Raw genomic sequence first — 72,089 nt, forward strand, 5'->3', positions numbered from 1 at the left:
TTGGCTTATGGAAGATAGGAAACACAAATAAGCCAACTGCTGCCTGGAGAGTACGCTTTTTCAATGAAATGATACTTTTCTTATTTTTGAAGGTGATACTTTTTCTCAATACATGGTATCCCATGTATTGAGAAAGGTGATAATAGTTCTTCTCTATTGGTATAAAATACTGGAGTCCAAAAATAAATCACACATTACAAATTTCATTGTTTGATGTTGGGGGATAGGGAAATTGTCTATTTTCCCTTTAGGTATATCGTCATTTTCACTAAAATTAATAAAAATAATGTTAAAACTGAATGTGTAAAGAGTTGGCGTGCTTCATAATGTAACATGATGTCCGACAGGCCACATTAGGTAATAGCAATTGTTTATGGAATTTATGATATTGTGTATATGTGTGTAAGTAGGGAATATTTTATGATAGGATTAATTCAAAAATACCCTTCATCTTTGTAAAGCTCTCTTTCCCTGATCAATTGACCTGCCTTCTGCACAGAATATTCTCAGGAGACATCCTGACAGAGGCATGAATTTTACAGGATTTTAATATTTGTTGTATCAGTGATAATAGCACACGATTTGTTTATTGAAATGCATTTATATATGTGGGAAAATATTTCAAAAGAAAGCACTTGTTATTTTACCTGTTTGGTTTCTTTTTTTTTAAATGGAGAATTTATATACACTGGCAAATCTATACAGAATGAGATATCTTTGAAATTAATTATCTAAAAAGACTGCTTGAGCTCTTAGGAAAAATACATACTTGAACAAAGAAAAGGATTTGTTGGACACTGAAAAGCTGAGCAAAAATATTCTTGCCAAAAGATATATTAAATTTTGGAAGTAATAATATTACTTAATGTAATAATATTATGCAATTTTCATCTACAGATTAGAAAAATTAATATGTGGCCTAAATTAAGGAATCACCTAAGATCACTTGCCCAGAATAAATACCAGAATCCAGACCTTAACTACCGAGAAATTTAATCTGTCAGCCTTTCTTGAATTTGATTCCTAAATCTGTCCAGTTTTCTGTGACTCCATTTCTAGGACCTAACCAAAACTGCCATTGTCTCTCTCCTAAGTCACTAAGAGAAATGATGTTAGCTGTCCCTCTACTCGAATCACTTCTCAGTACGATAATCAAAATGTTCAGTTAGAGATGTATATCCAGTCCTCAAACCCCCCTGCTCAGACTATAGTGGCTTCCCATTACTCCAAAAATTAAAACAGACCTCTTTCATTCTTCAAGTCCCTTCCTGCTATTTCCAACCACCTCATCCCTCTTCTTGCTCTCAAGCCATGCTGGCTGCCTTGTTCCTTCTTCCTGTGGTCTCCTCCTTTAGACCTTTAGAATGTCAGGCTCTCTCACTTTTTTTTTTTTATTTCCAGTCCATTATCAGTTTTCTTCACAGATCTTTTCAATGTCTGATAATTTATTTTTTGACTCATTTATTGTCACACTTTCCCTCCCATATGTGATCTCTGCCAAAAAGCAAGAATCTTACCTCTTTTATTCACTATTGTATGCTCATTTCCTAGAACAACACCTGGAACTCTTTGGTTCTCAATGTGTGTTCATTTATTGAGTGAATGAATGAATGAATGGCCTAAAGGTTCTTTTAGAAATTTTGGGATTTTTTTTTTTTTGCTACTCCAGTACTGTATAACCTATTCCTAACATACATAATTAGAATATGCTCTTTTCTTTGACATGTTGATCTGAATGCTTAATTGTGAAACATTTTTATTCAATTTAGAGTGGCTAATTACAAAATAAATGAGAATGATGTTAGAATTTCTTGTGATATATGATATTTAGGATGAATAACATTTTTATTTTTAGTGACATGATGAAAAGATTTCTTCTAAAGGCGCCCTGGCTGGCAATTACCCTATGAACAGGGTACTCCTCATATGTTTTATTTCAGAGCTTCACATTGGACTTCATGATCATTCTTGGGAGTCATGGGTTATTATCCTCATTCATTGACTGACTGATAGGCTCCTAACTGTGGTCAAGATTCAGGCCCAACACCCACCTAAGGTGTGGATTTGTTCCCTAGTTTATTATTTTTCTCTTCTCCGTATTTATAACCTAAGTATGTAGGCTCAGAGGTTTCTGTTTTCTTTTCATTTTTTTTCAAGATTCCTTCTTTTCTCCACTGACTTAACGTGGCAAATACTCAATATTCTTAGGCCATTTTCTAGAATTTGTTTTATTTCATTTACCTGTCAAGTTCTCTATTCTTCCAGTACCACATGGTTTGGTTACTAATAGTTTACTATGTTTTGTCTTTAAATTTTTTAAAATTTTTTTAGTTGCCAGTGGATTTTTTACTTTATTTCTTTATTTATATGTGGTGCTAAGGATCAAACCCAGGGCCTCACACATGCCAAGCAAGCACTCTACCACTGAGCCACAGCCCCAGTCCCAGTTTACCTCTTTTATTAATAGCAAGGTCAAGGTCAAGGAAATCTTCCTATGACTTCCTACCTACCCTTTTCTCAAGGCTTCAAAATTCTTGCTTGTTACCAGCAGTATCTCTCACATGTGTTTACAACTTGAGGCAGCAGGCAACTTTTCTAATGGTTAACGCTTCTCACGTAATACCCAGCATATGGATTGGAGAGTCCTAAAAACTAAATGTCTGTCTCTTCAGACATTCCAGGAAGTCTGTACTGTATGGCAGAAACAGACTCTGGAAAGAATGAAAGAAAAAGAGTTCTGCTGTATAAGAAGTTTTCCATAAGGTCTGTTTGGATGAAGCATTTAAAGAAAAAAAAGATGATGCACTTGAAACAAGATTGAATTATGTCTATGAAAAGTCTAAAGACAGTGTTAAAATTGTGGAAGCATTTTTTATTGAAAATTTCCTGGTGAGTCTCATTGCAACAAATGTTTTTAGTAACAGCAACTATTGACATCACAATGTCTCCTTAACATTTTCCTCCAAAGGATTTAAAATCAGCATACTACAGTGACACAATCATATCAATGTTTATAGCAGCTCAATTCACAATGGCTAAGTTATGGAACCAACTGAGGTGCCCTTCAACATGGATAAAGAAATGTGTTGTATATGCATAAGTGAGTATTACTCAACCATAAAGAAGTATGGCATGATGACATTTGCAAGTAAATGGATGGATTTGGAAACTATCATGCTAAGAGAAATAAGCCAGTCCCCCAAACTAAAGATTGAATGTTTTTGTTGATATGTGGAAGGTAACCCACAGTAGGTGGGGAAGAGGGGAAGAATAATTAGACAAGGGGGAAGAGAAGATTAGACAAAGGGGAATGAAGGGAAGGGGAGGGAGGATAGGAAAAGGAAAGAAAGTGAAATGAATCTGTAAAAATTTTCCTGTGGACTTATATGAATATACCATTGTGAATCTCACTATCATGTACATCCATAAGAATGAGGTACTAATTAGAATAAGATATATTCCAGGCTTGTATAATTACATTAAAATGAATTCTACTGTCATGTTTAACTAAAAAGAGCCAATTAAAAATTCTTTGAAATATATATATATATATAAATTCTGCCTAAATTCCCTGGGTAAGAAATGCTCTTTCTGTGCCTCACTTTGTTGGGCATGATTGGACCATGGCTTTACTTGGGTATCTTCTACATCACTGCATGTCAACTATCTTCTCCTTTCCTTAGTTTATTTCATACCTCTGAGTCTGATAGAATGTGTAAAAATTCATGGAATATTTTCAAAGGATTTGCTGCTATTAAAACATGGGAAACTATTAGTAACCAAACCATGTGGTACTAGAAGGAAGAATAGAGAATTCTAGAAAATGGCCTAAGAATATTGAGTATTTACCACTTTAAGTCAGTGGAGAAAAGAGAGAATCTTGAATAAGATTGGGGAAAGTGCTAGACATTAGAAAATATTGGAGGCCTTAAAATTATGCTTAAATGTAAAATTCGTACCATGTAAATATTACATGAAACTATGGGTTTGTAGTTATTTGTAGGGCTGAGGAAGGCCTTTTAAAGTGTAACACCCCAGGTAGAAGCCACAAAAGAAAAGATTGACAGATTTGAATATGTAACAAGATAAACTTTCACATAGAAAAAAATGTCTAAATCAAATGCATTCCTGTATATCAGCGACAAATCCTCTGAAATGGAAATGAGGACAACTACTCCATTCACAATATCCCCCCCCCCAAAATAAAATACTTGGGAATCAACCTAACAAAAGAGGTGAAAGACTTATACAATGAAAACTACAGAACCCTAAAGAGAGATATAGAAGAAGACCTTAGAAGATGGAAAAATATACCCTGTTCATGGATAGGCAGAACTAACATCATCAAAATGGCGATATTACCAAAAGTTCTCTATAAGTTCAATGCAATGCCAATCAAAATCCCAACAGCATTTCTTGTAGAAATAGATAAAACAATCATGAAATTCATATGGAATAATAAAAGACCCAGAATAGCAAAAACAATGCTAAGCAGGAAGTGTGAATCAGGCGGTATAGCAATACCAGACTTCAAACTATACTGCAGAGCAATAGTAACAAAAACAGCATGGTACTGGTACCAAAAGAGGCGAGTGGACCAATGGTACAGAATAGAGGACACAGTAACCAATCCACAAAACTACAACTATCTTATATTTGATAAAGGGGCTAAAAGCATGCAATGGAGGAAGGACAGCATCTTCAACAAATGGTGCTGGGAAAACTGGAAATCCATTTGTATCAAAATGAAACTGAATCCCTTTCTCTCGCCATGCATAAAAGTTAACTCAAAATGGATCAAGGAGCTTGATATTAAATCAGAGACACGGCGTCTGATAGAAGAAAAAGTTGGCTATGATCTACATACTGTGGGGTCGGGCTCCAAATTCCTCAATAGGACACCCATAGTGCAAGAGTTAACAACTAGAATCAACAAATGGGACTTACTCAAACTAAAAAGTTTTTTCTCGGGCTGGGGATTGGCTCAAGCGGTAGCGCGCTCGCCTGGCATGCGTGCGGCCCGGGTTCGATCCTCAGCACCACATACCAACGAAGATGTTGTGTCCGCCGAGAACTAGAAAATAAATATTAAAAATTCTCTCTCTCTCTCTCTCTCTCCCCCCCCCCCCTTTTAAAAAAAAGTTTTTTTCTCAGCAAAAGAAACAATACGAGAGGTAAACAGGGAGCTGACATCCTGGGAACAAATCTTTACTCCACACACTTCAGATAGAGCCCTAATATCCAGAGTATACAAAGAACTAAAAAAATTAGACAATAAGATAACAAATAACCCAATCAACAAATGGGCCAAGGACCTGAACAGACACTTCTCAGAAGAGGACATACAATCAATCAATAAGTACATGAAAAAATGCTCACCATCGCTAGCAGTCAGAGAAATGCAAATCAAAACCACCCTAAGATACCATCTCACTCCAGTAAGTTTGGCAGCCATTATGAAGTCCAACAACAACAAGTGCTGGAGAGGATGCGGGGAAAAGGGTACACTTGTTCATTGTTGGTGGGACTGCAAATTGGTGCAGCCAATTTGGAAAGCAGTATGGAGATTTCTTGGAAAGCTGGGAATGGAACCACCATTTGATCCAGCTATTCCCCTTCTCGGTCTATTCCCTAAAGACCTAAAAAGAGCATGCTACAGGGACACTGCTACATTGATGTTCATAGCAGCACAATTCACGATAGCAAGATTGTGGAACCAACCTAGATGCCCTTCAATAGATGAATGGATAAAAAAAATGTGGCATTTATACACAATGGAGTATTACTCTGCATTAAAAAATGACAAAATCATAGAATTTGGAGGGAAATGGATGGCATTAGAGCAGATTATGCTAAGTGAAGCTAGCCAATCCTTAAAAAACAAATGCCAAATGACTTCTTTGATATAAGGGGAGTAACCAAGGACAGGGTAGGGACGAAGAGCTTGAGAAGAAGATTAACATTAAACAGGGATGAGAGGTGGGAGGGAAAGGGAGTGAGAAGGGAAATCGCATGGAAATGGAAGGTGATCCTCAGGGTTTTACAAAATTACATATAAGAGGAAATGAGGGGTAAGAGAAGAATAATACAAGTGGAAGAAATGATTTACAGTAGAGGGGGTAGAGAGAGAAAAGGGGAGGGGAGGGGAGGGGAGGGGGGATAGTAGATAATAGGATAGACAGCAGAATACATCAGACACTAGAATGGCAATATGTAAATCAATGGAAGTGTAACTGATGTGATACAGCAATCTGTATACGGGGTAAAAATGGGAGTTCATAACCCACTTGAATCAAACTGTGAAATAGGATATATTAAGAACTATGTAATGTTTTGAATGACCAACAATAAAAAAAAGAAAAAAAAATGTCAATAAAAAAGGCTTAAGGAATGAAAAAAGTGAGGAAATATTGGTAGTGTAGTCAGGATTAATATATCTAAAATGTTTCCTAAAAATTCTTGCAAAGCATTGAGAAAAAGATGAATATCCCCATAAGGAAAATATGAAAAGAATATAAGCAGGTAATTCAAAAATAGGATAAATAAAAATGGCCAATAAACATGAAAACATATTTAACATTCTAGATATTTTACAACAAATCATTTTTTCCTCATGTGTTAGATTTGCATATAAAGGAACTATCAATACAACACATAAATAAAAGAGAAATGTACACTCTCATATCCTGATGGTAGGATACAGATTAGTAGGAGTATTTCTCAAGAGGTATTTAGTAGAAAGCACAAAAAAGAAAATTTGTATCCTTTTGACTGTAGCAATTCAACATCTAGGAAATTGTCTCAAGGAAATAATAAACCATCTGTCAAAAGATAAATGTTAAATAATGATAGTTACAGAATTGCTTCTAATATTGGAAAAGAAAATAAGGAGATTCAAGTTCAATATCCATTAATAGGGATAGACTAAAATAAAAATGACTCATATTTATTAAAAAAGTAATATACATCCATTAATAAGGATATCAATCTTCATTAATTGACACAGAAAACAACAATATATCATTGAATGAGAAAATTGACTGCCCAATGGCCTGTATAGTATGATACCAATTTTTTAAAAGTAGGTATATGTATATTTGGGTAGTTAACATAAACCATTTTATGCACTTGTTCAAAATAAGGTGTCATATCTACTTTTAGATTCTCAAACTACAAGGTCCAAATCTAGATTGCCTCTCACTTTTTCTTCTTCCTAAGGCCCCTTCTCCCATGAGGTCCATGATGGTCTCGGCAAGTTACCAAGATGCTGTTTATGTTTCTGGAGTTTGTTTAGACTATTCTAGGCTCACAGCTGGGGCCAAGTCTCAGGTGTGTTCCCTTGATGCTGGAGACTGCTACAAATACTAATTAAAGCTATTTCCTTTGAAGAAGGTCATCAGTCACCTGGCTCAAAACTTGGAAATTGCAGCTTCATTCAGTTTGATATTGCTAGATGCACAGCTGAAGCAGATCAAAAAAGTCTGAGTGGCATGACCTGGTATGAACTTCCTGTTCTGAACACTGATCCTGACCTGAGAACATATTCCCTCAACAAAGAACCAAAGATCCTCCAATGAATGAGGGAAGAATATTCCTGCTGATGCAGTTTTGCACACCTCTCATGATGGACGTGTAGTCTTGATACTTCAGCTTAGTAGGCTGTGCTGCTCCCATATCCCTGGCCCAGCCTCAGCTGTTTTCCCAAGGAGTAGTCCAGGTAGAGTGGATTCCAGTGTCCACCAATCATAGACCTTAGTGCTTGGAGATGCCCACTGGCCTTGCCTTTCTCTATCCCTATGGAGACTTTTTTTTTTTTTTTTAAATAGTAGACTTTTGAATTAAACTGGATCTACTCAGCAAGTTTCTGTATCTTCTAATATTAATGAAAAGGGTTGAGCTGTTAAAGTTCTCCTTAAGAAAGTTTCTAATACTTCATTTGCAGCATTCTTCTTTACATAGACATACGCAAACCCAGAGTACCAGTAGTATGTTTAGCAAAGAATAAATTAAAACTAATGCTTTTCTTAGCACCTACCACCTCCACTAGGGGAGAAGGGGTGTTGAGGATAGAGAGAATGGGAGTTATTCAGGGATACATTTTCACCAAAATTTCAATCATTTAATTCTAGATGATAAGATTTCGGTGATTTGTTTATAGATTTTTCTACATTTTAGCTTAAAAAGGAAGCATGGACTATTTTAAAAATAAGATAGATATTTATTTTGGGGAAAATGAGTTTCCCAAATCTCTTCATGCAAATTTTTGCTACAATAGCTGCAATCCAATGTTTTTAGGCCCTAGTTAACCCACATGTAAAAGGGAAGGGTATGATTACTTATTTTTAGATGAAAAAAAATGTTCTCTTATTTTCCTAAGAGAAATAATTCACAGTGGTATAAATATAGCAAGAAATTCAGAGATTGAATTTGGTTTATGGAGGAGGTAGCAGGGGTCTGGAGAAAGTATCAGTTAAGACCATCCCTCGTCCTCTGATCCCTGCTCCTCATTGAGTTACGCAGCATTCTACCACTTTCTGTGCCTGTGTTTTTACTTTTATTTTTCATATTAAAAACAAGAAGTTTTTAAGATTGTCTCTAAGGTCTATCTCTGCTTTAAAGTTAATGACCTTTGAAAAAATTGACTTAGAAGGCACATAAGACAACCACTTGGAATATGTTGGTAACTCTATTGACTTAAATGATCATATTCAGTCAGAGCTACTTCAGAATAAGATCTCTTATTTACCAATTGCAGAGATTTATTTCCTTTAATTGTCCAGCTCAAAGGCATTGATAAAAATGAGGTCAGTTCCTCACTCTCCAATACAGCTCTCACTTTCCTCCCACACCTATTAGACTGAGGGCAGGTGCAATTGATTTTATTGCTGTCTTGGAATTCATTTGTAAAGCAAATTTAAAACCAAAGTTTCTTAAAAAACAAAAAAAAAAAAAACAAAACTCTGGCCCTTTCAGCAATCATTAGCTGTTCTCTTTGCTTATCTTGTCCTTTGTACCCTCATGACCTGAGATCAGATTTGACTGAGATGGTTTGATATTTCTGATCCCCTCTCTCTATTTCACTCATCTTTCCATCCTGGACTTTCTTTCCATGATTATTTATTGGGGGAATGCTATGGTTTGGATTTCGGTATCCCCCAAAAGCTCACGTGTGAGACAATGCAAGAAGTTTTAAAGAGAAATGATTGGGTTATGAAAGCCTTAACCCAATCAGTGAATTAATCACCTGATGGGATTAGTTGAGTGGTAACTGAAGGCAGGTGGGGGTGCGGCTGGAGGAGGTGGGGCATTGGGGGTGTGGCTTTGGGGTATATATTTATATCTGACAAGCAGAGATCTCTCTGCTTCTGGATCATCATGGGAGCTGCTTCCCTCCCTCACACTCTTCTGCCATGATGTTCTGCCTCACCTCAAGCTCTGAGTAATGGACTGAGACCTCTGAAACTGTAAGACCTTAAATCAATTTTTCTTCCTCTACAGTTGTTCTGTGGAGGTCCTTTAGTCACAGCAGAGAAAAGGCTGACTAAAACAGGGTTCTGTACTTTTCAACAAAGTTACTTAAACCCTGTCTCGTATTATTAATAGAGTTCCCTCTAGCCTACATATCATTATATGTTAAAGCATGCCGTTTGAACTCTTACAAAGCAAGAGCTCTGAGAAATCTCCACAGGAGTGTTAGGATTGGAACTCAGAAGTCAGGCTCAAGAAGCAGCAGGAGCATTGCTTGACAGGTCGTCATCCCACCCCGATTCAGAGGCAGTTGCTGTGGTCTGATGTTTGTGTCCTTGTCTTCCCCATGTTCCTATTTTGAAATCCCCACCCCCAAGGGGGTGTTATTAAGAGGGAGGCCTTTTGGGAGACATTGAAGTCCTGAGAGTGAAGTCCTCGTGGATGGGGTTACTGCCCTCATAAAAGAAAGCTCAGAGAAATCTCTTGCTCCTTCTGCCATATGAGGACACAGCAAAGACAGTTACCTGTGAACCAGGAAGTGGTTCCTCACCAGATGTCAAACCTGATGGTGCTTTGATCTTGAACTTCTCAGTCTTCAGTACTTTGAGAAATACATTTCTGTGGTTTATAAGCCTCCCAATTGATTGTGTTATTAGAGATGCCTGATCAGACTTAGATAAATGAATAAATTTAGGGTCCATCCTGTGTTCTCTCCTCTTTCCCCTCCTTCTTTCTTCTTGTAAGTAACTCATTAGCTTAAAATTTTAAATAATTTCAGAATGACTAGAAAAAAACGTGAAGTACTCTACAGAGGATCCTCCATCATTACTTATAACAGCTAACATTTTGTTATGTCTTGCTGACCATTTTCCTCTATATGTTATAAAAACATATAAATTCATATAACACATGAATAAAATTCTATAAATTCATATAGAATTTTTCTTTTTTTGCATTAAAGTTGATTATATATAAATTAATACATATTAATTTATATATAAAATATATATACATAAATTTTACAACTTTTGAAAACTGTAATAATTCTTGAGATTTTTGACAAGTAGATATTCTTTTCAATATAACCATGAGATTATATTCAATTACTTTGCTATTAATAGCTTTTCCCCTTTTCATTTATTTATTTATTTTTTTTGATTTAAAAATAAAAATAATGCTGGAGACTGGAATTGTGGCTCAGTGGTAGAGCACTTGCCTAGCATATTTGAGGCCCTGGGTTCTAAGCACCACATATAAATAAAGGTCCATTGACTACATATACATATATATATATATATATATATATATATATATATATATATATAATGGTGTAACAAATGTTCTTTAAACCCATGTGAAAGTGGTTTGTTTTGTTTTGTTATTTGCATTCATGCTGGGTTTAATTCATGTACTATGTCAAACTTGTTTGGTTGTTTTCTTCTGCTGGGTGCAAATGGTGACCTTCCAAGAAGATAACGTGTTTCGAGCTATGTTCCTATAGGCCCCAGAGGGGAGTCTTGATCAATGCCAAACAGCAGACATAGGAAACCGGTGAATAAATTATTCTCCCTCCCCCTGACAGGCTACTGCCAGATGTAGTGCTTCCATATGCCCTCGCAGGAGATGGTCTGCATGATTGAGCAACCAGGTGTATTTTCTGGTAAGGCTACGGTCAAATTTATAACACATTACTTTGTCTTTGCTTTCCCTCCACGTCTTGTCTTCTTGTTTTCCTATAATCTGGCATCTTTGGGATCACATCGTGGAACCCCCCGTCCCTGTCAACAACTTTACATGCAAATTTTGTCTCAGATTTTGTTTTAAAAAATTTAGGCTAAGAAAAAGGTATATTTTTAAAAAGAGAATTATTAGGTAATAGTCTATAAGAGCTTGTGCTTTTAGTCAGATATATCCAGTTGCAAATATATGGGTAGTTTTGCTTTCATTTTAATAATTATTAACATTTTCATGTAAGAAGAACTGTGTTATTATGTTTATCATCTATTTTAAAATATAGGTTGAACATCCCTACTCTGAAAATCCAAAATTCAAAATGCTCCAAAATCTTTCTGAATTCTAACATGACACTACTCTGGAAAACCCCACACTATGTGTTATGATTTAGATATCAGGTGTGCCCCCAAAGCTCATGTGTGAGACAATGCAAGAAAGTTTAGAGATGAAATGATTGGGTTATAAGAGGCTTAACTTAATCAATCCATGAATCCCTTGATAGGGATAAACTTGGTGGTAACTGTAGGCATGTAGGGTGTGGTTAGAAGAGGTGAGCCACTGAGGGTGTGTCTTTGAGGTATATATTTGTCCATGGTGAGGTATATATTTGTCCATGATGTTCTCCCTTATCTTGGGCCCTAAGGAATGGAGTAGGCTATCTATGGACTGAGCCTCTGAAACTGTGAGCCCCAAAGTAAACTTTCACCCCTTCTATATTGTTCTTGTCAGATCTCTTGATCTCCCAGCCGCAAAAAAAGCTGATTGAAACACTATGAAACTTAGTTTCATGTACAAAATTATTTAAAAAAATTATATGAAATTATTTTCTAGTGTTGTATATAAGGTACATATAAAACAGGTAAATCTCATGTTTAGATTTGCATCTCATCCCTAAGATATTTCATTATGTATATACAAATATTTCAAAATCTAAAAACTGAAACCTGAAACACATTTGGTTCCAAGCGTTTGGATTTAGGGACACTCAACCTGTTATGTGTTGGTACATTATGAGCATTCAGAGGCCATAAATAACTTCTCAGTGTATGTTTCACGAAACCTGTTAAATAATGAGTTCCAGTGCTTTAATTTTGTAGCTAAATAAAACAAATCCTGAATTAGTTCTTTATTCTTCTCTCAATTACACTATAAACCAGTTACTGCTCTCCATAGAATCCATCTTTCAGAAAATATGAAGTCACTCAAAAGAGCATCATTAGGACACCGTACATTTTTGTTGTCAAAAAAATTTTATAGGGCATAAACGTTCATAACTTCATGATGGGGAGATAGCTTAATTGGCCTTTCATTCTCATATTGGCACACTGTTCAGAGGGTAGAAGAAATTAGAGAAGGTTTCTCATCTTAATGTTTCAGGATACAGAAAGTGTAGGCAAGGTCTGGAATAAACAGGATCTCTCAAAACTTAGGAAACTGAGTTTGATCTCTGCCTTGTTAACTCATCCTGATGTAGAATACCATCACCAGCAGTCCTAATTTAAACCCACATTTATAGGTACTGTTTACCTCCTGGGAACAGTGACCATTTAACTCATTCCACTGCATCTTTTAAGTGGGCTAACAGGGTCTGGGAGTCCCTTTATGAATATATTTTCAAATGGGGTTGTGTCATTCAGAATGCTCCATTTTCTGGGAGAATGTTGGGAACCTGAGATAGCCCATAGTCATGGACTAGAATCTACTCTGTGAGTGGCTGGGTCAGGCATGTGTTACATACACTCATCTTCTGCTGTGTTTGCCATTCATATGGAAATGATCCCTAAAGGAGTTTTCTGTTGAACTGTTAATGAAGGCCCATTTTATATATTCTTCTCCATTCATTGGCTGCTCTTATGAGTTGGCTGTACTCTCTGGACCCTGGCGCTTAGTTATGCAGTGAGCAGTAGGAAGAACCTGAATTTCTTTGTAGATTCTCTAAATGAGATGCTTGCATGATCATATCCCTAGTTAAATAAGGAATGCCAAGACAGTAGGTGTTAAAATAGGTGGACATATGAGAATTAATGCTGTCATTTTATTTTTTGCTTAAACTGGGAAAATTGATTATATGGTGCATTGGTTAACTCCTGAAGTCAGTGTGCTCAGCCAACCGTGAGTGTGAGGGTCTCAGCACAGATGTGAGAGGAGGGGAAATTTTTAATGAAGTGGAAATGCTTCCGCCATGCCTGTAGTTGCCAGTGAGCCAGATACACCTGTGCTGTCTTGGAATGAAGTCTGCATGGGTTTACAGAATGGAAGCTTCATTTGAATTCTAACTAGATTAAAGACACTGAGGAAGCCAGGCCAGTTTTATCCTGTAATCAGTAAAATTGGGACTCTCTTTTGCGGTCACCTACTGGTGCACAATGCTTTGTAATGCTTTATGGAAGAGGAGAAGGCAGTATTTATCTAGCTGCTAACATCCTGGAAACCAGGTTTCCAATCCAGAGCATTGCCACTTCTCAAATTGCAGCAAGCCAGGTCATATAACAAAGGAGAGAAAACTACATACAGATAGCACCCTTTCCATAATCTAGCATGTTTTATTTGACTTCTAGTTTCTGAAATAAACAGAACCATTGCAATAAAATAGTAATAACATTTTTTTAATTTTATTTTTTTTCTAAATAATTAATGCACATGGTTATGGGAAATAGAAAAGTCTGGAGGGTCTTACGATGGAAAACAACATTCTTCTTTGAGGTATCAGGACCTGTGACGTATCATAAAAAAATATATATATATATTATATAACTTGGATATATGTATTTTCAATGTTGTATTTTAGGAAATCTAATAAATTAAAGTTGGCTGCTAGTTGATGCTTAGATGTGTGGGTAAGGTCTCTGTCTATATCTCTTCAAGTCTGAGTGGGTTCTGTGACTGTTCTGAATATGGCAGAGGAGATTCTGTGCCAGTTTTAGGGTTCAAGCTTTTAGAGACTATGAGTTTCTACTTCCTGTCCCTTGTAATATTCACTGGTGGAAACCCGTTGCCATACTGTGAGGAAACCCAATTAACCCAGTGGAAAGGCTCATATAAACATCACCATCCACAAAGTTCATTGGCTGTAGCCATAGGAGTGAGCTGTCTTGCGGCACATGAACTTGCTTAGCTAAGGCCACATGGAGAGGAATACAGCTGCTTAGCCAAGCCTGTGCCAATTCCTGACCCACAAAATTGTGGGGTAATTTGGGGTGAATTTTTTATGTAGCAATGTATAGCAAAATGATATAAATACAGAGTACAGAGCTTGTAGACATACAAGTCCAACTTTCAAATTCTGGCTCCAACATTTAATAGCTATATGACGTTAAGAACTGCTATGTGCTCTTCTCAGCCTTAAGGAATAGTTTCCTAATGTATAATGACATATTCCTTAAAGACTATGGTAGGAGTTAGAAACAAAATGTGTAGTATAATTATCACATTTTATAAAATAAAATTCCTCAATACAGAAGAGTTAATTAATTAATTAATTTATTTGTATTTGTTTTAATTAGCTACACATGACAGTACAATGATCTTGACATATCATACATTTGAATCGGATGGGGTATAATTTCTCATTTTTTCTACATGTACAAGTTGCAGAATCACATTGGTCATACAGTCACGTATATAAATACAGCGATAATAATGTCTGTTTTATTCTGCTGTCCTTCTTATCCCCCCTTTCCCTCCCTCCCCTCCCATCACTTCTCTCTACCCAATCTAATGTGACACACTTTTTTTCCCCTCACATCGTCATGCATGTATTCTGTATAACGATGAGGGTCTCCTTCCATCTTCCGTGCAATTCCTCTTCTCCCTCCCTTTCCCTCCCACCTCTCTTCCGTATTCAGTGGTAATCTTCTTCTAATTTCTATTCATCAGTTAACCCACTTCTGCCTTCCTTCTTCCTATGTAGGTTTCCCAGACCAGAGTATTACTGAAGGGAATACCCTTTTTGAAAATCAATTTATCAGAGTGATTCAAAACTTTAAAATGTTTATATGTCTTTCATCAATTCATTCTATTTTATAATGCTTTTTAAAAAAATATTCCTGAATAGTGACCATAAAACATCTATCCACGCAAAAGCGTGCTTATGTAGTTTCTTGATCTCTGTGTGAAAGATCTTTCAAAGTGCATCACTATGTCTTATGGATACACAATTTAAGGTTTTGGGTGGCAATGGATGGACCTACCTCAAAGGTAACCCCAACGTAATTAGAAAAATCAACCATAATTGGGAAGATCATATACAAATGAAAGAATTCAAGGAGGAAGCATAACTTATGAGAAGTGTCTTTTCTTTTAATCAAATATTTACTGAATAACAACAAAATACTAACTCTGGGTAAGATCTGGGAGAACAGAGATGGCACCATAGCCTTAAAACTTTTCTAGAGTATCTAACAAGTGACTGCTCTGGGCAGAGTTAATCCTGCTTCTCTTTTATGTAGATGTCTTTATCATTATGCCTTCATTATTAGTCTGCCTTATGATACCTCCATTTTCCCAGTCAAGGCATTTTGTTGCTCTACGTAAGCACCACCTCCTCCAGGAAGTCTTCCTTGGATCTGTGCTACCTGATTTCTTATTTTTAGGTATTCCATAGTGTTGACTTCTTGTAGCACTTAACTGTCTTCTGTGGCTGCTCTGTGGAGCTAGTTTTCCTTTTAAGTATTTATTTACTAATTCCACAACTAGATGAAACATTTCTCAACAGTGCATAACAAACATGTTTTTTTTTTTTGATACACCTATAGAATACCTTAGAATTGTGTTCAAATGAAGATTCTGATTCAGTAGTTTTGGGAGCAAAAACAGATTTTTCAGTTAACAATCTTCCAGATGATGTCACTGCTTTTGGACTCCAAACTACTCCTTGAAAAGCAAGTAGCAAGGTTTTAGAGGCAGAAGCCATCATGCCACTTTTTCCTCTAGCATCTTGGACAGTGCCTTGAACATAGACTTTTTTTTTTTTCCAACAAATGTTCCTGTTAGTATGGTATAAGGGAAAGAGTACACGTCTTAGAATGATGCTGACCTAGGTTACAATATCAGTTTCACCACTACATGATCTGAATGATTGCTCACATTTTATTCATCCCAGGGTTTTTTTTTAAGTCAAAATTAAATTATTCCATTTAGAGCACTTGGCATAGTGGTCATATATGGCAAGCAACTGACAAATGAAAGATACTTCCTGTTAATAGCATTGGAGGAAATCTATACTTTTCCAGCCTCAAAAAGACATTCAGTGGAGCTGGTCTTGATAATGTGCAGCAAACATCCTAATGGGAAAGAAGGTACTAGCAGAAGCTTTGGCTCGACTTTTAAAGATTCTTGCATGTCTATTGAATCAAGTCTAACATACATACCGAGATAGATAGAGAAAAAAGTCATGCCACAGAAAGGTGCCAAGTGTAGCTACATGTTGCTTCTAGTCTTTGACAATATAAAGCTGCCTGAGAGGCAATTAAAGCTGATCAATAATATCAAAGGAGACAGCAATGTCACTCTTTCTGTTACAGTGGTTCCTACCCAGCCTGTTTGGCAGCGATAGGTATTCTCCAGATAAAGCACAGGCAAAGACCCTCATTAAGATGACTCAGGGGGCAAGCAAGGTGAGGGCTGCTATGAAGCATTCAGTGCTCAAGTAAATTGCACTGGAGACAGTGCTGCATATTGAATAAAGCCTCCTGTTCTTCCTGAATCAGCTCCCCTTGTCTATGGACAGAAAAGGGGTTTCAGTATCTCCCCGAGTTGAGTGGTTTGCATTTCAAATGGGAGAGATTAGTAATTTTTTCCTGGATAGATTACATTTCAGAGCAGCAAAATAATTGGTGAGGGAAAGTTATTATCTTTTTTAAAGAAGCATAGCTAATAAATGAGAAAAAAAATGATAGAAACAGAAAGCCACATTTGTAGACTTTAATGGATCTAGGTGATGGTCATCAGTAGTTGCTAAAACTATTAGATAAGTAACATTAGATGTGAAAATTTAAATAGATGGGTTAGGCTGACATGACCTGAATTCACTAATTAATCTTTTCATCTCTAAAGGAGAGACAAACAAGATTTTATTTTTCTTCTGATATAAGGCAATAGAGACATAGAGAAAAACTAAGTGTTAAAAAGAAGTATCCAGTATCTAATAAATCTTCTAATCTCACTCCCAGTTTACAGAAATAAGGGAGATGTTCAGGTTAAATGACATCACAGTGCTTTATTGATGTAAAACCAAATGTTCTACAAGGTTGTTCCATATATCCACAATACTGTTCCATACATCCACAATACTGTTAGATTTTCTTTGTCACATTGTCTTTAAAAAAACTATGTAAATAGTACAAAAATTTAGAGGCTTATTATACATATAATACAGATGCATTCTGTAGATCTTGATTGGATTCTAATTAAAACAAATTAACTTTAAAGATATTTTGAATAATAAGGGAACATTCAATTTGGACTAGGTATTAAGATGCTATAGTAGAAATATCATTAATTTCATGATATATCCATTGAAGTCACATTTTATTAAAAGTCCTTATGTGTTGAGATCTGACATGTTTATTGTTACAAAGAGTCTCCTGTACTGGGAATCAGTAACATGGAAATTCAAAGAAGTAAAATACTTTGTCTTTAACAAAAATTATCATGTTTGGAAATTAATGGAAAAACAAGAATAAATAAAAACTCATGCATTAGTGAAACCATTTGTGGGAGCAATTTAAATTATGTAACAAAATCAAGGTTGTGTCTTTTCTACCTCAAGAAATCTTTTATTTTATTTCTGTGAGAGCTGATTCAGCTTGGATAGACAACTCTGCCTTGTACTGTAAGTCTGGCTGGATTTGGTTTATCATAACTGTTTAGGTATTTCTCTCTTTTAGGTTTTTTAAAATAAACTTTATGTTTTAGAGTAGTTTTAGACTTACAGGAGCAGTACTAGGAATTCCTATGTACCCCCCCCCCCCCACCAACTCCCATTTGGTATAAATAATGAACCAGTGTTGATACATTGCTGTTAACTGATGTGCATAGTTTATCCAGACTTACTTAGGTTTTACCTCTTGTTTATTTGCTATTGCAAGATGCCATCTTACATCTGATTGTCATGTCTCATTAAGCTTTTGGCTGTGACAGTTTTTTACACTTTCTTTGTTTTTAGTGACCTTGACAGTTTTGAGGAGTATTGATTAGGTGTTTTTGAGGAAGCTCTTCTATTGAAAATTTTCTGATTTTTTTTAAAAAAAATCATGATTAGATTGAGATATATTGGGGTGCAGAAGATCACAGAAATAAGTGTGATTTTCATCAAATGATATCAAGTGTACATAACTATATCAATATGATTTATGATTGATTTTATGGTCATTTTCCCTGGTTGAAGTGTTTGTCAGTTTTCTTCATTGTAAACTCACTCTTTTCTCCTATTTTTTATACTCTAGCTTTTTCCATGTGGTACACACAGCACCCAGCTGAGTGTGGACTTAGGCTTTTCTTCCTTTAGGATAGAGCATCTCCATAATTTGAGATTCTTCTGCATGGGATATTTGTCTGTCTTCTTTCATTTATTAATCTATTCAGTCATTCATTTATATTAATATAGATTTATGGATTTGATTTATGTATCATGCTACAACTCAAAAGTACATGATTTTATTATTTATATTGATCTAATTTTGTATGTTGGAAGTTTTTTCATTTGCCTCTTGTCCCTGTGACATACCTTCATTAGTGTATGTGTGTGTGTGTGTTTTTTTTAAGTATTTCCTTGCCTCCTAGATTGCAAAATGCTATAGGCTCATCTTGTATTTTTTTTCCTGACCTAGTCCTAGAATCAACCATTTTACCAAGAATCTATTTTTATATGAAAAATAGGATTAGAAACTACGATCTGGTTGCTAAGTGTGCTCATTGCTACTGTGGTGCAATTCCTTGTAGGCTCTGTCAAATTGATAAGAAAGAAGTATGTGTGGGCTGGGGATGTGGCTCAAGCAGTAACGCGCTAGCCTAGCATGTGCCGGGCGCTGGGTTCGATCCTCAGCACCACATAAAAATAAAATAAAGATGTTGTGTCCACCGAAAACTAAAAAATAAATATTAAAAAATTCTCTTTCTCTCTTTAAAAAAAGAAGTATGTGTGTATCCTAATTCATAGTTATATATATAATTATAAATATCCTATAAATAATGAACTGCATGTATATTAAATTAAACATGGGTTCATACTAATGTCTCCAACTCCATAGCATTACCACATGGATCAAGTAAGCTAGTTCCCCTTGCTTGTCTATAACCTCTCACTTTAAAGTGACACCCACTACCCACCTCCATTTATTTACCTGTTCATTTTCAATATATATGTATACCAGTATTAAAATTATTAACCCATACCTCAGAGCAAACACTTTTATCAATCATAATGCAGAGTGTATGTTTTTCTGTGCTGTTCTTTCTGTATTTAGATTCCACTAATTTTCAAACCTACTTAGGCCAACACAGCCCCTCTAACCTGCTTCACTGAGATTGTTCCATACATCCACAATACTGTTAGATTCTCTTGTCACACTCTGCATCCTTTCTTAAGATTCCTTAATATCCTAAATGATTCTTCAAAATCTGCATATATTAAGTTTCATTTTTTGTGTTGTAGAGTTCTTTGAGTTTTGATAAATGTATAATTTACCACCACGGCAGTATCATACAAACTATTTTTATGAGAATAAAAATTCCCTGTGTTTATTTCTTTCCCTCCCTCTGCAACCACTGAATTTATACTGTCTCTGTAGTGTCACCCTTTCCAGAATATCATGTAACTAGAATCTTACAGAATGCAGTATTTTCAGTTTGCAGAATTTCTTTCACTTAACAGTATGACTTTGTTTCCTCCATATTTTTTAAATAGTTTGATGGTTTGTTTCTTTTTACCAATAAATATTAATTCTTTGTATGATGTATCATAGTCTATTCATTTACCTATTGAATGACATATTTGCTGCTTCTAGTTTGGATTGATTATGAATTAAAGTGCTATAAACCTTTGTGTGGATATTTTTTTCTGTAGACAAAAATTTTCACCTCATTTAATTTCACCTCATTTGTATGGTGGGACTATTCTGTCTATGAAAAACACTGCCCGACTGTCTTTCCAAAGTGGCTATGACACTATACATTCCCTTTAGCAAGGGAAGAGAGAAAAAGTTCTCAATTGTGGGGTCTACAGGGCAAAGTGGAGTACCTCCTAAAGTGGAAGGTTTCTCAGGTGAGCACAACACACAGGAGCTAAAAGAGAACCTGGCCCTCATTATTGAGCTTCTACAGTCACAGAAAACAGCAGGTGAGACATAAATCAGACCCAGGCAAGTATAGAGCTGATTCTGATTCTGAAGGTAAGGAAGAAGTGAGCAAACCAAAGAAGAAGAAGAAGAGGGAAAAAAAAAGAGTTAGCAAAGCCACAGAGCTTTGGGGGGTTTGGAGCCAGGTGGATTATTGGAGCTACAGATTCCAGCTGATAGCTCCAGTTCCTGATAAAATGGAAAAACTCTGATGAGGCTGAATTGATCCCTGCCAAGGAGGACAATGTCAAGTGCCCACAGGTTGTCATATCCTCCTGTGAGAAAAGGCTGACCTGGCATTCCTACCGCTCAGAGGGTAATGACAAAAACGATGACAAGAATCAACTCTCCTGAGTACCAGCCTCTGACTGTGGGTTTAGGTGGGAAGGGAAGGAATCTGACTCATCTTGACACCATAAAGGTGGTATGAGAAGACATCCTTTGAAGAGCCAGTCTGGTTTCTGTGCCTGCAGCAGCCCCAGGGCTTTAAAGCCATTCCAAGCTGTATGGTTTGCACACCTGCCCCAGCAGAGGGGAAGGGAATGTTTCAAGGCAACCCATTCTGCACTTTACTGAGGAAGGCAAAGGGCCTTCTATGAAGGACAAAATTTGAAGACTTGGGTGTGTGGGAAGGCAAAAAAGGAACTGTTGATCTTCAAAGAGTCTCCCCACAACCCATAGCCTTCCAACCCACAGTGTTAATTCTGCCTTTTTACAGCATAGTATGTGTGTAGTTTTTGGCTATTACTGGTGTATTATTTGAAAGTGGAAGGAGTAGGGAGGGGATGAATGGAGACAAGTAGGATCATTTTCATTGAAATTAGGGCCTGATTGGGAAAATAGTGAAACAATGGAAATAACAAATAACTAATGGATCTCCCATGCTCTTGGATAGGCAAAATTGACATTGTCAAAATGGCCAAAGTGCTATACAGATTCAATTCCTATTTAAATCCCAATGTCATTACTCATAGAAAAGGCAATCATGAAATTCATTTGGAAAAATAAGAGACCCCCGCCATTCGGTGGAACCCCCCCGGCCAAGCCCGCACTGACCCCCGGGCTGAGTACGGGATTTCAGACGGGGAAGGAAGCAATACAGTCCCATCCCCCACAACGGAAACTCCACCAAGGCAATCAGCGGCCACCATCTTGGAGAGCTGAAGTATCCACCGCCACTCTCCGGCAGACTGCAACAATAAAACAGGTCTGTGTCACTCAGCCCATCCCCCATACATCGGGGAATCCGCATAAACCTCTCCTAGGCTTTCCGGGGGAGGGAGTATCAGAGTGAGCCCGCAAAAAGACTAGGGGAAAACTAGAGACACCTGACCTTCAACTCCCCCTCCCATCAACAGCCAAACGAAACCTGTCTAGCCAGCGCTGGGGGAGGGGCAAGCAGAAAAAATCAAAACGATAGAGTGCCAGGGATCCCAATAGCCAATTGTGCGACCCCGGGGATCTGGGCTGACTGATTCGCCTGGCCTTCCCCACGGCTACAGAAGGCGGGGCAACGCAGAGAAGTAATTAATTAGCAAGCAGGGAGAAAAGTGGCTGCAATTCTGTGGAATCCTGCAGGATGAGCCCTCACTGACCCCTGGGCTCAGTGTGGGATTTCAGAGGGGGAAGGAAGCGGTACAGTTCTATCCCCCACAACAGAAACAAAACAATAGAGTGCCGGGGTCCCCAATAGACACCCTCCACACCCAACAAACGGCAGGTTCAGAGTACAGTTTGAACTGCCAAGAGCCATCACTCAGGGGAAATCTGATCTAGCAGGAGAAACCAAGACTAGCAGGAGAAACTAGGGGACTAGAGGCCAGGCCCTCGCGACTGGGCGGCTGGAAACCGCAGGCCCGCCGGCGACAGTTTGCCCACTGCCCGCGTAACTGGGCGGTAGGAGAACGCCCGCCCACTGGCGACAGCTGGCCCGCTGCCCGCGCGACTGGGTGGCTGGAGTCCACTCCCCCGCCGCGACCGATCACCCGCCCGCTGCCTGAGATACTGGGCGGCTGGAGACTGCCCGCCTGCCTCGACGGGGAGCTGAAACCAAACAGAGACAGTCCAGTCACACAGCCCCATTAGGACACCCCAGCAAGGAGCCTGGGGCCCGTCATAGCAGAGTAGTGACGTCACTGGAGCTCGGCTGTCGGAATTCCTTCCCAGCAGAATCCACATTAGCAGGCACAGTTTAACAACACAAAGAAGAAACAGCAGAGTAATACAGAACCAAAAAAAATCTATAGAAGAGAGCAGAAACACGGCAATCAAATAGAGATAGAAAGTAACGTGGACAACATGAGAAAACAAGGGAAAAAAGGAGTACAAACAATGCAGGACAACTTAATTCTACAGGAGGACATAGAAACATCAGGAGCAGGGATAGGGAAAGAACTCAAGGCATACCTAACTCGAATGGAAAGGAATATTAGGGAAGACATGAGACAGCAAGTCCAAGCAATAAAAGTATAATTTGAAAATGAATTAAACAAACAAATTCAAATGGCAAAGAACGAGCTCTACCAGGAGATAGAGATCTTAAAAAAATCAAACAATAATCCTAGAATTGCAGGAAAATATAAACCAAATTAAAAACTCAAACGAGAATATTACGAACAGACTTGATCAAGTAGAAGTCAGAACTTCAGATAATGAAGACAAGGTTTATCAACTTGAAAAGAATATAGTCAACACAGAAAAGACGCTTAAATCCCACAAGCAATCTATTCAAGAGCTATGGGATGTCATAAAAAAACCAAATTTGAGGGTCATCGGGATAGAAGAAGGCACAGAGACTCAAACCAAAGGAATGGGCAGCATATTAAATGAAATAATTCTAGAAAACTTCCCAGAGATGAAAGATGAAATGGATTGCCAAATCCTGGAAGCCTACAGGACCCCAAACATTCAAAACCATAATAGACCAACTCCAAGACACATAATTATGAAGATAGCCAACGTACAGAACAAGGAGAGAATATTAAAAGCTACGAGAGAAAGGAGGCAGATTACATTCAGGGGTAAACCAATTAGGTTAACGACTGATTTCTCATCACAGACTTTGAAAGCGAGAAGATCCTGGAACAATGTATTTCAAACACTGAAAAATAATGGATTCCAACCAAGAATACTGTATCCAGCAAAATTAAGCTTCAGATTTGACAATAAAATTAAAATCTTTCATGATAAACAAAAGCTAAAAGAATTCGCAGCAAGAAAACCAGCACTGCAAAGCATTTTGAGCAAAATACTACAAGAAGAGGAATTGAAAAATAGTGCCCAAAACTAACAGCAGGAGGTATCTCAGTAAAGGGGGAGGAAAATAACCAAAAAGTAAAACCAGCCAAACTAAAATAAATAAATAAAGAAGCATGACTGGAAGTACAAATCATATCTCAATTGTAACCTTAAATGTTAATGGCCTAAACTCACCAATCAAGAGACATAGGTTAGTAACCTGGATCAAAAAAATAAATCCAACAATATGCTGCCTTCAGGAGACTCATATGATAGGAAAAGACATACACAGGCTGAAGGTAAAAGGTTGGGAAAAATCATACCACTCACATGGCCCTCAGAAGCAAGCAGGAGTGGCCATACTCATATCGAATAAAATCAACTTTAAACCTAAGTTAATCAAGAAGGATAAAGAAGGACACTATATACTGTTAAAAGGAACCATCCACCAACAAGACATAACAATTATCAATTTGTATGCACCAAACAATGGAGCTGCAACATTCATAAAACAAACTCTCCTCAAGTTCAAGAGTCAAATAGACCACAACACAATAATTATGGGTGACTTCAACACACTGCTCTTGCCATTAGACAGATCCTCTAGACTAAAACTGAATAAAGAAACTATAGAACTCAACAGCACAATCAATAACCTAGACTTAACCGACATATATAGAATATATCAACCATCATCAAGTGGATACACGTTCTTCTCAGCAGCACATGGATCCTACTCAAAGATAGACCATATATTATGCCACAAGGCAACTCTTATTAAGTATAAAGGCGTGGAGATAATACCATGCACCATATCTGATCACAATGGAATGAAATTGGAAATCAATGATAAAAGAAGGAAGGAAAAATCCTACATCACATGGAAAATGAACAATATGTTACTGAATGATCAATGGGTTACAGAAGACATAAAGGAGGAGATGAAAAAATTCTTAGAGACAAATGATAATACAGACACAACATATCGGAATCTATGGGACACAATGAAAGCAGTTTTAAGAGGGAAATTCATTTCTTGGAGTTCTTTCCTCAAAAAAAGAAGAAACCAACAAATAAATGAACTCACACTACACCTCAAAAACCTAGAAAAGGAAGAGCAAAACAACAGCAAATGTAGTAGAAGACAAGAAATAATTAAAATTAGAGCAGAAATCAACAAAATTGAAATGAAAAAAACCATTGAAAAAATTGATAAAACTAAAAGTTGGTTCTTTGAAAAAATAAATAAGATAGACAGGCCCTTAGCCATGCTAACGAAGAGAAGAAGAAGAGAGAACTCAAATTACCAACATAGGGGATGAAAAAGGCAATATCACAACAGACACTACAGAAATACAGAAGATAATTAGAAAGTATTTTGAAACCCTATATTCCAATAAAATAGAAGATAGTGAAGATATCGATAAATTTCTTAAGGCATATGATATGCCCAGATTGAGAAAGAAAGACACACACAATTTAAACAGACCAATAACAAAGGAAGAAATAGAAGAAGCAATCAAAAGACTACCAACCAAGAAAAACCCTGGACCGGATGGGTATACAGCGGAGTTCTACAAAACCTTCAAAGAAGAATTAATACCAATGCTTTTCAAGCTATTTCAAGAAATAGAAAAAGAAGGAGCTCTTCCAAATTCATTCTATGAGGCCAATATCACTCTGATCCCAAAACCAAACAAAGACACTTCAAAGAAAGAAAACTACAGACCAATATCTCTAATGAACTTGGATGCAAAAATTCTCAATAAAATTCTGGCAAATCGAATACAAAAACATATCAAAAAACTTGTGCACCATGATCAAGTAGGATTCATCCCTGGGATGCAAGGATGGTTCAATATACGGGAATCAATAAATGCTATTCACCACATCAATAGACTTAAAGATAAGAACCATATGATCATCTCGATAGATGCAGAAAAAGCATTTGACAAAGTACAGCATCCCTTTATGTTCAAAACATTAGAAAAACTAGGGATAACAGGAACTTACCTTGACATTGTAAAAGCTATCTATGCTAAGTCTCAGGCTAGCATCATTCTGAATGGACAAAAGTTGAAGGCATTCCCTCTAAAATCTGGAACAAGACAGGGATGCCCTCTATCACCACTTCTATTCAATTTAGTTCTCGAAGTACTAGCTAAAGCAATTAGACAGACAAAAGAAATTAAAGGCATAAAAATAGGAAAAGAAGAAATTAAATTATCGCTATTTGCAGATGACATGATAATATACTTAACAGACCCAAAAGGGTCTACAAAGAAGCTGCTAGAGTTAATAAATGAATTCAGCAAAGTGGCGGGTTATAAAATCAACATGCATAAATCAAAGGCATTCCTGTATATCAGCAACAAAACCTCTGAAATGGAAATAAGGAAAACCACTCCATTCACAATATCCTCAAAGAAAATAAGATACTTGGGAATCAACCTAACAAAAGAGGTGAAAGATTTATACAATGAAAACTATAGAACCCTAAAGAGAGAGATAGAAGAAGATCTCAGAAGATGGAAAAATGTACCCTGTTCATGGATAGGCAGAACTAACATCATCAAAATGGTGATATTACCCAAAGTTCTCTACAGGTTTAATGCGATGCCAATCAAAATCCCAATGGCATTTCTTGTAGAAACAGATAAAGCAATCATGAAATTCATATGGAAAAACAAAAGACCCAGAATAGCAAAAGCAATTCTAAGAAGGTAATGTGAATCTGGAGGTATAGCGATACCAGAGTTCAAACTGTGCTACAAAGCAATAGTAACAAAAACAGCATGGTACTGGTACCCAAACAGGCAGGTGGACCAATGGTACAGAATAGAAGACACAGAGACTAATCCACAAAGTTACAACTATCTTATATTTGATAAAGGGGCTAAAAACATGCAATGGAGGAAGGATAGCATCTTCAACAAATGGTGCTGGGAAAATTGGAAATCCATATGCAACAAAATGAAATTGAATCCCTTTCTCTCGCCACCCACAAAAGTTAACTCAAAATGGATCAAGGAGCTAGATATCAAATCAGAGATGCTGCGTCTGATAGAAGAAAAAGTTGGCTCCGATCTACATATAGTGGGGTCGGGCTCCAAATTCCTTAATAGGACGTCCATAGCCCAAGAGTTAATAACAAGAATAAACAAATGGGACTTACTTAAACTAAAAAGTTTTTTCTCAGCAAGAGAAACAATAAAAGAGATAAATAGAGAGCCTACATCCTGGGAACAAATTTTTACCCCTCACACCTCAGATAGAGCCCTAATATCCAGAATGTACAAAGAACTCAAAAAATTAAACAATAAGATAGCAAATAACCCAATCAACAAATGGGCCAAGGACCTGAACAGACACTTCTCAGAGGAGGACATACAATCAATCAACAAGTACATGAAAAAATGCTCACCATCTCTAGCAATCAGAGAAATGCAAATCAAAACCACCCTAAGATACCATCTCACTCCAGTAAGATTGGCAGCCATTATGAAGTCAAACAACAATAAGTGTTGACGGGGATGTGGGGAAAAGGGTACACTTGTACACTGCTGGTGGGACTGCGAAATGGTGAGGCCAATTTGGAAAGCAGTATGGAGATTCCTGGGAAAGCTGGGAATGGATCCACCATTTGACCCAGCTATCGCACTTCTCGGACTATTCTCTGAGGACCTTAAAAGAGCGCACTATAGGGATACGGCCACATCAATGATTATAACGACATAATTCACAATAGCTAGACTGTGGAACCAACCTAGATGCCCTTCAATAGATGAATGGATAAAAAAAAATGTGGCATCTATACACAATGGAGTATTATGCAGCACTAAGAAATGACAAAATCATAGAATTTGCAGGGAAATGGATGGCATTAGAGCAGATTTTGGTAAATGAAGCTAGCCAAGCCCTAAAAAACACATGCCAAATGTCTTCTTTGATATAAAGAGAGCAACTAAGAACAGAACAGGAAGGAAGAGCATGAGGAAAAGACTAACAGTAAACAAAGACGAATGGGGGGAGAGAAAGGGAGAGATAAGGGAAAGCATATGGAAATGGTAGGAGACCTTCAATGATACACAAAATTATAAGAGGTTATGAGGGGCAAGGGGAAGGGGGGAAAAGGGGAGAGAATTGAACAACAGCAGAGGAGGTAGAGAGGGAAGATGGGAGGGGAGGGGGGATAGTAGGGGATAGGAAAGGTAGCAGAATACAACAGTCACTAATATGTCATTATGTAATAATGTGAGTATGTAACAGTTGTGATTCTGCAATCTGTATTTGGGGTAAAAATGGGAGTTCAAAACTCAATTGAGTCTAATGTATGAAAGATGATATATCATGAGCTCTGTAATGTTTTGAACAATCAATAAATAAAAAAAAAAATAAGAGACCCAGAATAGCCAAAGCAATACTTAGCAAGAAGAGTGAAGCAGGAGGCATCACAATATCAGCTATACTATAAAGTTATAGTAACAAAAATGACATGGTACTAGCACCAAAATAGACATGTAAACCAATGGTACAGAATAGAAGACACATAGACAAACCCACATAAATACAATTATCTCATACTAGACAAGGGTGCCAATAACATACAGTGGAGAAAAGATGGCCTATTCAACAAATGTTGCTGGGAGAACTGGAAATCCATATGCAGCAAAATGAAAATAAACCCCTATCTCTCACTATGCACAAAACTCAACTCAAAGTGGATCAAGGACCTAGGAATTAGTCCAGAGACCCTGGGCCTAATGGAGAAAAAAGTAGGTCCAAATCTTCACCATGACGGATTAGGCCCTGACTTCCTTAACAAGGCTTCTAAAACACAAGAAATAAAATCAAGAATTGATAAATGAGATGGACTCAAACTAAAAAGCTTCTTCTCAGCAAAAGAAACAATCAATGAGGTAAAGTGAAAGCCTACATTTTGGGAGCAAATTTTTGCCATACAATGTCAGAGTGCTAATCTCCAGGACGTGTAAAGAACTCAAAAAGGTTTTAAATTATTCTATGTCCAGAATATTTTATCTTTTAAAAAAATTTTCACTGGCACCATAAACGAGGACTTTGAAAGATGGAGACCGTTTAAAAGCTGTGAATTCCTGAAACCTAAGAGCCAAGGTTTTTCCTGCCTGAGTTAATGTTGTTCCCCACAAAAGACTAAGCCAGTTCCTAAGTTACCAAAGCTGCCATTCCAGAGAGAGAAACTGACTGAGCTGGCAAGGTCTTTTATTGGTGAGTATACACGGGCAGATCATTCTATCTTTTGTCTGTATTAGACAGTTTCTTTTCCAGTTATGAATTTATAAATAAAATCAGGTTGTCTATCTAAGCCATGGTCTGAAGTCCTAGGGGAAGAGCCAAAGGGGATATAGGAGATGAAAGAGTAGGGAAAGGGGAGGGCCTATATTCTTGGGATGAAAACTGTTGCAGCCTCTGCTTTTTTAACTTTGAACTCTGAAACCTTTAGTGGCAGGGTTCAGTCACTGAGAGCACAAGTTTCATGAAGTCAATTCAAGAGTAGTTTTCACATTGGGGCATGGTTCACTTTAAACACACACACATACACACACACATACACACACACACAAACACACACACACAGAATTTTTTGAAGAAAAAAAAATCTTACAAATTAATTGATTTCCAAAATGCTGTCTTGAATCATGAAATCTGAAAGTTCTCGATATCATCTAGACCTTCATCTAGAAGTACAGTATAAAATCTTTTGGGGCATCCATTAGATTTCTGTGAAATTTTTGTTTCAATGTGAACTTCATACACACTGTCAGTTTTTGTCTTAATAAAACTATAAATTTATATAAAATTATCTATTCTGTTAGGTTTGTAGAGAATTCTCATGAGTGTTTTAATTCCCAGTTCCTACTGACAAAAGATATTCAGAATCTTTTTATGTATATGCATGTCATCTCTATATCTTCTTTGTTGAGGTGTCTGATTCTTTTACTCATTTTAAAATTGAGTTGATTAGTTTCTTACTGAGTTTAAGAATTATTTGTGTAGTTTGACTACAAAGTCTTTTTCAGATATGTGGTTTACTAATATTTTCTCCCAGTCTATGGCTTGTCTTTCAGTCTCTTAACACTCACTCATTTTTACTATTGGGTTTAAGGTGAGAAATGTTCAGCTATCTGCTATTCTTTCAATAGTAAGAACAGAGCCAAGAGTTACACCCAAACTTGTGCTCATGCTAGAAACCACTGATTAGATTACATCTGCTAATATTCTATTGAGTCATGAAATTTCCACAGTTAAATTCTGCATTAACAAACTGAGGTAATATGTAGAAATGGGGAAGAGTGAATACTCTTTTTTTTTGTTACTAGGGATTTAACCCAGGGATTCTTAATACTGAGCGATATCCCCAGCCCTTTTTATTTATTTATTTTTAAATTTTGAGGCAGGGTCTTGTTAAGTTTCTTAGGGTCTCACTAAGTTGCTAAGTTAAGGCTTGCCTTAAACTTGTGATCTTCCTGCCTCAGCCTCCCAATTCCCTGATTACAGGTGTGCACCATGATGTTCTGCTGAATACTTGCTAACAATAATATAATCTGCAAAACATAAACCTACATAAACCTACAATGGCTTTCTATTACCTTATTCTGTGGTCTATTTAGTGTTGTACAATTCTTCAATCTTCTGGAAGATTCTAATCTTAGAAAACAATCAAAATTTTTGTTTCTTTTTTTTTTTGCATAATTTTAATCCCAGATGTTGTGCACAGTGCTCAATGGTATATAAATAAGAACTCAACCAACATGTTACTCCTTCAGTTAAGTTCATTAAAAAAAGTTAGCTTCTCCTCACTATCTTTTCAAAGTTTATAACATATAATTATGTTCTGTAACAATTTTCACACTTGTGTAACAACTTTAATATATTGGTTGCTTACTGCCAGTTGTCTTTAATCATGACTTTTCCAATTATCCATTGTTTATCAAAATTATAAGTAATTTTGTAACAGTGGTTCAGTCTTTGTGTATTTGAAAATATTTTCTAGTCCTTTATATTTGAACAACAACCTGTTGATTGTAGTTTTTCACACTGTCTTGACCTGTTAAACTTCGTAGAGATCATTTAATCATCATTATTGTTGTTGTGGTTATTGTTAATATTCTTTTCATTTTCTATTTCAAAAATTAAAAATTTACAGAAAATTTGATTGTCCTTCAAATTCTAGTACATTCTTCAAAGAAAACCAACGTATCAGTGTGTGGTTTATCACTTAAGACCATTTTATATGTCATATGCACATATATAATTCCATTTCTTCTAGCATTGAATACTACTATGGAATGCTGAGAAATATTTGACTTTTGAACAGAACAATTTTTTTTGTCTATCAAAGAAAGGTTTCTCCTTCTTTTAATTTCTTTGCTATCCATTACAAATATTATACATTATATGTATTACGTAATAAATGTATATTACATATTAAAGAAGGGAAACCCTTCTTTAATCCTTGAAGTTGGGTAACATCTTTAAAAGTGTGTATCTCAGGATGAAGGTATAACTCAGTGGTAGAGTGTTTGCTTATCATTAATTCCCAGAGTGTTAGCCCTGGCACCTCAAAAAAGGTATATATCCCACTGTCAATCATTTGATAGAATTTTCTGGGGACATATTAACACAATAATGAGAGATAAAATGTTAGAAAATATGGTAGAAAAAGAATTTCTTGAAAGAAAATATTCACACCAATTTTTAGTTCATAAAATGTTTCTTTTACTAGATCTTTGAATACTTTTCTTCTATTTGGATTTATATATTTTTTTTTTACTTTAAAAACATCTATTTCATGTACATCATGTCTCCTTCTGTTCTGTGTATGTCACTCTCCATAATTATCATGAATTATTTCTTCAATTTTATTTTTCTCTATTCAGTTGTTGACAGCGTGTCCACAGTGTCCCTGGCTGTGTTCGCCAGAGTCAAAATGTTCTACTTTTTACTGCTTATAATTTGTTGTTCTTTTCCTTAATTGTTTTATTATACACTCTATGTCTTTACTGAGATCTTTCAGTTTGGTTTTGATTTTTTTGCTATACATTATATATTTTTTGATTCAGGTAGCTATACTGTGATTTCAAAGAGGTTCTATTTTATAATCTCATATGTAATTTACATGTGGTCATAAACGAGCCTTTAAAATGTTTTCCTTTCTGGTATCTTGAAGAATATTCTTCATATGCTTTTCCTTTGCTGTATTATTTTCCTTCATTCTTAAAATTCTAGACTGAATCTTAATAATCTGTTATAAATTATATTTGTATAGGCCCATTTTGGGGCTATATGTCTTCTAGAAACCATATGATAAAGAGGTAAGGAAATCCACGTGTCTTCACAATAAGGGGGAAGGTATAGAAGTTCATTGGATTAGACAAAGGGAAATGAAGGGAAGGGATGGGGGATGGGGATAGGAAAGACAGTAGAATAAATTGGATATAAATTTCCTATGCTCATATATGACTACATGACCAGTGTAACTCCACATCATGTACAACCACAATGGGAAGTTATACACCATGTATATATGTCAAAATATATTCTACTGTCATGTATAACTAAAAAGAAAAAATAAAATAAATCAAGGTGTTGTGTTTCCAAACACCTTCTAACCATCTGTGCCCCAAGTCGTATCTGCTCTGTGCTCTGCTCTTTCCCTCTGAGAGTGTAGGGAATCTCTGTGCCAAGTACAGATGCTTCTTGATTCATGTCAGAGTTACATCCTGATAAATCCCTTGTGGGTTAAAAACATCCTTAAGTCAAAATCCCATTGGATACACCCAGGCTTCCTACTTTCACACATGAGCAACATGGAGCCCTACAGAGTAACAGTTGTCTACCCTTGTGAGGGCTCACTGCCTGGCCCTGCCCACCCTCACATCACTAGTCTGGGAAAAGATCAAAATTCACAATCCCAAGTACAATTTGAACGGGGATTCACTTTTGTACCATTGTAAAGCCCAAAGAGTAGAAGTCAAATTGTGGTTCAGCCAAGGACTGTTTCATTTTCTGTTTCCTGTGGAGACTGTGTGGAAACATGGAAAGTGTCCTTTTATGACCCACGGGGAACCCTGTGTCTGGATTGTAATTTGGCTTTTCAGAGTCTTCTACTTCTCTCAGCAGCCTGTGGTAAAGAATCCCCTGGCCAGGCTCCTTGTCACTCAGTTAGTGGAGGACTCCTGACTCAGAAGGGAAAAGAAACCAAAGGCAAAGTATTAATGACATAAATCCCATCTGATTCAAATGTATGATATGTCAACATCACTGTACTCTCATGTGTAACTAAGTAAAACAAATAAAAAAAAATTATTCAAAACCAAAAAAACACAATATTGATTGCTTCATCCAGAAAGATTATTTTGTATTTCCAGGCCCAGATATCAGGATGGTATTGAGCTTCCTTAAACCAAATTTTCCTCATCTAGAAAAGCAGTGTGTCAAATTGGGTAATGGGTAAAGTCCATTAGAGGTCTAAAATGCTCATATTTTATGAAAAAGGATGGGAATAATGTCATTGATGTCATTCTCTGAATTATATGAGCAATGTCAGATTACCCAGGGCCTCTGTCTCGCACCTCTGATTGGTGCATACTCCTAGAAATCACATAAATGTCCTTTTAGGGAGTGCTTAAAACAAGGGGAAAGGGAACAAGGGAAAATGTAGAAGCAAGATACTTTGTCTATTACAAATTCTTGAAATATAAATACATGAAGATACTTAGGTATTCCTGGAGTTGGAGAAATAAATAGGAGGTTTCGCCTACAAGTCCAATCTCTTTAAATATCTGGAGAGACTCCAAATTGCCTGGAAAAAAAAAGTATCAAGACCACTTTCTTAACCCCCTTTGGTTTTATAAGCATCATAATTAGGGCAAGGTGTGAATCATGAGGAGTTGTGCAAGGTCAGATCCATCACAAAAGCAGGAGAAGTTTATCCCCTAGACTCTGCAAGCATCAGGCTGAGGCCTTCTCTCCATAGAGAATCCATTTACTCCTTTAGTCAGAATTCTCATTCAAAGGTTTTAAAAGCAAAATAAAACAGAACAATAACAAACCCTTGATACTTGTGATACATTTGCTTCGTAGCCTTCATTATCTTAGTTTGTACTCTCTCCAACCATCTGAATGGCCCACCAATATTTCACCATTTAGGAGAAGGGGTCTCTGAAGCACAGAGAGGTTGCATGACTTGCCTAATATCACACAGCAGTCTTTCACAGAGCTTAAGGGCATAAGTTTCCTGACCCATCTACAGTTTCTCCTGCCTGCTCACCATGTGGCTTTGCTAGTTCATTTACACAGGTGGCTCAAGAAAGAAAAACATATAAGTGCCCTGTGTAGGTGCTAATAGAGAGTAGTTATTTAGTAAATGGTAGAGATTCTTTTAGTTTCAGCCACTCTTTTTAGGCCGTGTGTGGTAGAATTTTTCTCAGTCATCCCTGCAAAGAGGAATTAACCAGGCACTATATTTGGAACAATGTAGGCTATGGTGTCTGCAAAAATTTGCAACTGAAGCTAGGAAAACTAACTCCATTGTCATTTTGACAACTTTTTCTTTTAGGCTTCATTTCTTCCTATTTCATTAATGCTTAAGTCAAATATATTCAAACAAGATATGCTTATTTGCATTAACATTAGTGAGATTTGTTAAGCTTTATCTTCCTTAAATAAATGAGCAGACTCCAGTCGTCATTGTGTATTGCTTGAACTTGCACATATTTTTCAATCAGCTTCTAGTCATGCCTTCTCTATGTACAGGGCACATATTTGTTTTTTTTCTTTTTCCTCAATTATTTTACATTGGCTTTGAGGCTCAGGGGTCACAACACTATTGCAAGATTAATTTTGCTCCTCTATTATGCTGGAGTTTTTGCAAAATTAACTGTGCCATTTCCTTACCTGTAGCGTCCTCTGATTTATTTTTATTTTTTCTCAATCTTCATGTGGTTGGTTTTCCTTGATATTTTATGGTACTTTTGCAAATAGCAAGAGCCTCTGCCCCATGGAGCCCTGTGCCTTTGTATGTAATGCAGATGTCAGCCAAGAAAGCTTTTCCTGCTAACCACAACTCTATTCTCTCTAAGAATAGAGCACAGAAAATGCCCAATTCTCATGCCTGCAAGATGGGAGAGAGACTTCTCTAACTTCCACAAAGCCACACACTAGAAACTATAATAGTGTGAGCACAGAGGAGGGGACTCAATTACATCCCACCTTCATGAAGATGTGTGAACAAGCCAATTGAGTTTTCTGCTCTTCTGTGACTAGAAAGAACTACATGGGTTTCCTATTCTCCAGAGAGCACATAGCTGGCTCTTGAATATTCAATATAGAATTTCCTCTGGCAGCCCTAAGGACTGTGCAGCTGTTTTTCTAAGGTGGGCAAAAGTTTAGCAACAAGAAAAAAAAAAGCACATTGAAGGATTGACAGGTGCAGATCCATGTAAGGGAGAGGAGAAAAGGGAATAGCTGTAACAATATTATCTCTTTAATTGTCACAATCCCCTGTAATGGGGTTTCCGTGCCAATCTGTAAACAATACTTCTGAAGCTCAAAGGGATTAAAAAGCCGAATAAAAATATTTGTTGAATCAATGATCAATGAATAAATGTTATACAAATAATAAAAGAAAGTAACGAAGGAAGAACCCATTATATGAAGGTAAATATACCCAGGAGCAATGGGAAGAATTAGCAGACTGGGTGTTCAACAAGCAAGCTGTTTTTTCTTGAGTGACTCAAGAAAGGTGAGGACAGGATGTGTACTTAGTTTCCCATGGTTCTCTGTAGGTTTTAATCTTTGGACAAAATCTTGAGCCCATGGTTCTGTCCTTTCTACCTCCAACTCCATCCCTATTTTGCCATCTCTGGGAAGCTTGCAGAATTAAATGAGGTACTTGACATCATCTAATTGTGACATAATCTTGTGCATAATCTGGTCCAAGAACAATAGACAGCCATGAAGGTCCTAAAAGATTTCTTTCTGGTACACTGAGAAGCAAGATAAGTCAAAGAATCAAGAACTTTAGGGTTAGACAAAAATGTGGGCTTCAAATGTAAATGATACTATGTGTGCCTGGCAGTCCTGCTCATGAACTCTTATTTCCTTTTCAAGCCCTGTTTCTACTAAATCTTGTGGTTTTCCAAATTGTGCTAATAGAAAATCCCACATCCCCTTTGAAATGATTTGGTTTCTGCACTCAAAAACTTCTACTATTGTGATGGTCTGCAGGGCAAGCTGCTGAGAAAGCTTTCTTCCCTGCGAATTAAATGCTCTTAGGCAGGAAGAAAGAGTGTGAGGGAGACCGGTTGTACCTAGTTGAAAGCGGGTAGGTATCTCCAGCATCCATATCAAAGCCTTCGGTGCCCATGGTGACATTAATAATAAATGAAGGATTTCTTGCAGACTTTCAATTCAGCAACATTGCTTTTCCTGTGGTTAGGTCAGTTCTAGTGTGTTTAGCTCTAGGATTTCAGGCATCTCCTGCCAAATGAATGCAAAAAGAATTAGCAGCATGCAATGCTTTTCTCACCATAAGTGATCTCTTCACCTAAGAAAATAGGGTTTTTCAAGTGCCTTTTGGTTATGAAAATCTTTATGAGGATTATTGACTTGAGGCTGGAGTGGTCCTGAGTCCTCTCCTGATATCGAGCTAGGACTGACTGGGCCACAGATATTGGGAGGGTCACTCCAGTTTGGACCAGAAGTGGGATTGCCTGGGCTTCACCTCTTGGCAATAGCAGGGGATCATTGTAAAAACAATTCCCTCTCCTTCCTATTTCCTGTGAATTCTGGCCCAGTGTGAGCTTTCTTTTGACCACACAGACATCTTCTAACTGTTCTGACTTCCTCTCTCTCACTGCTCCAATTTAGCAAGCCATGGTGAGCTTTTAAAGAAATGCTAAGTCAGTTTAGTAGGAGTTTGAAACCTTCCATGGCTTTCAATTTCACTTGGTTTAAAAACCCTAATCCTGCCATGGCTCATGGAGCCCTGCCCTGTCCCAGTTGTCCTGTTGATTGCTGTCCTGCTCCTTTGCTGGACTCCTATCAGATCCCCAGGTCTGCAGAAGCCCCTCTGCTGTTACAGCCTCTGCACAGAATGATTGTTCCTTGCTGCTTTCACTCCCTCATTCCTCCCTGTGTCTGTCTCACCTCCATTAATTCTCCAGCTCACAGTTTAAAAGGTGGTTCCCTAGAAAGTCCTCCCTGCTTCTAAAATAAGAATAACTGCACGTCTTGCTTCTTGTATTTCCCTTCATAACACTTAAGACAGAATCTGTTTGTCTGTGTATATTTTATAAATGATAATTTTCTAAAAGTCTCCCTTCCCACCAATTTATAATCTCGGTTAAATAAGAACTAAGTCTGTTTTATACAGCACTATATCCTTAGCACCTAATGGCGTACTTGACACATAAGAGGTGCTATAAATATTTACTGAATGAATAAAAAACTGGCTTCTTATGTCATATGTCAAGTTAATCTACCTTTCTTTCTTTTTTTTGTTTTGTTACCAGGGATTGAACTCAGCAGCGCTCGACCACTGAACCGCATCCCCATCTCTATTTTTGTATTGTATTTAGAGACAGAGTCTCACTGAGTTGTTTAGCACCTTGCTATTGCTGAGGCTGGCTTTGAACTCATGATCCTCCTGTCTCAGTCTCCCGAGCCGCTAGGATTACAGGTGTGAACCACTCCACTTGTCTCTACCTTCATTTTTAGACCACAGTATGGATACCTAGTGTCAGCCCAGGAATCAATGGGTGCATCCTTGCTGGGTCATTGTGCTGTTTCAAGACAAGATAATTCTCATTCTCTCTCTCCTTTAGTCCATAAAAAGACCTAACTCCAAATTTTGCAAAAACTTTTTTTATATTATATTTTATTTTACTTTGATAATAAGACAACATGAGATCTATTCTCTTAACAAAATACCTGATAAGAACAACTCAGAGGAGGGAAAGTTAATTTTTGCTCCGAGGTTCATAGGTTTGGTCCATGGTGGGCCCATCCATTGCTCTGGGCCCAGGTGAGGCAGAACATCAGGGCGGAAGGGAGAGGTGGAGGGAAGTCACCCACCCGCATGGCAGCCAGGAAGTAGCAGAGGCAGGTCAACGGCACACAGGGGAGACAGCCATTCCAGGGCACATACCCAGTGACCTGTCTCCTCCAGCCATCCCCCAATGGCTTACAATTACCACTCAGTCAGTTCATTCAAAGTAGAATGGACTGATGAAGTTGTAGCTCTCGTAATCTAATCTTTATATCTCTGAATATCCCTGTATTAACACAGGAAATTTGGGAGGATACCTTAGTTCCAAACCATAATAGATAAACAAAACAAATGACTGTTGCCTATAGATATAATGTATAGCAGATCTTTAGAAGACATTCATCTTGCTAGACTAAGACTTTATGCCTATCTATTAACGACTCCTCATTTTCTTCCCTCATCAGGTCATGGTAACCAACATTCCACTCTTGGGTTCTATGAATTTGGATAGTTTAAATACCTCAGATATATAGACTCATATAATATTTATCTTTCTGTCATTGCCTTATTTTACTTAACATAAAGACTGACTTTTTACTTACTTTAAACCTAACATAACAGTTCATCTAGGTTGTCTCATATGGCAGGATTTCTTTCTTTGTGAAGGCCGAATAATATTCCATTATATTGCTATGGTTTAGATGTGGTGTGTTCCTCAAGAGTTCATATATTAGAAGCTTGTTCCCCATTGTGATGAGGTGGGAGGTGAAGGGACCTTTAAAAGGGGCTTTGGGGGCATTTCTCTTAGAAAGGATTAAGTTAGTTTTTATGGGACCCTATCAGTGAATTTTCAAAAGAATGTTGTTACAAAAGAAGCAAGTCTGCCCTCTCTACTCCAATTTCTTTTCTGCTCTTATGATCTCTCCTGCTACTCTGGTGTCATTGCCCATGAATCAGTGCAGCCAAGGGGGCTCTCACCAATAAATTTATTTTCTTTATAAGTTTACTGAGTTTCAGATAATTTGTTACACTAATGGAAATCCAATGGAAACAATGTATATGTACCTTGGTTTCTTTATCCATTTATGTGTCAATGGACAATTAGGTTGTTTCTATATCTCACAGGTAGTGAATAGCACTATTATCAACATAGAGAACTGATATCTCTTTGAGATCCTGATTTTAATTCTTTTGGATAAATAACCACAGATGGCGTTTGTAAAAATCTGTATTGTCTTACCTTTGACTCCCCACACTTCTCACTCGATTTTTTCTCAGTAGAGGAGTCCAATTACATTTATTCCCGAACCCTGTTTTATTCACAAAAACTACAATATGATTAATGCTCATATCACTTATTTACTGATTTTGTGGCAAAGAATTTTCATCACCTTAATGCACCATGAAGTGAAGGACAAGACAACAATACAGAAAATTCAAGGATGCTACTTCAATTTCTTTTTCCCTTTTTTAAAAAGCAAAGCAAAACAAAATAACAATCCTCAACTTCTCATTAATAAGTGTTATGTGCCTGAAAGAAAGTAAGTGCTCTGGCTCAGCTGATGGCATTTTCTATCCGTATAAACAAAATATCAGTGAAAGGATGAGCCAGTTTAAAAAAATAAATATTTATTGGTTTGGTCATTAGAGTTTTAAACTATTGAACTGAAGACTCATGTTCTTTGAACAAAAATTTGAAAGTGGAGGATGATCAGAAATTCTCACAAGACCAGAACTTGAAACACTGATGTTTATAGTTACTCTTATCTGTCGAAGGTAGGGCAGAGAGAAGTGGCTGTAGATTTTCTGAAGATGTGTGCAGTGTGACCAGCTAGCAGGCTTTGGAAAACCTTCTTAGGTACTTTTCCTATTTATTGAAAAGTAGACCATTCCTGAGTTTTGCTTTGTGACCCAAACTTTATGACGCTTGCAATGCATATATAATAGAATGCCTCCGTCCCTGTTTGTTCGGGGGGTTCAGTATACATTGCATTGAAACCAACCAACTCAATGTCAACACCACCCAGAAAGAAATTATCCTGAAAAAAAATTAATTTTTTCTTTCTGCTCCTCATTTAATCTATATGGGAAAGGAGTTGGGATTGTTAGGGGAAAATAGAAATTGTTCATTGTAGTCAATAACCTGGGTGGCATCCTGTTAGGAAGCAGGTTTAGTTGGAGAGATTGATTACACATACCACGACCATGCTAGTGTTGCAAAGCACAGTTTTGCACCTTGTTTTCCCTAGACACACACACACACACACACACACACACAATCTCAGTTCAATTAAAACACAGCACAGAATGCTCCTGGTGTCTAAAAGTCCATCATACAAGTTTACTGCTTGGGGGAAAGTGAAATTTCTTGGTAGTTATTCTGGTTGGAAATGGACCTCCCTTTAAAAAAAATCATAGAGTGTGAAGAGGTTGGTGAGACTAGAGGACCAGAAGGAAGGAGAAAGGGAGATAAAGCAAGACTCATTCATGACCTATTTGGAATAGGAGGGTTGGGGGAACAAGCAAAAAAATTAAAAAAAAAGGATGATGTAGTGAATCACAGATCCCTGAGTGTGAGGTGGCACCAATCACGAGGCCCTCTTCCTGTCTCAGCTCAACTAAAGACACCTACCTGGATGCAGCCGGGGGAAAAAAAGAATCCCCCCAAATGAAAACAACATTTATCCTTCGTAATGCTCTAGGCAGCCAACAACAGAGAAAAAGATGTTTCAAATGTTGGGTAACTGAGTGGTTGATTTAGCAGACAGCTTTGTATATAATTGTGCCACACATTTCATGTGGAATTTACTTAGCAAAATAGTAATTCCCATCAAGTCCAAGGAATTCATCGACCATGTATGAGACTTTCACAGCATGGAAAGAGACACAGAGGGAGCAGGGACACACATCTAGATGCTCAGAGCATGCAGGGGCACCTGTCTCCATGTGGCATTCTCTGACTAGAAAGAAACAATTTGGGAAGGGAAGGTATGACCATGAGGAGCAAAGGCAAAGGGGGAAGTTTCATGAGTTGTTCCCTTCCCATCGGTCTTTCTGCTTTTACTTCTATGAATATTTACAGAAAATTACAGTCCTGCTCTGTATTTTGAGAGAGGATGTAAATCTACTGGCTCTGAGCTTGTCACAGCCGCCATTTGCCACTGCCAACCACCTATGGATTTCCTATGAGCAGGGTTCATTCATTGTGAAAATGAGATAATTGAAACAATCTATCTGCTTCAGGCTGCTGGCTTCAGGGGTGATGCTTACCCGTTGCCATGACAAGTAATTTTCAGAGAGAGATTTTAGCCACCATAACTCACTGAACAATATGTTGTTGCCCTGCTTTGTTTTTGAGAAAGAGAAGAACTTTATTTCTTTTTTCAAAGTGAAATTCTTTCTTTCTTTATCTATATTGGATTCTGGAGATGATAAAGCAACCTAACAATTAGTCTTCTAGCCAGCACTCCCTCTTCTGCATATGATCATCTCTCTTTGAGCCCAAAGAAGATACAATGAAAGTGTGCAATTTTGCCAGTGGTGGTTGGCTGTGCTCTTCAGTCATACCTTCTGGACCAAGGGACATTGATTTTTTTTTTTTTTTTTTGCAGATCTTGAAGGGATTAAGTTAGAGTGGGTGGAAATCTATACCTCCTGTTGGCTCACAAGTTTTGCATGTGGCATCCCTTTAGGAGGGAGACACAATCTTAAGAGTGGCACAGGTTTGAAATAATCTACCTTTGAATTTTGTACAATTAGACATAGTCAGCAAAGGAGCTCCATAATTACTGGGATCCCAACTGCTTTTGGTCTCTGTATTGTCCCCTATGTCTGGAAGGTTCATGTCCCATCAGATGCACTCAAGAAATATTTATAAAACAAGTAAATGAATGAGAAGTGACTGTCTTCCCATTTCAGTTTGGTCACGTTGGCTTGTTGTGTCCTTCCCCTTCTCCTTCTCATCCAAAGCTGCTGTTACAATTCTGTTAAAGCAGCATTTCCTGAAGCACGAGTCCCTGAGACCTGCATGGAAAGAGGGTTGTAAGCTCCTGTGAGTTTGGGATGTGGTGCACGCTCGATTCTGTCCTCGGTGATTGAAAGTACCCACTGGGATACTAAAGGCTCTTCCTCCAATAATTAACAAATCTGATTAACCGTGAGTCCTAATCTTTATGAATTAATTTCATTGTATTTCATTTGCTAAATATTCGTAAAATATCTACAGTGTGCCAGAAAATGGTCTAGGAACATGCATGAAGAATCACCTAAATGTCTCTGCCCTGTGGAAAAGACAGAGTCCACAAATAAATAAGTAAAAATGTAACCTATTAAATGATGATAATGGCAATGGAGAAACATAAAGAAGAAAGAAGAAATCTGATGCAAGTTGTCAGTTCAGGTCGAATGGTGGGTGTCTACCATGGAAATGATGCTGGTGCAGAGACTGAAAGGAGGTGAGGTGGGGTGCCAGCGGGGGGAACAGCATTCCAGACAGGGGAAGCAGCAGGTGTAATGACTAAGAAAGGAGCATGTGTGGAGTGTGAGAGGAAACAAGGATGGCCAGGGTTGCAGGGTAGGTCAAGGATGAGAAAAGCTGGAGGAGCAAGGTCAGGGAGGTGACAGGGATCAGAGAAGGGACCAGGTAGTATACTAAGGTCATACTTAAGCACAAATGCATTTAACAGTTAAAGGCTGTGCGTTGAAATGACCACTAAAAGATGGCGCTTCTGCTCAGAATCCTGCCTGTTCTCCTAAAATCAATCACCCAATTAGAGAGGGGTGGGATTGATTTTCTGATCTTTAAAATGGGAGATATTTCTTTCCTTTCAAAGATATTTGATGGATGAAATAAAAAGTAGCTAGAGTGACAGGTATATAGTTACTGCCGAACAAATGTTCAGTCTCTGCCTTCTTTTTTATTTTCACTTGATCTCCTACAAACCCTTGTATCTGCTACTCCCTTGTCAGCACCAAGTGTGGAATCAGAAAACTCAAAGGACAGCAAGGCACAAAGGTGAATGGAGGAAGTGCAACACCTTAATGTAGTAGATTTCACTCATCAAAAAGCTAAGGAACAACTAAAAGTTTCTTCATCAGGAATGAAAGAGCAGAAACTTCAGAGTTCAAGGTTTTGAGCTGTCAATAAGCCATCATTGTATTGCAGAACCAACCTTAGTGGAGCCAAGGAGCAGTGGAGATGGTACTTCTTGTTTCCAGAGAGATTTCATGGGATAGTGAATGTAGGAGGTTTCTTGGGGAAATGTAGGAAGATAACTAGACATTTTTGACACGGCATGTTGAGTAGAAGCAAATGCTCTGACCAGAAATGTGGGGATACAGTTGTTCCCCCTTATCAATGGTTTTGCTTCCTGTGATTTTAGTTACCAGTGGTCAATTGTGGTCCAGAATTATTACATGGAAAATTAGAAAAATAAATTACGTAATAGTACGTAAGTTTTAAATTACGTACTATTCTAAGTAGCATGATTAAATCCGTGCCATCCCACCTAGGACACAAATCATCCCTCTGTCCAATATATCCACAGTGTGTACACCACCTACCCATTATTCACTTAGTAGCTATATAGTTTGTCAGTTAGACCATCATGGTATTGCAGTACATGTGTTCAAGTAGCACTTTTTTACTTAACAGTGACCCTAAACTATACAGTAGCCCAAACTATAAAGTGCTTCCTTTTAGTGAAAAGGTGAAAGTTTATCATAGGTAGGCATGTATAGGGAAAAAGGTAGAATGTATATAGAGGGTTTGGTCCTATCCTAGGTTTCAGGTATATCACTGTTATGAATAGAGGAAGATAATCTATGCATATTCTAAAAACAAAAACTGACAACCTTATGTAAAAATTAGTGTTTATATGGGATTTTCTCCTTTTTTATGTCATAACCAACACACAGTATTATTAGGATCTGTCAATTCAATGGTTATGAAAATGAATCTCATTAATATTTTACTTTGTATTTTTCCAATTATTTGTCATTGAACATTTTGTCATCTGTTTGTAGGAAACTGATGTTTTAATTCTCTGGCATTTATTGAGGGTACTTATATGTCTGGTCTTATTTCCTACATATAAAGTTTTCATTTATTTTACTGTTGTGGTACTGATAGTAATTTTTACTGTTGTCAGACTTTTGGTATTACAAGCAATGTTTCATGTCATCTTGCATATGTTTAGGAATATTTGTTGGATAAATTCCTAGGAGTAAAATTGCTATATCAAAAGTATGTGTGTTTAGAATAATTTATAGGAAATATATTTTAATTTATTTTCCAGTAGGTAATAGATAATGTCATTTAAAGGATCAGAGTTTTTAAAGGATCAGAGGATAAATTTTATAAATTAAATCTTTTGTTAATTTCTTTACTTCTAGATACGCAATTCTACAAGTATTGTGACCAGTTTGCAAGGAATCTTTCAGAAATATTCCATGCATATATAGACAAATATATGCATAAGAGAATTCCTTTTATATAGGTGAATTTGTGTTTTCTTTTGTACTGTAGTTTTTAGGAAAGGTATAACTCTTGTCAGGACACCAAATAAAATGAAGACATTAGACTTTGGTGTGAACATCTCTGATAGGAACATATTTCTTTATTGTCTTCTCATTAGCCTCAGCCATATACTGTCATCATGATGGATGTCATCAATTAAGTGATTGCTGCTTTAATTTCAGAATGATTAACACTTCACTCTGGAGAAGAGTCTGGCTATCCTACCCAAGTACAGGGTCGTACATTGTTCCTGGCTCCAACCTGGCTTGGTTGCTCACTGAATTTGGTACATGGCAATTATACTGGGATCTCCTTATACCATTATCTTGTGAATTTTTTTTTCTTCTCCTTTGTGTTTAATTTCCTGTTATGTCTCAAAGTATGTTATATCTTGGCTTCCTTTCTCATTTTGGTGAAAAGTATTTTTTTAGTGGTTTTCTAACAAAGTATAGTATAGGTAGTAAATAGCTTAGGATCTTAATAGCTAAAAAACATATTCAATCTATTTTTTGTTCCTGATTGATAGTTTAGTTGGGTATTGAATTTTATCCCTAGGAATATTTTTCTTTAGAATTTTTAAAGCACTGATATAGCTTTGACTGCTACTTTTGAGAAATCTGAAGACCCTGTTTTTTTCTTCCTTCAAGTGTTTTAAGACCTTTGAGTGTCTTCAATAATTTGTATCTCTACAGTATAATAACTTGTTTTGCTATATTGTGATATTTTTAAATCTGGCAACTGTCCTTTAGTTTTGGAAAGTTTTTGTCCAACATTTATTCATGATTCTTCTTTGTTGATTTTTGTCTTCCAGAAACCCTTATGATGGAATTTGTTCTATAGTATTGGAATTTATGTTTTTGTGTATTTTCTTTCTTATTTTATCTATTTATGCTCTATTTTCTGGAAAAATTTTCAAGTTTATATTAAATTTCTAAGAGGTATTATAATTTGTTCTCTGAATTTTATTTCTTATCCTAGATTTTCTACATTTGCTTTAGAATTAACCATTTTACTTTCTTTTATTCTTTTCATAGGAAAAAATGATCCAGATTTCTACTTATTGGTGGGGGTTGGGGGGGTGACATTACTTAGAACTGAGGAGGATATCTAGGGATATGATTACTTTTGAACTGATTTTATCAAATCTTTATTTTAAGTGACCCCTCCTCCTTCACTGTCAATTCTTTTACTATCAGTGTTCTCAGTTCCTGGAACTTTTGAGGATTATCTGGCATGAATTAGATTGATTCTTTACTTTTCATTTAAGGTTTTTTTGTTTTTTTATCAGTTTTCTTTGTAGATTCCAAGATACTTTTGCATTCTTGGAATCTGTTTTTGTTCTATTCTTATTGTCATTGTGGTTTTATACCTTTTATATTTTGTTTTAAATTTAGAGGGGCTTGGAGAGCATGATATGACTGAATGTTTGTCCCTTTAACCCCCAAATTTGTATGTTGCAACCCTAACCTCCAAAGTGATGGTTTTTGACTAGGTGAGGCCTTTGGAAAATAGTTAGATTTATATGGGGTCATTAGTTTGTGGTCTATGTGACTCCATTTGACCCTTCACAGGAAAAGTTTGCCAACCCCTAAAATCAAATCATTTCAGAGGAAGATAAGAATATCATAAAAACAAGAAAATGGGAATTAACATAATGAGTAGAAGGCAAAAAAATTATGACAGAATTACTGTCCTTTTAAGGGCAGGAATATCGACCGGGACTTGCTCTTTCTACCGTGTGAGCACACTACTGGCTATCTGCAGGCCAGGAAGAGGTACTCTGCCAGGAACTGACCATGCCAGCACCTTGATCTTGGACTTCCCAGGCTCACAGTCTTCCCAGAACTGTGAGAAATGATCTTTATTGGTTGAATGACCTAGTCAGTGGTATTTTCTTACAGTAGTCTGAGTTGATTAATACATGGATATACAATTACATTTGTGTTCTTAATTCACCATTTAGCTAGAAATTTCTTTGACTGATTGACTTTTTCAGGAGTAAGAATCAAGGAAGGTCCACACCATGAAGTAGTGTGGAGGGAGAAAGCTAAAGTATGGGTAGGGTAGAGTGTCCTTGCAAGTCTGAGGGAGGCATGATGATCCATTATATCTTTGGGGGATGGGATCACAGCAATTGGACTCATTGAAGATAAGCTTTGCTAAGATCAGTCTTTGATTTGTTAGAATTCCTGAATCTAGGCACTGCTCACCACATTTATTCTCTTAGAGGGACAGGTATTTTCTGTCACAATGATGCACCAAAGAAGACTCCGTTCCATTTTTAAGGGGGATTGTCTAAATTAAAATGGTTTTATATAGGCTGTAAGCTGGTCATTAAGTGCTCATCATGTAATTTCATAGCTCCCTGTGGCATATTTTTAACTACTGTACTTGCAGGTGACCTTTTACAAAAGTAAATTGCATATAAGGGGTTGTATGTGTCACATTTAATAATGCTTCAGGGACATTAGGAGGAAAGCAACAGTTACTGTTTGGTGATAGCATCTCCATTATTAACTTACAGGTCAGTTGCTGAGCATAGAATTCGGTTCAAGAACAGATGTTTCCTCAAGCTCTAAAAATAAATCCCAATCAGCCAAACCACCTATACCAAATTAAGGGGGAGACAGAAAAACAAGGTAGGCAAAGAAAAACACTTGGACTAAGAAAATCTCATCAGCTCACTTAAAAATATATACTGATAAATTGTTCACATTTTTGAGATGGACTGGGATAGAAGGGAATCCTAGGTGTAAATGAGTTGGCTCTCTTCTAGTGTGCTTAGCTCATCTCATATGCAGATGCTCATATAAAATATCATCTGCATATTTACTTGTGAAAGATCCTTCAAAAAGTTCTTTTTTTTAACGGTGGAAAAGAGTGAAAATTCTTCAATTTTGTAATCAAAACTCTATGATAATAAACTTTCCAATATGATACTCTTCCTCTCCAAACTCCTTACTTCTAGATATTTCTATCTAGAGAGAGGTTTGTTCTTTTCCTTGCCTTCTAGTGCATTATGTTCATTCCCAATTTCTTGCTTTTGTTCTGGTATTCTGAATTCCTCCAGAGTTACTCACTCTATCTCAGGAACTGGCAAACTTTATTCTGTGAGGGTTCAGGTAGAATAGATTCAGTGTTATGGACCATATGGTCTCTGCCACAAAAACTCAATACAATTCTGCTGTTGTTGCATGAAAGACCACAGATGGTGGCCCCAGCTGTTATATTACTGACCTCGCTTAGTCTTCTTAGTCCTGTTGCTCCATCACTGGTAATCCCAAGCCCCATGTTCTCCATGAGACTGTTCCCTCTATAATTTCCGTTCAGGTCTCTGAATGTCCCACCCTTTTGTCTTTATAGTGTTGCTGAGTCTCAGTTTGGCTAGAGAATGCTGCCCTTTTGTGGGGGGAGGGGACGAGGTTATTTTTTCCTCTATTTCCCGGGTTCATGTCAGAAGCTGCATAACTGTAACTGAGGGCCTTTGCTTTTGTTCATCTCTTTCCCATCATCTTCTCTACAGTATTTTCTTCACCACATTATGATCCTTGGATAGCACAACCTGAGTTAAACTAGAGGAAATTTAAGCACTCCCGTCACTGTCCAAAATACATTATTTTAAATTCTCAGTCTAAATTCTTCAGTTCTCCGTTCAGTTCTCATATTGGACATGGGGAGACACAGAAATAGTCTCCTATAAGCTGCCAAGAAACGATGCTGGGATCAAGTCAGGAATGGAGATGGAGAAACCCAGTTAAATACTTGTATCTTCCTCTCATCTTCCACAATTAAACAACAAAACAAATATAAAATATGTAAGAATGTCTTCACGGAATCTGTTTTTGAAATTGTACCTTCCTTCTGTTCTTTCTTTCATCACCTGTGTTATAAAATGCTTGAATTGATGAGTCAGGAGAGATTAATGGTAAGTTGGATAAATTTGGTCAGACCTGGATTCTTCAAAATTCTGAACTTCTCATAAAATACTTAGGCTAATATTTATTTGTTTTGGTTCTTACAGCAAAATATCCTGAGTGCTAGGACTCAGTGACAAGTATATTTATGTTTGCTGGGTGAGATCTTTGGTGTGAGTGATTATTGCTTGGGAACCTTACCTTTACGTTTTTCCATTTAGCAAACTCCCTAGATAGTATATAAGAACTTACAGAAAATAAATTTCCATTCAGACATACACTCCCATGAGATTTAAAAAACATGGGTATAAACATATGAGAGTCAAAATGATTTATTCATCATTTTAGCTATTAGATAAGATGTGAATATAAAATTGGCAAATGAGATTGATATCTCATCTGGTTAGTAACATAGTATTAATAGCTGAGTTAAAACCATAAATTATTTTTACACCCCATACGACTAGTTCTTGTTTATAAGATGGCTCTAAGGGAAGGAAATACGAGCAATCCATTACCAACAGGCAGAGGTGCTGTGACTTTTTAAGCACCCAGTAGAGTCTAGGAGCCACATTAACACCTGATTAGGAGAGTTTCGGGTCATCATTAAAGTCACGGAGACAGGGTGTGCTCTACAAGAAAGACAGCTTGTTATAATAATCGTTAGAACAATGCATAAAAAAATCCCTCATCTGACTTCCTCTTGGGTGTTTTCTATCAAAACTCCCACTGCTGCCTCCCTTCTTATCATATCATTACTAAGAAAATGATTGTAGTGTGACTTGAGGTGAAGCCTTTTGAATTTTCATTAAAAGAAAAAAAATCATTATGAAAGGAAAAAAATCATTATATTTGCAGTAATATCTCTCTCACTTTTTTTTCACTAGAAAAGGATCTCAATAATTAGGGAAAAATGGACTGGTTTTATCACACTGGGATTTCAATATTATATTACATCAGAACCATATGGAATTACCATTTTGAGTTGAATATTAGCAATTTCCAATGTTCCAACTTAATAACAAGAGCTCTTAGTCATTGATCTTTGGGTTAATGTGTTAGAGACTCTTCCATGTAAAAATCTATATTTTATTATTAATCCTCATAAAAGTCATATGAGTATTGGTAGTAGATCTTGACAGTCCTTATGCCACCAACATTACCAAAGCCACCTTATGTGGACATTTCAAGGTCTAGCCTAGATTTCACTCCCTAACCTAGACTTTCTACCAGATTGTCTCTCATAAGCTCTGGGTTATCAAAACTTTTGTCTTCATATCACCTAAGAAGTAGGCATGGTTATCGTCCCACAGTCATGACACCCAGGGAAAGGGAAGCTCAGGGAATTAGAAAGGGAGATATTTGGAACATAAATGAAGCAGAATTTTAGCCTAGGTCATCTTGGTTACATATCTTTAGCTCCTTAAAATATGTCATAATATCTCTATGCTTTCTGACTCAATTGCCCGGTATAAATCACTATGAAGGTGACCTAACACATGTCAAATCTCATTAAGTACCTTGTTCATATAGTCATATGAGACCAATAGAGATGGTTGTTCTGTTTTTATCTTCAGGTAATGTCAAGGATGGAATCAATCTCAGAAACTACTGGAACAAGTGGTTCTCAAATGTTAGTGTGTTTCAGTGTTCCTGGGAGAATTTTATATGAGTATCCATAATCCCTCCCCTCATAGATTCTGAATCTAAGTCTAAGATGATTCCATAGTTTCGTGTTTCAATAAACACCTCAGGTGAGGCAGGCAAAAAACATCAGGACAAACCTAGGAGAAAAGTTAATTAGTACAACTTCTCTATTTTGTAGTTAAAGGAAAGTCATTTCAGAGATGTGAAGCTACTTACTTCTCAGCAAGTCTCATCGATGCTGGAAATAGAATTTGGGTCTTTGTACTCCTAATCGAGTGAAATGATTTCTGAACTTTAGCTACAGACCACAGAAACACATAAGTGCACTAAGAATTATTATAGATTAGATTAAATAAATGTCATGCACAGAATTTATCAATATGGGCATGAATGCTTTTTATGCTAATCAATTTATTTAAAAGCACAACTTAATTCATAGTAGTGTTTTAATTATATATTTTCTCCATCGTCAGTCTGCAGAATTTCAATGTTAAATTAGAGTCCTTACATTTGAACAGAGCCACAGGCCAATCCAGGTTCCTTCTACTAGCTTTCACAGCTACTACATCCTTTTTATTGACTCAAAGTGAGCTGTGATTAAGATACCACTTGCCAGCTTACCTATAGCAGCTGGGCATATTAGAAATAAGTCCAGGCCTAAATGTAATCCAACTGCAGATTGAATAAATCTTGTAATGATATCTTGAACAGACAGAAGTCACTATTTCTCGACTAGCTTGGGTTCGAAATTCAGGTATTTAAAGTAAACATAAACCATCTTTTCTATAGAAATGGATCAAAGACAGACCTGATCCTTCTTTCCCTTAAAGGATGCTATGTGTTTGCAAAGGTCTTGGAATTACTCAATTAAATGCATACGGAGGTGATGTTGTAGCAGTCCCTTTTATGTGGTCAATGGGCACACTGAACAAGAAGCTCCAGATCAGGGATGTGGTGAGGGAACAGATGAATATAATAAATCCCTCATACACATACACCAATACCATGTGCATGGCAAGTGTGAACTCCTTGAATTTGGCAAAATGTTCACACCACGTGTGCATAGATCCACAAAGATTTATAGACCTGGGAGCTCACACCTCCATTTGAGAGCATACTGCGCTCCCTCTGCCACATTGAATCTCTATAAGTTTTCATATCTCAGTTCAAAAATAAATTTGGGGAATGAAGGGAAGGCAGGGTGGATGGGAATAGGAAAGACCACAGAATGAATCAGACATAACTTTTCTATGTTCATATATAAATACATGACCAGTGAAACTCCACCTCATGTACAACCACAAGAATGAGATCCTAATTAGAATAAGTTATACTCGGTGTGTGTATAATATGTTAAAATACACTCTACTCTCATGTATATCTAAAAAGAACAATTAAAAATGTAAAAACAAATTTTAAAAAATTTTGCACCCTTTAACTGTGGTTGTTGGTGTCTTTCCATCTCATGCCCACATGCTTTAGGTTTCACCAGGTAGGAGACAATAAACAGGAGGGAATAATGAGAAAAAAAAAGAACAGCAATAATGATGGTGATTTGGATATGTCATTTCTGCTAATTTCTTCAAATCTCTTCAACCCAACACAAGTCCTAAGAAGTCTGCTGGTGCCCCAAAGCATCCTTTGCTGTAGCCAGTTCTCTTATCTGTTTAGTCTTTGTTTCTCCATACTTTGCCCTATTGATGTGCATTTTGTTTTTCAACATTCTGTTTCTTAGACTATTTGGTGGACATATATTATTTCGGCTTCTAGGCTGCTAATCCTTCCAGAAACCCCTAACCCTCTTGTGAGGAACTGCATGCCTCCCACCCCTCCGTGGAGAGCAGTGTAGATCACTAGTTACTTCCTTGGCATCCCTTCCCTGCCTCAGCTGGCTGACTGTGCCCAGGGCTACTAAGGTCAGTCTTCATCTCATGCTGATATCTTCAATTCCCTTCAACCAATACTTCCACACAGCATAATGAGTTTTGAGGTATAATCAGAAAGAAAAATTGCAGATGCTCACAAACCAACTTGGACATGGTTTCATGCAAAAATGTGCCTTTTCAATCCCAATATGTTAAATTTCCTGGCAAATCAATTACTTCTTAGGAAATTAGGAACTCAATTCTGGTGGGATCTCAGAAATGATTCAAGGACAAATTGCTTGAAAGCCTGAACTAACCATTCACATGAACTATATCCCCAAACTCTCATTTAGAAATGTCATGTTACCTACTTTACAAAAATCTTTCTGAGGTGTTTATCACTTTGATTACTTGTAATCATCAATATGAAGAATTAAAATATATTTTTGTGTTCAGCCTAATTTTGTCAACCTTGTTCCTAAAACTCTATCTCCCTTTGATGTTTGTGTGTATTTTGGTGTATTTCCTAAGTCTTTTGATGTTTTCTGGCCCTGTCTCTTCTTTCCTTATGTAACTATCTGAAAAGAAAAAAAAAACCTACTTTATACTAAAGTATATTGAGGAAAAATGACTTACTCAGGTATCAGGAAATTATTATAAAATAAGATAATGATAATCATAAATAGCTCAGGTCAAACACTCTTGAAGGGATTATAAGACATTCTGATTTTAAATGGCCTGAAATTATTATAAGTTTAATACTTATAATTTTTAATACTTATAACGCTTATATTAATTGATAATTTTTCCAAAACTGCATGACAACATGATTACTTGATTTACTGCATACATCATAGACAGGCCCTTTAAAAAGCAAAACCATACAGTGAAAAAGTGAATTAGATAGTTTGCAAGTATGGAAATAAAGAAACATTTACATGGTTGGAAATAGCTACAGAGCTTATTTCTGAGATAGGAAAGAATTTTTTTGAGAACAAGTCTTTGAAATACACTATGAAGCTAGAGAGGAAATATGTCCGATTCCTCTTGAATATTTGTACCTAGATATAAATGGACTTATCTAAATGTAGGGAAAATTGTTTTGAAAGCTGAGAAGACATTAGGAACTTTAACCCTCCACTCCTATGGGAATGCCTTGTCCGGCGAAAGATGTATCTGCACCCCAAATTGTGTTTGGTGTGAAAGGAACTTGAAGACTGAGGGGCAAACTTGGTTCTGCCTTGATTATTAATAAGGCCATCACACTTTCATGGATGCAAGCCTGGTGTCCCCAGGTCAGAAGGAATTGCATTTATGTGATGAGAGATTATCTGGATGAGGGGAGGACAACATTGTCGCGACCCCTTGCCCGCAAGGAAGACGCAACAACAGGAATCTTCTTTCAGCCGTTTATTCAGGCCCCTGATGTTTCTTCTTCTCCCTCTCGGACGCCCCTCCCAGCCTTAATAAAGCATCCCAAGCCCCAATGCGAAGCTGCCACGTGGAGCTTTCTCATAGGGTGTTAAAACATCACGTGCCAACTCTCCCAAATAAGGAGTTGTTTGTCACAGACCACAGCGGAGCCAGCGCCATCTTGTAATGGCGACCACAGTCCAAAGAAACGGCTCACCACACAACATGGCAGCCTATGGTTTTCTGCTGTATTTGAATTAAATGTAAAAAATGCATGTTTGTTATTTCTAGGGTGTCGCATTGACTTTAGGTGATTCAGATGCAGCTGAAGAGTCCCCGAGTACAAGTGGACTCCCATAATGCATTATGTCTTGACTTAAAGTGACACATAAAGCAGTGAGGAACATCAGGTGCGCTTCAAAAATGACCAAACTGGGGGACTGAGATCATGAAGGGGGCAACAGAAAGTCCTGGCTCTCTGTTGTCTTAGTTTAAATTATCATTCCCATTCTATGGGTCCTTTAATGCTATTTCGTCTCCTTAGATGATGAATTAAAGTATTTCAATAGGAAGCAAAAATAGAAATATTTTGAAGCGTCTCATGGAAGAAAAAAAAAACATATAATTTTAAGTTTAGAGGGAAAAAATGAGGAGAAACACATTGATTAGGCCCCAAGCACAGGCTAGGAAGCAATCTGTGTGCTCAGATGCTCAGAGCAATTCTTATATTTAATTCTCATACCACCTCCACCAGCTTCATGTTATTATCCTCATTTTGCTGATGAGCCAAAGGTCAGAGCAGTTTTTCCAAAGTCACAGAGCTAATAACCATTCAAGAAGGCCCTTCACTACTTACTACCTCTGTCTGATAAAGCACAGAATTAAGTTAAACTCCCAGCTCAAGCTCAAGTGGTTCAGCCAGTTGAGTTGAGAGTCTCAGTTTTCTCTCCAAAACAAACACATTGTTTTTTCACAGCCAAATCAGCCTTGTGTTTACAACTCAGGAGTTAGTCCTCAATATTTGTGTGGTTCCAAGCACATTATTTGTGTAGGTGGCACACTCCACAGGACAAAGCTTCCAGTGAGCTCACACTCCTTTGATTATATTCATTAGTTAGCCTATAGTCTAGTCCTCTTGATGGACTATTTATGGGGTTCTGGTTCCCTGTCTAGCTTTCTCCACTTTCTCATTGCCTGATATACAACTGCCCCAAGTCTCTATTCAAAGGTTCATAATATCTTGAGCCTTGTTTGATTACCTTCAGTGTGTGACTGTTACCCATAAATGTTTCAGTAATTTTGTAGTCTATGCTTGAAAACCTCCAGAAAAGAATTCCCTTTGGAAGGTAAGACCATTTATTTTTGAGCATGCGGACCTTTAGAGATTGCTTATTTATATTGAGTGCAAATTCTTTTGCCTACCTACAGTTTTTACCTATTTTTCTAACTCAGAGAAGTAATTTTTCCTCTGCAAAGGCTCATAAGAAGTAGGTGAGAGAGTTAATTTCTATTCCTTACTATTGCAAATGAGAACTTGGAATTGAGGAATGTTCCAAGGCTCCGAGTAACATTTATTCATCCAACCATCCACTCATCCACCCATCCATCCATCTATCCATCTATCAATTTAAAACATACTTTTTGAGTATCTAAAGGTACAGACATGGTTCTAATCACTTAAGATATATCTGTGGACAGAGTCCATGAGAAAAGTGTTTAATACCTATTTCATAAGAAAACCAGTAGATTTTAAACACAGTTGTCTTTTTTTTTTTTTTACCATTGAGTCATCTCTAGGCTTAATATACATCCATTTCTTTCCAAATACAAAATGGCATCCCTTATATCGAGCCTCATTAGAATATAAGTACCCAAGAGCATGGGCCATTTTTATTACATTCCCAATGCTGAATGCATAGATACACTCAATAAATAGCTTTAAAACAATAAGACTGCACCATGCTTATTTCAGGATATTTTCTAATTTGGGCTAGAATTTGAATGGAATCTCTTTGAGCAGGAATATATACACTTCCTATATAAAATAGAATCAGGGAGTGAAAATCATTTTACATTAACTGGGAAAAGATTCATCACAAGGTATTGTTTTAGAGAAACAAACAAGCAAAGTGTCCACTCTCTAGCAGGGCAAAGGTAGGCATCACAAGAAAAGCTAAGCTGAGACAGCTATAGGCAAATCAGAGATCCTGGAACCAGTGAAAATGAGGACTGTAACACATCTAAAAAGGTTGCAGATACCTGGAGCTTTAGGTTTTCTTGTTCAAGTGAAGGATTTCACAGAAGGGCAAAGCCCATAATAAGTGATTTTATTATTATCAGTACCATATCTTTATTTTGTTGTTGTTTAGTATGGAGGATTGAACCCAGGAATGCTTTACCACTGGGCTACATCCACAATCCTTTTTTATATTGGGGAAGTGTCTCACTAAGATACCCAGGCTGGCTGGGAACTTGCAATCCTGGTGCCTCAGCTTCCCGAGCTGCTGGGATTACAGGCTGTGCCACCATGCCAGTTTATCTTGATGCTCTTATCAGCAGTGCTTACCATTTTTCTATGTCTACTTTTTTTCCAATAAATATTTATATTTTACCTTTGAAGTCCTAGCATTTTGTGCTGATGCCAATTATTTGTCCATTTACTCTTGTACTGTCTTCTGACATCTCAAGGAATATTATTTGTTATGTATTTTGGGGTTGTTTTCCTTTACTTGCATGCATTCTTTGTTTTTTTAATCAAGGTGAACTTATATTTTTTTTTGTAAGAAGTACAAAGTCTTTCATTTCTTTATGTTACTCAGAAAGTCACAAGAATGCCATCGTATTAGATGGCACTGGGAAAAAGTGCTGTGACTGATAGACCCACAGGTTTGTAATGGTTTACACGCTATAGAAGCCTGCATCTTACTCATTTAATCAAGGCTTGGGGTTCTGTTCACAAACACCTGTTCTCCACAGATAGAGTCAGGGCCAGCTTCTTTCAACATGTGTTTTTTTTTTTCCTTCCCAATATTTTGTTGTCATCTCTATCAAGCTTGCAGAAGCAAAAGCGCCTAAAGGACCCACATCTCATTCTTGAAAAACATGGCTTACAAACGTGAACATCATTTCCAGTCAGTGCTATTGGAGATGAATCATGTGGCACACCAGAAGGGGACTGGGATGTAGATCTATCCTGGACAGCCACCTCCTCAACATAGGTCTATACTCTGGAAGTCAAAATAGATTTTTATGGACAACTATGTGTTTCTGCTATGCACAAAGTAGGGTTTAACAAATATTTGTTGATGTATTTATATCAGCAGTAAAGATTAAATTGCTTATATTTCTCCTTGGAACAGTGCTATTTAACATCTTAGAAATTTTGAGAAAGTTCCGTAATGGTGTGCACTAGATTATGTATTTCTTCAACAACAATTTGAAAGATTGCTGATGTTTATCTAGGGAGATGTGAAGCAATTTAATATTATTAATTGCTAACAAACGGATAAGATTTACATGAATTGTCAAGGCTTAACGCTCCAAATAATCATTCCTCACACCAGAAAATTTATTATGCCATTATGCTTATTTCTATCAGGGTTCCTATAGTGCAATCACTGTTCGCTATTAAATTTTTATTGCACATTTAATTTATCTTTCCCTTTAGTGAGGAAAACGTATTAGAGAATTCATTTGACACTTGTATCATCTCCCCTTCTCTTTTTCTCACCACTTCATGCTCCCCTTGAAATAGATAGGAATATATTTGTATCTTGGTATTAATTATACAGGAGCTGAAGAGAACAATGCTTGATGCTGCCTGAAGGGAATTATCAAGCCAGAATTAGCTTTATGGAGAACCAAGTGGACTTCCATTATAAACATCCATTTTCAGGGCTTTACAAAGAATTCTGGAAAAAAAAAAGTCCATTTATAAGCTGAAGCTTGCTTTTCATCGATTAAAATAGAAGGCAATTTTGGTTTCCAAATACTAAAGGCAGACTGCTTGTTAAAAGTTGGGGCTGGGGACTATTTAGTTTGAAAAGTGTTAAATTGAAAATGAAGTTTTATGTTTCTAAAGGTCTACCTTTTATGTGCAAAGCCTAACAAACTTGTTCTCCGTTCCTCTGCCTGCTCCAAAAGTCATAGATAGTTGAATCAAGAGGAAAACAAGGACGCAGGATCAAAAAAAGCACCTTTTCTGTCACCGATGTCTTTTATTAAAGGGGCCACATTCTATGAAACCCTGTTAGCTCTGTGGAAGTGCTATGTTGATTTTCACAAAGACTTCTAGCTCTTGGGCCTAATTCACTGAGGCAGAAGTCAGATCGTATTATTGATTCATCTGAAGATTTCGTCTCTTGAAGGATTTGATAATACACCACAACTATTTTTCCTCATATTAAATAACTACCAAAGTTTTGCTTGTATATCAGGTAAGAGATTAAGCTGACTAAATAGCAATGATCCTATTTCTTGTGCCAAAGTGAGGTTATATATATATTTTTTCCTTTGACTTAACAGTGAGGCCTGCATGTTTGGTCTGCAGAAATCAGGAGGGAGTATATGGAAGTCTAACCTCTGCCAGGAAGAATATTTGAATCCTTCAAAGAGTGCTGGTGATGGCTTTAATAAGCTCTCATTCCTCACTCCAGTGGGAGCCCATTTCCCCTTGATCACACTGAAGGTATTTAATCTACATATTTGCCAATGACTGTATTTTTCTGTTTCTTTTTCTCTTAGACCTTGACATTAATGCCCTGGAGGACAATACAGTTAGTTGTCCAGAAGAAGTAGGAATTAAATTAGACACTTATGGGCTTTGATAGTGGACTGTAGCTTGGGGCTTGACATTTTTTCAAATAAAATTTTCCATCTGTCCATTAACCTGGCTATCACAGCTAGTTGAGAAGGATAGAGAACCTCACCAAAACTGAACTGCTTTCCCATTCAACTTTGAGGACGTTGCTTTGGAACCTCCTAAGTTGTATTCACCGTGGCACATCATTCAGCATGGGTTTGTTATGATCCTGGCATCTCTTGCACCTGACACTCTGAAGTTTTCCTGCCAGCCTCAGAAATATCAATGGAACAAACCTTTCCCTCTGTTGCTGATTGTCAGGGTAGAATGTCATGGCTCTATAGTCAGCCTAAAAAGGTTGCATCTCTCTTCAGGTGCCAAGCAACAGCCAATGCTTAGTAGGTGTGCAATAAACGTGTTTTTAAATACATTCACTAACTTGTTCCAAAGACGTAGAAAAGCCTTCTTTCAACCCCTTTTCTTGAATCAATTCCCAAGTTCCCTTCTCTGAGATTTTCCCAAGTCATATAGATACAACCCCCTCCCATATCCCTAAATTAATCTTAAGAAAGATTGTTCACTGGTTATAAGTAAGTGAAGCCTACTTCAGCTAGATCAAAGTAAAGGAGGTGGTTGGAACAGGTTTGTTTAAGAACAGCACAGGCTGTATAGGGGCAGGGAGTAGCAAGTCAGTTATGGTAACTGTGCCTCAATCTTTCATGGAATTATAGGGACTTCCTTAGCCTTTGTCTACATATTTGCTCCATTTTCTTAGTATTACCTTGAAGAGCAACTCTTTCCTTCTTCAGCACACTCTTTCTGCTTCTCAATTAATTTAACTTGCAAATAACTTTGTGTTAATGGTATTGACTCTCCACGAATGGCTCCATCACATTCCGTCCACGGTGTTTAGTTTGACATCCTCTTGTTCAGATCCTTAAATCGGGCAATGCCATGAAATATGTCTCCTGCTCACTGACAGCCTTCTGTAGTCAGAACCTGTCAGTTAGTTAGTATTCTGAAATCTTTTAAGTGTCATTTACTAGGGATAGGTGACTTTATTACATAAATTAAAATAAATTAATGGTTTCATAACTTGAGAATTTATGAAAGAAAAATAACAGGAATGGCAAGAAAAACAATAAAAATTTATGCCAAATGTTTTCAGGTGGAAATGAATTAAAGCTTTGGATCTTCCCTGTTTCTCATGTTTCTCAGATTTTTTTCTATGTAAAATCTCATTTTATATTCTGAATTTAAATCATCTCTATAATTTATATAATAGAAAATTATTTTTCTGTCTTTGCTAAATAAAATTTGAATCAGTACTTAAAGACCATTAGTTTGAAAGGCTATTGAATGATAGCCCCTCCCAGGGTACCCACCTTTCATGCTGACCACAGTTACATGTAGCACAAAGAACAAGTTTGACCTTAATGTTATCTCCATGAGCTATGTTTAGGAACTTGATCAGCCTCCTAAGTGCATTTAAACAAGGCTGCCCTGGAATGCGGGCTGAGGCTATCCTCTGGTCAAGAGAAGTCTTGGATGGAAGAGCATCTGTCAAGACAAATGGCAGGAGATTGTGCAGACAGCTGTGCACTAACCCTTGTCTCTGCAAGGGTGACAACTGGCACCACCTACAGCCTCAGAGCAAGAGGGATTCCTGGACTTGATAGGAGGCTGATCCTTTACCGGTTTGTTCTGCTTTTTAGTTTGATTTCCTCCCAGTAAATTACTTCCCTAAAGAGTCACATAATGCCATTTTGATTTGGTTTGCAGCATTAATTTAAAAACATGTTTAATGGTCCAGGAATGGTTAATTGCATTGATTTTTATTTATTTATTTGCTTCCTTTGTAGCTGCTGGTCACTGCAGGCCTTGAGGTGGTCAAAGCCTTGCTTCAGCCTGGAGCCCTGATGTCTCCTCCATGCTGTTCCCTGTCTGCCGTTCCTGCCCACATAACATTATGCTTGTGGACATCTTCTGATTCAGGACCATTGCCTGCTGTCAGTGTGGAGTTAATGTATGTGGTACGAGGGCAGGTGGCAGCCCCTCTAGGCAAGCTGTTTTCCTTGCTAACTCATTGTCTGCCTTGTGGGGTCAGACTCCTCTAATCCCCAGGGCTGTGACTCTCCAGGCGGGGCTGTCTTAATGCATAAACGATGGATTGCACTGTTTGGAAATTCCTGGCTGAAGCTGCTGTCAAATACACTGAGAGCAACTGTTGTCTGTGGAGAGTGGGCGAGCCAAAGGTTCACCTTTGAAGCTGTGTGCTTTCCTTTCCAGATTTGCTGTTGTTGGCTATTAGTGTTGACAGAACATGGCCATAGAACCTTCTCCTCTTCTGACTTCCTGAATTCTGTCCAAGGCTACCCAAGCTCTGTTTCCTGGCAGCTGTTCAGACTCAGAATCTTGGTGTTCTCTTTGATTTTTCCCTCTCTCCAGACTTCCAACCCCCAGCCACTTTCTGCCCAGCACTACTTTCTGGACAACATTTTTCCTCCTTAGTCAAAACCTTCTTCTTTCTACCTTGCAATGAGTGAGAACTCACACCAGAGAGCCAGTAAAAGGAAACTTTTATGTAAATAAGAAAACCTTGGCACTGAAATCAAGGTGTGACTCTGAAATGAGGCTTTTTATCTAAGGGAAGATCTTGGGTCAAACCATTTTCACCTTTAGTCCTGGACTGATTTGTCTCTCTGATGATGTGCTTGGTGATTTCTCAAGGTGCTGCTCCTGGGTACAGAAGTTCTTACCACATGTTAATTCCTCCAAAGCTGAAGGTTTCAGATGGGAAGTTGTGTACAGAAAAACAGAATTAAACAGACAACAAAAAAGAGGCTCATGGGATACAAATCCCAGCTACTCTACAAGGTTCATTTGATCTCATCTTCTCCATGACACCTTTGTTTACGGTTCAAGTGTCACACCCTGATACTTCTCTAATATGCATGAATCCTACAACTGCACAAGTAAATATGTGACTTCAATTTATACAACTTTGGATCATTTTTTTTTAAGTTTTAAAAATTATAACTTTTCCCTCTTAAATTGGGTTGGAAATATCTCTGGGGCAGAGACCTTATTTTCCCTGGCAAAAACTTAAATCTGATATACATTGGATGTATTAGTCAGCATTTTTGTTGCTGTGACTAAAAGACCTGACAACAACCATTTTAGAGGAGGAAAAGTTTATTTGGGGGCTCAAGGTTTCAGAGGTCTTGGTCCATAGACAGCCAACTCCATTTCTCTGGGCTTGAGGTGAGACAGAACAATATGTGGAGGAAAAAAGTAACTCATATGGTGATCAGAAAGCATAGAAAGACTCTGCATAACAGATACAAAATATATTTCCCAAAAGGTGCACCTGCAGTGATCCACCTCTTCCAGCCACACCCTGCCTGCCTTCAGTTAGTTAATCTCAGCAGGATTGGGTTAAGACTGTCATATAAAGCTTTTGGGGGACATCTAACATCAAAACCATCACAGTGGACTTTGAGCAGTTGTTCATGGATTCAAAACAAATTCTAAAGCAAACATGAGAAAAAGCATATTAGTGGAGGTAGTGTTATTGATGTTGTTATATGTAGAGCATTATTAATTTATTTATGCTTCCAAATCATTCCAGAAAGTGATTTGAGACAACTTATGTCTACCTGTCTTTCTATCTACCTATATGCAGAAGGATATATTTTTAAAATAAAGGTGAAGAAATGGCAGCAAAGGGAAAATGAAATCAGGAAAATAGGATAAATAGAGAATGTTAGAGTCTGTAAACAAGTCTGGGTGGCGCCTGGCAAAATGCCAGAGGGAGTGGTTTGTGAAGTAAGGCCAGTGAGCCATTAAGTGTGGAGATTTCTTATTGGTTGACTGCTGTATCTAGTTTATGCTAATTAAGATAAGCTGTGTGGAATGTATAAATACCGCTCCTGTCCTACAATAAACGGCTCCTACTCCTGCTGTATCAATCTACACAAGTTCTTCGTCACCCCCCCTCCCCCTGTTATTTTGCTGCAGCCGGACTGCGGCAAGAGACATTTGATAACACATAATGAATATCATAAGACATTATCAATTGTGGGAAATGAACCTCAAATTTGCTTGTAAATTTACCAGCAACCACAACAAAGGGGAAATACAATCTGTTGGGGAAAAAAATATGGTGCTTATAAAAAGAAAACTAAGCAATAACAGGAAAGCCTGCTATTTCTGTTTCTGAGATCTTAATGACTCACCACTTACAAGCTACCTACCAGTTAGGATTCCTGAGAAAACACACTGATCAGGTGGACAGCCTCATTTCCAACATTTTCTAAAAGAGGTAAAGTTTTCCAGAACATTCCTCAGGGCATACTAGTGGCCCACAGACCAACAGTTGTAGTTCTGCAAGGTTTAAAACTGTACATCATGCAGTATATCATGCATTCTCTTGAAATAAGAATGCAGAAGTGCTATGTTGTTTGTGTATCAATAAGCATCAGCAATCAAGCCAGTGGAGAAAAATATAATAACAGATCACCAATGCTATGGACTGATCTTGAATTTTTACATCATAATTACTGTGTGTCTTAGTAGAAGATCATAAAATCTCCTCCAAATATGTAAGTAAACATATAGATAGGAAAAAGCATCTTTTTTGAAAAAATTGAAAAGTAATTATGATGTAAAGATTCAAGATGATGTTTTTCATAATAGCAAATGAGTAAAACAGGGTCAAATCTTATCAATAAGTACTCATCTAAAATCTCAAGGGAAAAACATTAAGAGTAGAAAATACTTAAAGGTCTCTGTGAATCCCCATTTAAGAAATAGAATTAGGAGTCTTATATCTTTTGTGTTGATAGTATCTTGGCGATAGCAGTGCCATTGGTGACCAAACCTCTCAACACAGTGGGTAGGTAGGGTGGGGTGCTGTGGAGAAAAATCCCAGGACATGGAGAATGCTGGCTGAACTATGGTAGGCTATCACAAATAAGAAATTTGCTAAAGAGAAGGGAGGATGGGCCTGATGACAGGAGAGAGGGCAAAAAGGAAGAAGGGAGAGAAGGAGAGAAGACAGAGAAAATATGAAGGAAAGAAGCTTTAAAGAGACAATAGGGAGCTGTGGCTGTGGCTCAGCACATGCGAGGTCCTGGTTTTGATTCTCAGCACCACATAAAAATAAATAAATTAAATAAAGGCATTGTGTCCAACTACAACTAAAAAAATAAAAAAAAAATAGGCAAGAAAAAATCTATTTGTAAGCCTTGGATGGTGGTCAATAACTTGAGTGTCATGGCAGAAAGCTGTAGAGAATTAAAAAAACCTTACTTATCCCAAAAAGGAGGTGAAGATTAAAAGGGGCTTTTTTTTCTTTCCCCTCTTCATCAGTCTTCTTTCCTTCTCATGACCCAGTGGTAGAATGGTACAGGGGTCCTGGAAGACAAGCCTGAAGCAGAGGAGTGCAGGAGATAAGAGTTTTTGTTTCAGAGCAGAGATCAAGACCCTAAGAAGATGGTTGCCTGTGGTATTCTAAACTCTGATAAATGGATTTTTCTTTTTTATTTTCTTTCCCTCCCTCTTTCCCTCTCCCTCTCTCGCCCCACCCTCTGTCTCTCTATCTATCTCTATCTCTCTTTCTTTAATTTTCTTTTTTTAGTAAGAAACAGTTGAAATAATTTCCACGATGGTTGTACCATTTTACATTTCCATCAATATACGGGTAATACCTTTACGCCTTGTTCTTACACTCATTAAATGTCATCGCTATTTTATGTTGTAGCCATTTTGATAATTCTATAGTGATATCTCCTTGTGGATTTGATTCACATTCAAGACATGTCTAATGATACTTAACTTGTTATGAACTTATTTTCCATTGTATATTCTTTGCTGTAAAACACCTATCTTCAGTCTATTTTCTGATTTTTTTTATTGCTGTTTTTGTTTGTTTTATTTTGGTTTTTGTTCAAGTGTTGAGAGCTGTTTCTATATCCTAATTCTTTTTTTAGATATGCAAATTAGAAATATTTTCTCCCACTTCATAGATTGTCTTTTCATTCTCTGCAAAAGTTTATTTATTTTTTTAAATAAAATCCAATTTATCTCTTCTTCCTTTTATGGATTATGCTTTTGAGTCAAGTCTAATAACCAGTTTTAAATCCTCAACAGCCTGAAGATTTTCTCCTACTATTTGGCTATGAGTAGGGAGAATGGACATCTTTGCCTTATTTACAGTCTAAGTGGGGAAGGAATTCACTCTTTTATCATTATATGGAATATTATTTGTAGGTTTTCAGTAGATGCTCCTTACGAAATTGAGGAAATTTCACTTTCCTTTTTTCTTTTTTATTCATCAATAGGTGTTGAATTTTGTCAAATACCTTTACTCTACAAGTTGATGTGATTTTGTGATTTTTCTTCTTTAGCCTGTTATATGGCTTATTATACTAACTTTCAAATATTAAATAGTTCATACATCTTTGGAGTAAACGGCAGTTATGATATATAATTCATTTTATATGTTACTGAATTCTATTTGTGAATATTTTGTTGAAATTTTTTTGCATCTAGATTTATAAGGGAATCTGTCTTCAGTTTTATTTGTTAAAATCTTTTCACAGAGGAAGAGATTAAAAATCAAACACTACTTCTGGAGCCTAGAGAACCTTGTCCCAGACCGTTGTCTGTTCTTCAGGCCCATTCACCTCTTTAAGAATCACTGACAACCATTCTAAATTATCCCCCACCCTGCATTTCTTTCTGCCCTTAAGGAAGGGTATATAAGTTTCCAAATCTCATGTGGTTATTGGGTACTCACCTTCCTGTACTGCTTGTTCACGTAAAAAATATATTAGGCTTTTCTCCTGCCAATCTGTTTATTGCCAATTTATTTCAGTAGATTCAAATATCCAGCCTTCAGAAAGAAAAGCTAAACTTCCTCTATTTCATGAGCCTCCCATGCACACATGGTCATTAATAAACTTGTATGCCTTTTCTCCTGTTAATCTGTCAATACCCTGTATATATCAGCAGATTTAAACGACAAACCTTTAGAGACAGGAGGGAGGAATTCCTGTCACTCTTCCATGGAATTAGAGTGTTACTGGCTTGCTTACACTTTTCCTTCCGATATGGCTAGGGGCTTTTTTTTCCCCCTCTTGTGCAAATATTTTCAGCTATCAGAAGATATCTGGGAATCTGGGATATTAAAAAAAGAATAAAGAAAAAGCAGGGATCTAACCACTGTGATGTTTCTCAAATTCAAAGGTCCCTATGCAGTCTGCCTTATTCTGTCTGCCTGTGTGTGTCTTCTTATGTTGTTTTATATAAAATTTTAATGAGACTACTAGGGAAAAGTATTTCGATTCCATCTTTCTGGAATTCCAAGTTCTCTGTGATATTTATGAGGTATTTGTCAATATCAGGAGCTAAATAGTGTGGCTGGATCTTTTATTAGAATATTAACTTCTATCTCTCTTATATTTCTTTTTCTTCTTTATTTCAATCTGATTTTCTTTGTGTTAGATCACTGAGGTTCTCACAGCCTTTATATTTTATGAGTGGACCGTTGTGCTAGGTTTGGGGCAGGACCTACAGAAGAGTTTTTCTGGAATTCATAAGATTATTGACAAAGGACTGGAGCAGTGATTAGAAAGGAGTTTGACCCAAGAGTCACATTTTTTAAGTAACAGATTTATTTATTGGATAATGGTAGTTGGGGAAAATGACTTTGTCTTGACTTCTCATTTTTTTTAATAATTGCCAATTTTTTCCTCCTTGGATTTTAGTTTTTCATGTCAGACTCTGAATTTTTCGAAAATGTTTTTTCTCTTGTTTTAAAAAAATTAAAATATTATTAGTTTTAAATGAATATCACCTGTGGTGCTGTTAGTTGGAAGAGATAATTTTTGTTTCATTATTTAATGGTAATAGAGGGGCTTTAATAAATCTTGAAGAGTTTTTTCAGTGGAACTGACAAAATTATGTAAGGCATCACTGATGTGAAGAGTCATGAAAGCAATTTGTACTTTTGTGTGTTTGTATTCTAATTTGTACCGTCAGTTTTAAAATATTGGTTAATTATTCTAAATTTTTTAGATAAATTGTGTATGTTCACATGGAAAACATACAAAGGTACAAATAAGAAAATGTAAAACAGAAAACCAAATAACTTTATGAACAGAGGAAAAAAAAAACACAATGTGAACATTAATGCCACCCCTTCCTATTTTTAAAGCTCCATGTATGTGTACATACCCTTGTATTTTGCAGTATGATTTCTGACAAATTGACATGTGTATTTTGTAGTCATTTTTTTATGTCTATAAACTTCATTTTTTGGAAAATTGTTATTAGAGTAAATATGCCACTTTTTTATTAAATAATTTTCTTAATATAAATATAAAAGTCATAAATTTCTTTATCACCTAACAGTTTGTGAAAGTTCTTGATTATTTGTCAAGAGACCATTTTAAAAATATCATTATTTTATAACACATAAATTTTGAAAAACTTTTAATGCCATTTACTTTTTTTTTAAGAGAGAGAGAGAGAGAGAGAGAGAGAGAGAGAGAGAGAGAGAGAGAGGGAGGGAGGATATCGTATTTTTTTTTTTTTGGTAGATGGACACAACAAAATGCCTTTATTTATTTATTTATTTATTTATTTATTTATTTATTTTATGTGGTGCTGAGAATTGAAACTGGGTCCCTGTGCGTGCTAGGCAAACACTCTACTGCTAAGCCACAATCCCAGCCCCACAATTTACAGCTTATTGGCAGGAAAGTTGTGCCATCTTGCAAACTCATTAAGACTTCCGGTGCTTGTACACCTTCCAGCATTGAGTAGTAGTTCTCAGTTTTGCTTTAAAATTTTATACTAAAACATGTAAATATAACTACTTCCTTTTGAATATGCTTTGTAAATCATTGCTGAGGTGGGAAACATATTAGCCAATTACATTTATACTTTTGTGATTTAGTTTTACATCTATTTTCTACTGGACTTTTAATATTTTTATCTTATGATTTAAAAAAAAACCATGTATGTATTGAGGGCACCAAATCTTTGCCATATTTGTTACGAATATGTTGTTGTTTACTACCTTATTTCTAAGGTTGTTTTAAAATTTTAATATTAAAGAATTTAAGCAGCTTAAATCCCTTTACCTTTGTATTCTCATTAACTTCTACTCTGATTGGAAAATGCATAGATCTGATAAATAGCATCTGACTTTATTCTACATTTAAATTGTTGTAATGTTTATATCAAATTCTTATCCATCTAGATAGGGTATGAAATAAGATCTAGTGTTATTTTTCCAATTACTAAGCAATTGCTATTATTTGTAAATAGTATTTTCCTTCCATATTTGTTTGAGATGTCACAGTTGAAGCTTGCTAAATTCATACTGGCTAAACATAACTGGCTGTTTCTCAGTTTTTATATTTCTTCTCTCCATCTATGTTAACAAAGAACAATCTCAAATGTAGCATTTTAATTGTATTTTTTATATTAATGGGTGGTACTTGGAGTCTCCCCCTATTTTAATTTTCAAATTATACTGACCTTTCTTGGATGTCTGCTTTTCCAGATGAAATTTAAAAATTACTTTCTCCATTCTCCTACTCCTCCATATAAAACAAAACAAAAATTAAAGCAAGCATATAAGCAAACAACACCCACTAGGATTTATTTAGGATAGTGGCACCCTCATTCAGAGGAATTAGTTGACATTGTGATAGAGTCATTCTTCACATCAAAAACTATGAGGAGAAGGGGGCAGATGATACTACACACAAGTTTTTTGGTCACTTGGAATCTCTCCCGTGGTCCAACTCTCAAACCTGAATTGACAGGTACCTAGAATGGACCTGTCCCTCAGAAAGAGACTTACATGAAATGTGCTTAGAAATTGAATATATAAAATGAGAAGGCAATCAGATTTGATTCACAAAGGGAAATAAATGAGGGGAAACAGGACACTCATGTGCTGTAATTAGAATATCATCTCCCTGTTATCTGCTTGAAGGGGAAGAAACACATGAGCAGAAGATGGCTTTGTGAGCCTGGAGTCACAACAGAGGATTTGAGTTATGTAATTTAAATACAGAACATACTCAGGCTACACTAGTCTTATAAAGTAAAACTCCAAAATGCTAAGAGAAGGAGTTGGGTTTTTTTTTTCCATTTTTATCTTTCTGTATGCCCTGTATTTTCCGTGTTTTGTTTTCCTTTATGCATTTGGAAAACATCATCCTAATTTATGCCTTATTTTTGAATTTTGCTTTACTTAAAAAATATACTTAGGCTTCTAGTTCAGGATACTGATTTGAAAGCCCATGCTTTTCTTCCCTCTTTTCTGCCACCTGCATTAAAATTATTGTAAAGAACAAAACAGGCATAGGTCAAAGACAGCAGCAAAGAGGTTCTCATCTACTTATGAGAGAGCTTAGTAAATAGCTGGAAAACAGAAAAAAAATGAAAAAATCTTATCATAAAGTGGAGAAAGAGCCAGAGTAAACACATGCAGTCTTGTCGGAAAGCATCTGTTCTTTCCACAAATGGGCCAGGTTTGGATATTTGGGAGGCAGAGAGCAGGTAAGACTCGGCCTGATAATGAGGGGCTTGGAAGTCAGTCCAGATTCTAAAATTGGCATCCTTTGTTCACAACTGGTGTTCTGGGGGAGGCAAACCTGGTGTTTTTCCAGGAGACATTTTTTTTTTTTCAAGAACTAGAGGGATGAAAATTTCTCACTCTTACTGTAAAGCCCTTTGACTGTGTTGTGGTGTGTGTTGAAGCACTGATTCCTTATCTTTGAGCACTCAGTAGGTGAAAGAGGAAAGCCTGAAGGACAAAGGGGATGGGACTTCAGGAGGTCCTGTGATATAGATAAATTCTCTTTTGCAGGGTAGGGTAAATAAATAATATCAAATATCGAAGAGTTAAGCAATAAAAGAATAAGCATTATAATTCAAAATATATGTTAAATTATATAGAAAAACCAAGTATTTAAAAAATGGTCTTTGATATTGAGATTGGAAAGCATTGGAAAGTGACAGGATATTGACTTCTAAGAAAACCTTCCTGGAGTTCTTGACTTTTGAAATATGCATATGAGTATTGGGAAGTAAAACAAATAAAAACTCTTATCTTGCCAAAAAAATTATAAAGAATAAACAAACCGATGTCAAAAGAAGACATTTTCCACTTATATTTCCTCTAATTTTTAAAATTTTAAAGATGAACTACCTTTTGGATGGGGATTATCTAGCAAAATACCTGACACATTGGTAAATGCTTAAAAAGTATTTGTTGAATAAATGAAATCACTAGCACGTCTTTCTTTTTCATTTACATACTTCTTGGTTTTTTTTCCAAAAAACTTTAGATACTTTAGGTCTAGATGATGATGATGATGATGATGATGATTTCTTTTTTTAATATCTTATAACTTACTTCAGTAACCATAGCCCATCCTTTTAAAAATCATAATAAAAAACAAAAACACAGCTTCCTCATTCGTGAGTTCTTACTTTTAAATAACCTTCCCACTGGCTGGTCTACAACTTTGAGTACTTTTCTCAGAAAAGATATTTGAATATCAGACTTTTTGAGCACTTAAATATCTGAAAATAACAATATGCAGCCTTCCCACACAAATGACCAGTGAATGAATACAGTAATCCTCAGTTAAGTTTTAATTAGCTTTTGACTTAAAATTTACACTGGTTGGTTGTAAATTTTTACAGTTACTTCTTCGACTTTTCCTTTCTTTTTTTTCAGGTTGTGAAAGTATAGTCTGAGTTTGGCTAGAATCTGATTGCTTTGTGGTCCAACTGCTGATCCAACTGTTAGTATCTGTAGGGTCCTTACTCTCAACCTAAAAGTAAAACATATCTCAGAAAGCTTATTTTCATTAAATTTTACAAATTCTTTGTTTCACCAAAGTGAGTTAGAATAAATCCAAAATGGAATATCATTCATTTGAATAAGAGAGGTTTTCAGAAGCACTTGGAGTAAAGAATGAGTATATATATATATATTTTTTTTTTTAAAGAGAGAGTGAGAGAGGAGAGAGAGAATTTTTAATATTTATTTTTTAGTTCTCGGCGGACACAACATCTTTGTTGGTATGTGGTGCTGAGGATCGAACCCGGGCCGCACGCATTCCAGGCGAGCGCGCTACCGCTTGAGCCACATCCCCAGCCCAAGAATGAGTATATTAAATGAAGGAATATACTCCATAGATATATCTATGTTATATTACTGTGACTTGTTAATGGGATAATTTTCTTTAGCTTAACTCCACTCAAGAAACCAACATACAGAGAGTGGCTATGATTTCTAATTCCATGAAATATGTTCAAGGTCTGCCAAAGAATGTCAGCAAATAAAAGAGAAAAAGAACTCATCTACAGTTCCACAGGACTATGCCTAGATGAATATTTTTAGCCTGTGCACTGTTAGTATTCTTGGTACTTTATCAGTATGTTCCTGCCTCTCACCAAGTCAAAAATAAATTCAACAAAGGCAGAGACAATAACCACTAATTGTCTGCATCCCACATAGTGGGACACATAGAAGATGATCAATTAATTTTGATTGACAGATGTGCTAATCATTTACTTGGATGAGTAATCTTGCAAAGTGTCCCAGCTTGAACTTAAGCTATATTTACCTATAATTCAGGCATATTTTGAAATGTTATGTGGAGAGATAAGCTGAGCTTTCTAGGTATCTTTACTTTTGAAGCTCCTAGGACTTTCCTAGTCAGTGTAGTTTGGGGACCAGCAATATTGAGCTCTCCTGGGAGCTTGCTAAGTGATGTAGAATCTCAGTTCCCCTCATGGTTGACTGATTAGAAACTTCCTATTTTTACATTTTGAGAAACAATATATTCAAAGATTCCTGCACCAGATGCAGATAAAGAAAAAGGTTGAAGCATGTACAGAGGTATTGTCAGGGGGGAACTCTGGACACCCTCTGGCTCTGTTCTCATGGTTTGGGTATGATTAGCTTAATAAAACAACTGGTGGAAATTAAAATCTGTATGGGCTTTGAGTTCAGCACTCTCCCGCAGCTTTGGTGCATGCAGCTTTGGCAACTGCAGACGACAGCTCTGGAGCACTTGGCAGTGCTGGGATGTCCTTAACACTGGCACTGGTGGGCTTGCTGGCATCTGCAACTGGCATCATCGGCATAACTGCTACTCTTGACTTTGCAGCAATAAGAGGCTTTAACCCAGCAAGCCAGAGAGGAGAGAGGAAAAGTACTGTTGGTCTCCTGTTGCCAAGAGATCTAGTTTTTGGAGTAGTCTTACTTCCTACCAAAAAGATTAAATAGAGCCATCTGATGGCTGTCACTTACCAAATTGCTTTCATCTACATCCATCTTTCCTTCATCTTTAATGTCTATATTCTCATTCCACAATGTCTTGCTTTCTGAAGGATCACATGTAATTATGTATATTTATTCCTTATCCCCTATTCTCTTATGTTTTTTTATTGGTTGTTCAAAACATTACATAGTTCTTGATATATCATATTTCACACTTTGATTCAAGTGGGTTATGAACTCCCATTTTTACCCCATATACAGATTGCAGAGTCACATCAGTTACACTTCCATTGATTTACATATTGACATACTCATGTCTGTTGTATTCTGCTGCCTTTCCTATCCTCTACTATCCCCCCTCCCCTCCCCTCCCCTCCCCTCTTCTCTCTCTACCCCCTCTACTGTAATTCATTTCTCCCCCTTGTATTATTTTTCCCTTTCCCCTCACTTCCTCTTGTATGTAATTTTGTATAACCCTAAGGGTCTCCTTCCATTTCCAAGCAATTTCCCTTCTCTCTCCCTGTCCCTCCCACCTCTCATCCCTGTTTAATGTTATTCATCTTCTCATGCTCTTCTTCCCTACTCTGTTCTTAGTTACTCTCCTTATATCAAAGAAGACATTTGGCATTTGTTTTTTAGGGATTGGCTAGCTTCACTTAGCATAATCTGCTCTAATGCCATCCATTTCCCTCCAAATTCTATAATTTTGTCATTTCTTAATGCAGAGTAATACTCCATTGTGTATAAATGCCTTCTCTTATGTTTTTGATGGTTCTTTTAATACTGGCACCTCCTAATGAAC

This window comes from Spermophilus citellus (genome assembly GCF_964194105.1).
Source record: "Spermophilus citellus genome assembly, chromosome: 11".
NCBI classification, from domain to species: Eukaryota; Metazoa; Chordata; class Mammalia; order Rodentia; family Sciuridae; genus Spermophilus; species Spermophilus citellus.